The 63,770-nt window shown below is 46.7% G+C and overlaps 1 protein-coding gene across 1 annotated transcript; it reads left to right on the top strand.

Annotated features, from left to right (window-relative positions):
• Window positions 1-21,771: 21,771 nt before the first annotated feature.
• On the top strand, window positions 21,772-48,953 carry MIEF1 (mitochondrial elongation factor 1). Its single transcript, XM_029590185.1, has 5 exons — window positions 21,772-21,904; window positions 28,979-29,129; window positions 30,227-30,407; window positions 31,310-31,563; window positions 41,059-48,953. The coding sequence occupies exons 2-5, from the start codon at window positions 28,986-28,988 to the stop codon at window positions 41,869-41,871; spliced, it is 1,392 nt and encodes a 463-aa protein (XP_029446045.1). The 5' UTR covers window positions 21,772-21,904; window positions 28,979-28,985; the 3' UTR covers window positions 41,872-48,953.
• Window positions 48,954-63,770: the final 14,817 nt, after the last annotated feature.

Here is a 63,770-nt window from a genome sequence, read left to right as displayed (position 1 = left end):
CCTCATTGTATTATGCAGTGCAACAATGGAAAAACAGAAACATCATTATTCTTCATAAAACATTAAGCAATAAAGTCAAGAGATATCAAACATCATTCATAATATTAAAACCATAGTAATAAAAAGGAAAATTAGTTTACCTGCTAATTTTTGTTCCTGTAATACCGCAGATCATTCCAGACCAGTGCGTTTATACCTCCCTACCAGCAGATGGAGGCAGAGAACAAAACCTTGAGGCACTGCTATATAACTGAGAGTGCCACCTGCAGTCCCTCAGTATTAACCTGTACTCATGCCAAGAGAAATATCACCCCCTAATAGCAGGGTGAACTAGAAACTAAGGTTGGAATACCCCGAACTGAACAGTGTCAATGCCGCAGCCAACTGTGGAACTCAACTAGATTAAAAATTCTCAATACCAAAATTTTTTTTTTTTTACAGAATGCATTAGAAACCCAATCAGGAGTCAGTCTTTCGGCAGCCATACCAGGGTGGGCCTCTGGAATGATCTGCAGTATTACAGGAACAAAAATTAGCAGGTAAGAACCAATTTTCCTTTCCTGGACATTCCCAGTCATTCCAGACCAGTGGGATGTCCCAAAACTCCCCTACACTGGGCGGGAACACGAAAGACCTGTTCTAAGGAGCGCACACATCCAGGTGATAATGCCTGGTAAAGGTATGGAGCGAGGACCAGATGGCTGCCCTACAAATCTCCTGGGGAGAAAGCAACTGATATTCCACCCAAGAGGTTGCATGTGCCCGCGTGGAATGTGCTTTAAGGCCAGTTGGGACAGAGCAGCCCTTGCAAATATAGGCCAAAGAAATCATGTCTTTTAACCAGCAGGCCACAGTAGCCTTCGATGCCTTTTCCCTTTTCTTCTCTCCACCAAACAAGATAAAAAGGTGGTCTGACTGTGGAAAGAATTAGAGACCTTCAGATAATGTAACAAGAAGCAATGAACATCATGGAGGTGAAGGTCCCTGCCTATGTTCGGATCCCGAGACCATTCCAGGAAGCCCGGTAATTCCACCATCTGATTAACATGAAAGGCCGATACCACTTTAGGCAAAAAGGAAGGCACTCTATGCAAGAACACCTTGTCGTTGGAGATCCACAAGAAAGGATCACGACACAAGGCCTGATGCTCTGAAACTCGTCTGGCAGAGCAAATAGCCACTAGAAAAACTGTCTTCAAAGTAAGATCCTTCAAGGTGCCCGATGTAAAGGCTCAAAGGGTGCATCACAGAGAGCCCACAATATTAAATTGAGATTACACTCCGGGCAGATCTTTCTAACTGGAAGCTTTAAATGCTTCACTCCTTTCAGAAAACGAATAACCTCCGCATGAGAGGCCAAAGGCTTGCCCTGGATCTTGGCTTGAAGGCAGCCCAGAGCCGAAACCTGGACCAGCAATGAACTGTAAGCCAGACCCTTGGATAAACCCTGATGCAGGAAGGACAAAATGCACGGAACAAAAGCCAACAGAGGATCCAAACCGTGCTGTGTACACCAGGCCTCAAACACCTTCCAAACCCTGACATAAGCCAGGAAGGTAGCTGGCCGCCTAGCCTGGAGAAGGGTAGCAATCACCGGTTCTGAATATCCCTTCATGTGCAAATATCAGCTCTCAAAAGCGAGGCCGCAAGACAAACGTGATCCTCTCGATCCAAAAACATGGGACTTTGGTGCAGCAAGCCCCGCAGACGAGACAGTTGAAGAGGACCGTCCACTGCCAGATGGACTACATCCGCGAACCACGGACGCTGCGGCCACTCGGTTACTACTAGTACCACCATCCCTGGATGTGTTTCTATGCTTCGTAGCACACGCCCTACGAGCAGCCACCAGGGGGGAAGACATACAGCAGAACCCCCGTCGGCCATGGACATACCAGGGCACCCAGCCCCACTGCACCGAGCTCCCTTCTGCGATTGAAAAACAGCATTGTCTTCGAATTGGCCCATGTGGCCATAAGATCCAGTTGAGGAGTTCCCCATCTGGCACAAATGTGGTTCCATGCCTCCGGGGACAACTCCCATTCCCCGGGATCCAGCTGTTGATGGCTAAAGAAATCTGCCTGTACATTGTCGACTCTGCAACATGGGAGGCCGCGATTCCTTCGAGGTGGCATTCCGCCCAGCCAAAGTGCAGCTGCGCTGTGCCACCGCATAGATCCTTGTTCCTCCTTGGCGGTTGATGTAAATTGTTGATGTAAGCTGTCTGACAGCTCCCACAGCATGTGACCCTGGACCAGGGGCAGAAACACTACTAACGCTCTGTGGACTGCTCGTTTCCAATTGATTGATAGACCAGGTCTGCTCTGCCAAGGGCCCAGACACACTGCTCCCCATCCCTTGAGACTGGCATCCGTGGTCACCACCACCCAATCTGGGATCTCGAGGTCCATTCCTCTTTCACAGCCACCAATCCAGGCTGATCCTGGCCTCCTTCAAAAGGTGGAGTGGAAGAAAAAAATGCTCCGACACCTGTTTCCATTGGGATAACAGCACCTTCTGCAGGGGCCACATATGAGCAAAGGCCGACGGAACCAGGTCCAACGTCGATGCCATGGAACCCAAGACCCATCCTGGCAGAACATTCAATCTCCCTGTTAAGCAGATGTGCTGCTGCACGAAGTGGGCCTTACACATGATGGCCGAGCCGCCTGGAAACGCTGCCGCGGAGCAATCGACGGAGCATGGGAGAAAGGCTGAGTTGGGCAGGCAGAGCGCACGAAACGCCAGTCTACAGTAAAAACCACGGCGCACTGAAATTGTGCTTCCCCCGTTGGGAGAAGGCTCCTGCACCTCTACTATCTGCTGGAGACAGAGACATTCTGAGGGACTGCAGGTGGCAGTCTTGGTTATGTAGCAGTGCCTTAAGGTTTTGTACTCTGCCTCCATCTGCTGGTAGGGAGATAAACTCACTGGTCTAGAATGATCTGGGTATGTGCAGGAAAGAATAAATATGTCAAGCAAGCAACAGTCAATGAACATCCAATAATTAAAATGACTGATAATTTTTTTCTAATATTTCCCAAACATCAAATATTTCAAACAGTAGACACATGAACTGACATCTTCAAATTTAAAATAATAGGAATAAAAATCTCCAGCTTTCCATACCTGGGATCTTTTAATTTCCAGTCACCCACAGATTGTTATGGATTGGGGGAGGGGGCTTCATAATCTTTAACCTCTCCCTTCTCTCACATGCTGTCACATTCACAGGCTCTCTCGCTCTCACAGACCCATGCAGGATTTCTCGCTCTCTCGTACATACACAGGTTCTCTTGCTTTCATACATACAGTCTCTCTCGCTCTCTTATACGCTCGCAGGTTCTCACACACATATGCAGGCTGTCACTCTCATACACACGCAGGCTCTCTCGTGCACATATGCAGGCTCTCTTGTTCACATGAAGGCTCACACACACACACACATAAAGGTTGGCTCATACATACACGCAGGCTCTCCCTCTCACATACAATGCAGCCTATCTTTCACACACACACACACACACACACACACACGTGCATATACACATACAACTTGCAGGCCTCCCCTTTATCTTCTGGGCCTTCTCTTTGCTGTTTTTTGAATCACAGCGCTGCTCCTCACTCCAAGAAGGGAGGTGGAAGGAGACCACACTGCTTCTGTAACATTGGGGGAGGGGGGGGGCGGCCATGTGGCCTTGCAGACCTGAGACTGCGGCAGGATGGGCTCTACCGCAGCCCCTCAGGTCTTACTTCCAGCCTCAGCTTGATCAGCTGGGCTGTACCAGCCCCTCTCCTTTTCTTTGGCTGGGAAGCTTTAAAAAAAACCAAAAAAACACATGATGGGAGTGGAAAACCCACCATGGGAAGCCTGATCCCCCCCCCCCCAATAGGCCAATCTTCTCCTGGGCATGGGAGGATTAGGAGAGCTGGGGTCTGGGATGTGGGCAGCAAGATGTGAGCAGAAGTGGGGGCAACAGGAGTGAGACTAGAGCAAGAGGAGAGGGAGCAAGGTCAGCAGGGAGAAGAAAGAATGTGGGAGCAGAAACGGGAAAAGATGTGGGAGGCTGAAAATGGGGAAAAGGCAGAAGACAGCAAGCATGGAGGGACAGAAAGAGAATGGGGACTAAGTGGGTAGGATGGAGTATGGGCAAGCGCAATGGGGGTGGAGAGGGGCTGAAGGGAGAAGATTTTGCTGATGGGGGGGAAGAAGCTAGTGGCAGCGGGAAGACTTCTCTTCCCCCCAGCACCTTCTTCTCTCCCTATCCCCTCCTATCCCCATAGCTTCTTGCTCTTGATCACTCCCCATCCTCTTCCCTCAGCCCCCATCTCCCCTACCACTAGCTATGTCCCTCTGCTCCCAGTCTTCACCATATTCCATTCCCCTTCCCACTCTTCAGCCCCTCCTCTCTCCCCCTCTTTCCACCAACCCTTTATTTTTGCCCCTGACAAGGTACATCGGTGGTACCCCATGGCCTGGCACAGTGCATCCTGCTTTGAAATGTTTATTCCTATTAGTAGGGTCTTACTTTATTCATGATTTATATTTCTTGATATTATTTTATGCAAATATATGAAAATAAAAGGGGAGGGCCCCCCCCCCAATCCCATCTCTGAGTGTCCGTTGGAGTGGAGGAGTAGCCTAGCGGTTAGAGCAGCGGGCTATGATCCAGGAAACCAGCATTCAAGTCCCACTGTTGTTCCTTGTGAAGTTGGGCAAGTCACTTTACCCTCCATTGCCTCAGGTACAAATTTAGATTGTAAGCTTTCTGCTCCCACATTCTTTCTTCTCCCTGCTGACCTTGCTCCCTCTCCTCTTGCTCTAGTCTCACTCCTGTTGCTCCCACTTCTGCTCACATCTTGCTGCCCACATCCCAGACCCCAGCTCTCCTAATCCTCCCATGCCCAGGAGAAGATTGGCCTATTGGGGGGATCAGGCTTCCCATGGTGGGTTTGCCACTCCCATCATGTGTTTTTTTGGTTTTTTTTAAAGCTTCCCAGCCAAAGAAAAGGAGAGGGGCTGGTACAGCCCAGCTGATTATTATTACCTGAATATAATCCGCTGCAAAAAGCAGAAAAGAAATTGGAAAAGTTGGCAAACCTAGTGCGTTAGGCTAGTGCACTTTATTGCATCGGCCCCCATATAGCGTATTCTATGTTACAGCGTTGTCCATGCTAAATTTTTGCATGTCCATGGTATTGTACTATGGTATGTGGATTTCTTGTTTTTTTCCTGCGGAAAATGTACTGCAGGAATCATAAGGTGGAATGAGGGGAATCGCAGGCCAGGCCGGGGGAAAAAAACCTTCCCACACAGTCTCCACCCTATACCCTAAAGCTGCTCGGCGACATTTACGTTACCCGACTTTCACCGCACGGGGGCACGCAGCACCAACATCAGCACCCTGTTTATGCATCGGAAGTGCTGGCAGCCCCGGAAGTGACGTCAGCCGAGTGATGGGAGCCGCCATGCTGCTAATGACCCAGAAAAGGAGGGGAGAGGCAGCCGCCGGAAGCCGCTAGGACGGGAAGCGGGGATGGCACGGCGGGGAGAGGAGCCGCGGGTGGATGTAGTGCCCGGTAAGTATAACGCGGGGATGTCACGCTTCCGGCGTGATATATGGGTGGGGGAATCCTGTAACTCCGAGACCATGTGACCACCCCCTTCCCAACACCGGGAGGGGGATATTCTAGCGAGTCCCCTCTCACCTGAACACTACTGTCCCTTTCCTCTTCAGTTACATTTCAACTCCTCTCCGGAATTTTGCATCGCCTTGTCTCTATGCTGCGTTTTATCTCTTTGTTTTAACTTCGTGTGTGGAATAAGGAACTTAGCCAGGGGAATCCCATCCAATAGAAAGGAGGAGGGTTGTGATTTATCATAACAGAATCTCCAGCCATTCGCCGCCACTTCCCCCCCCCCCCCCCACTCTTATCTCTTTAATTATAATAAATTATTCTTTGCTGATTCCCCCCCCCCCCTTTTTTATATTTTAAAGTAGGGGGATTTTTGTATTCAAAACTTAAACAGAAAAAGTATCTTTTTTTATGCCACTGTTTTGGCACGAAAATAAAGGCAAACAAATGTATAAGTAATACCTTTTTATTGGACTGACTAAATACATTTCTTGACTAGATTTTGCGAGCTAAAACTCTCTTCAGGTCAGAATTCAAATGTCTCTTACTCTGAGGCTGATGTAATAAGGTGCGCTGAGTTTAGCACAGTTGTGTACATATTTTCTGGAACCAATGCAATAAAAGTGCGTAGAAAGCTGGTGCTGAACAGTCAGTGCCCGCTTTCTTAACGTGCCCCCAAGGCATTATTTTCTGCTTTTCTGTACTTGTTTTAAATGCGCTCAGCTATTAAAGCCTGTTCCAGGTAGGCGTTAATTGCTGAGCGCTAAATGTGTGCCCTAGATGAACATTTTTTTTTTTTTTTTTTGCATCTGGACTGAATGCTAATAGCCTCAATCAAATGCATTTGTATGTGATTAGCGCTATTAAACTCACTCCGTGCGAGACTGCGCTGAATAGGTGCTAATTCCCTTATTGTATTAGGAGATTCATTAGCGCCTAGTCAACCCGCGTCTGATTGCGGGTTATACAGTGCGCTGGCCTGTATTGCATTGGCCCCAAAGTGAGCCACGGTTGAATGCACGTTTTGGACGTGCTAGACGAGCACCCTATGCAAAAAGGAACCTACCCAAACAGATAACGTAGCAGATAGCGCCCATCACATGTAAATTCCATGTAGATGAGGCAATCAACAGTTATCCCCTAATGCAGAAAATCACTGCATGCCCAACACACACTTTTTAATGCAGCAAGTTTAACTCCAGCCCCGGAGGTGGAGTGAAATCAATCTGCAAATCAAGGGCTCAAGAGAAATTAAAAAATACTGTCCTCTGTGGTTCAATCTACTTGGTATTGTGACATTTAAATTTAATGCTTGCAGTGTTGAAAAATAAATGTATATTTGTTTGATTTTAAAAAAAATAAATTCTGGATGCACAATTTAGATGCCCATAGCTATGGGCATCTTCAACAATCTCTGCAAAATCAACCAGAAGTGGGATTAAAAATGGATGCTTGTATTGAGCGCCTGAGGTGTTTAAGCATTGGGGATGCACAATTTTCCCCAGCGCGTCCTTTTTTACGCGGTCCCTCATTTAAATACTGCATCGTGCACCCAGGGGATGAAGCTGTGTGCACGTTATAAAAACTGGTGCTCAATGCAAGTGCCTATTTTCAATGCACATCTTATTGCATCGGCCTCTGTGTGCAAACATTACTGCCAATGCAACAAGGAGTTTTGTGCACAAAAAATGTGTGCCCTCTCATGCTAATGAAGGGGGCTGATGCAGAAAGGTACCCTCAACGCAGTGCACAGTTTAACCCTCAGTTATGCATGGTTTTTAAGTGCAAACTCTTCCAATGCAACAATGTGTATTTAAATTTGTGCCCTTGCATGGAAATTACCTGCTAATGATGGCATTAGATATTACTTAGAGCGGAGTAAAGAGCACACACATTTAGATAAGCAGCAACAAAGTAATGTGCGGCAATTAATTATAGTGAACAATACTGTTTTAGGGGCTTATTTGATGGCTTATTTTACTCTATAGTTGACCTGTTGTGCACATTGAGCATTAAAATCTCTTTCTCTCTAAAACAGTATTGTTCAGTATTATTAGATATTACTTCACAATGCAGAGAGGTGAGCTGGCTTACCTCGTGTTTTCTTAGCACTGGAAACTTAGCTCCAGGTTCACGGTGGAGTAAAGTTTACAGAGCTGAGCGGAGTCTGCGTCAGAAACTATAATTCCGGTGCTGGGACCTCTAATTAGCGGGCCGATACAGTACAGTGCGCTCCAGAGCGCACTATTAACCCGCCATTGGACACGCGTTTTCCCTTACCCCTTATTCAGTAAGGGGCCGAAAACGCTCATCCAACCCGCCGAACCTAATAGTGCCCTCAACATGCAAATGCATGTTGATGGCCCTAGTAGGTATTCCCGTGCGATTTAGAAAGGAAAATGTGCAGCCAAGCCGCACATTTTATTTTCAGAAATTAGCGCCTACCCAAAGGTAGGTGCTAATTTCTTCGGGCACCGGGAAAGTGCACAGAAAAGCAGTAAAAACTGCTTTTCTGTACACCCTCCGACTTAATAACATGGTGATATTAAGTCGGAGGTCCCGAAGGGTAAAAAAATAAAAATAAAAAATTGGAAGTTGACCCCGCGGCTGTCGGGTCGAAAACCGGATGCTCAATTTTGCCAGCGTCTGGTTTCCGAGCCCGTGGCTGTCAGCGGGCTCGAGATCCGACGCTGGCATAATTGAACGTCGGCTGTGAAACCCGCTGACAGCCACTGCTCCGGGCCAAAAGGAGGCGCTAGGGACGCGGTAGTGTCCCTAGCGCCTCCTTTTGCTTGTTTCTACCGCCGGGCCTCATTTAAATACAGAATCGCGTGCACCGGCGAGTGGCCTGGGCGCTCTCCCGTGGACTTTACTGAATCAGCCCGTAGGTTTTTATGTGTAGAAAACATGCTTTGTGCACAGCATGTTTTCCATGCCTAAAATATAATTTATGTGCACACAAAAAATGCTTTCTACACTGAGTGTGTTTTGTGTGCATAATCATTTTTAATGCACACTAAATGTTTTCTTTATATACATTTTTGGGTTTGTGTTCATTTTTTTAATGCTTCATGCATTAGCATGCTGTTAGTTTGCTGCCATTTCAGTTAAAATTTTTAGCATGTGCATTAAAAAAACTCACTGAATTTCAACATACAGTTTTAATGCTTGGTTTATTACAGCGGTCTGCTATATAAGAGTGACACTTTATTTAATATTCCGCTTTTTGGTACTTCAAAACGGGATTACATTCAGGTACTGTAGATATTTCCCTATCCAAAAAACAAAGCGGAAGCCGATCCAATATTGCTGAGTAGCGAAAAAACAAAGATCGGTGTATCAAGGGACTTTTATTAGAACTTGCCTGACTCTGGCCAAGTTTCACTCACACAGGAGCTGCCTCAGGGGCTATTAAGAACAAAATTAAAATCAAAACACACATATATGACATATTCAACATAAATGTATGTACATACATGAAAGAAGTTGTAACATGCTTATATAGTAAAAACAAACTCAATTATGTGTACATAAGTCAACAACATATAGAAACTATAAATATGTTAAATAAAACGCACAAACATTTATAGAAATGTAAATGAATGAGTACTGTACCAAACAATGACTTATGTCAGTATATTAAAAAAATAAACTGAAAAAATTAATTTCAATTGTGTGCATGTGTGTATTTTTATCATAGTGGCACAAAGAACGTAGATATAACAGAAGAGTGGCATGAATCTGGTGGTAAATTGCTATGGTCGCAGTGAAAAGGGATACCTGAATAGATGTATTCTTGATTATAGAAACTTCAGTGTAAAATCATCATACTATTCTCATAGTGATTCTAAAAAAGACAACTTTGTGTTAAAATGAAACACAACCGTTCTTGGGATACTCTAAAAGAGTAGCATGGGAGAAAGATAAATTTGACTATAAAACAGCAATTTTAGTAATTTGCAGTTTTATTGTGATACTATCTTGTATTACCTATTGTGTGAAGTTATGGGCCTCTTTGTAGAGGTCATTGAGGTTGTAAGCTTTTTCTGTTTGTGGTCAGTATCATAAAAGATTGCTGTTTGAATAAAACTAAAAATTACAAAAAAAAAAAGAATGAATAAAAATTTAAATTAAAAATAAGACTTAAAACATTAAGTAATAAAATGGAGATGTCCTTATGTAGCCAAAACTTAGTTAAAAAATACTCTAGGGCCACGGGAAGAATTCACATGGTGCATGCATAAAAGGTTAAGTTGCAATGATCAAAGTATAGTTATAATGTAAGCATCGTCAAAATGGTGTGGCTTAAATTGCAAACTACGAGTGTCTTTGTTCAAACCGAATTTCAAGTGTGTAGGATTAATGAGCAAAACCGATTTAATTTTAGTGCAGGATGCATTACCTTAACGCTGTTTGTACAGTCAATTCCGTGGATATGACTTAGGGTTTCATAACAGCACCAGTTGTGACAAGCAACATATCAGAATCTCAAACATTTAGAAGGTATAAAAGGGTGGAAAACGCTGCAGGGATGTGTGTGAATATAATCCACTTATAAGCGGCAAACTATTCTGCCTGCATGACTCACTGGGAAACCTAGCAGTACATATTTAAAGCTGGAAAATATTTACCATGGTAAGGCATCTATTCAGGTATGCCTTTTCACTGAGACCACAGCAATTTACCACCAGATTCATGCCACTCTTCTGTTATATCTGTTTTTTGTACCACTATGATAAAAATGCACACAATTGAAATTAATATTTTTTCAATTTGTTTTTAATATACTGACATAAGACAATGTTTGGTACAGTGCTCGTTCATTTACATTTCTATAAATGTTTGTGCGTTTTTATTTAACTCATTTATAGTTTCTATATTTATTTTATTTATTTAAACTCTTTTCTATACCGTCGTTAAGCTAGAAGCAGTCACAATGGTTAACAATAAAGCACTTAAAATAATGTTGCTTAACTGTTATTTCAACCTCTAGACAGGTGCCTGTAAGGTACGGTACAGACTTGTCTACACATAATTGAGTTTGTTTATTTTACTATATAAGCATGTTACAACTTTCATGTATGTACATACATTTATGTTGAATATCTTATATATGTATGTTTTGATTTTAATTTTGTTCTTAATAGCCCCCGAGGCAGCTCCTGTGTGAGCGAAACTCGGCCAGAGTCATAAGAACATAAGAAATTGCCATGCTGGATCAGACCAAGGGTCCATCAAGCCCAGCATCCTGTTTCCAACAGAGGCCAAACCAGGCCACAAGAACCTGGCAATTACCCAAACACCAAGAAGATCCCATGCTACTGATGCAATTAATAGCAGTGGCTATTCCTTAAGTAAACTTGATTAATAGCAGTTAATGGACTTCTCCTCCAAGAACTTATCCAAACCTTTTTTGAACCCAGCTACACTAACAGCACTAACCACATCCTCTGGCAACAAATTCCAGAGCTTTATTGTGCGTTGAGTGAAAAAATAATTTTCTCAGATTAGTCTTAAATGTGCTACTTTCTAACTTCATGGAATGCTCCCTAGTCCTTTTATTATCCGAAAGTGTAAATAACCGTTTCACATCTACTTCTTTCAAGACCTCTCATGATCTTAAAGACCTCTTTCAAACCCCCCCTCAGCCTTCTCTTCTCCAAGCTGTACAGCCCTAACCTCTTCAGCCTTTCCTCATAGAGGAGCTGTTCCATCCTCTTTATCATTTTTATTGCCCTTCTCTATACCTTCTCCATCGCAGCTATATCTTTTTTTGAGATGCGGTGACCAGAATTGTACACGGTATTCCAAGTGCAGTCTCACCATGGAGTGATAAAACAGAAAATGCCATAATGCCTCTGTATTAACCATTCCTTTCCTAATAATTCCTAACATTCTGTTTGCTTTTTTGACTGCTGCAGCACACTGAGCCGACTATTTTTAAAGTATTATCCACTATGATGCCTAGATCTTTTTCCTGGGTGGTAGTTCCTAATATGGAACCTAACATCATGTAACTACAGCAAGGGTTATTTTTCCCTATGTGCAACACCTTGCACTTGTCCACATTAAATTTCATCAGCCATTTGGATGCCCAATCTTCCAGTCTTGCAAGATCCTCCTGTAATGTATCACAATCCGCTTGTGATTTAACTACTCTGAATAATTTTGTATCATCCGCAAATTTGATAACATCACTCGTCGTATTCCTTTCCAGATCATTTATATATATATTGAAAAGCACCGGTCCAAGTACAGATCCCTGAGGCACTCCACTGTTTACCCTTTTCCACGGATTAAATGGTCAATTTTCTCATACTCTCTGTTTCCTATCTTTTAACCAGTTTGTAATCCATGAAAGGACATCGCCTCTTATTCCATGACTTTTTAGTTTTCTTAGAAGCCTCTTATGAGGGACTTTGTCAAACACCTTCTGAAAATCCAAATACACTACATCTACCGGTTCACCTTTATCCACATGTTTATTAACACCTTAAAAAAAAATGAAGCAGATTTGTTAGGCAAGACTTCCCTTGGGTGAATCCATGTTGACTTTGTTCCATTAAACCATGTCTTTCTATATGCTCTACAATTTTGATCTTGAGAATAGTTTCCACTATTTTTCCCGGCACTTAAGTCAGGCTCACTGGTCTATAGTTTCCCGTATCGCCCCTGGAGCCTTTTATAAATATTGGGGTTACATTGACCACCCTCCAGTCTTCAGGTACAATGGATGATTTTAATGATAGGTTACAAATTTTAACTAATAGATCTGAAATTTCATTTTTTAGTTCCTTTAGTACCCTAGGATGCATACCATCCGGTCCATTTCTAATAAAAGTCCCTTGATACACTGATCTTCTTTGATATTTCCCTGTCTCCAGAAGGCTTACAATCTAAGGGCACTGTTTATTAAGCATTTTTCCTATAACCATAAAAATGGGAGAAAACCTTTGGTAAATAACGCCCTAAGTTTTGTACTTGAAGCAATGGAGGGTAAAGTGACTTAGTCAAGGTCACAAGGAGCAGCAGTGGGATTTGAACCCTGGCTTCCCTGTTTTGAATCCATTAGTCTACTTCCTTGCCACTCAGTTATGCACTGTTGCCTACTTTCTGGGCAGCTCTGCTTGCCTACTACACTTATGTAATAAGTTTTGCATAGCTTTACTCCCTATTCCAGAGCTTTCCAAACTTTTCATGTTGGTGACACACTTTTTAGACAAACATAATTTCGGGACACAGTAATTCAGTCTACTAGCAAACCAGAGGTTAAAAGTTAAACGAACGAAACATATTTCGACAATTTATGTATGTTTCCTTAAATATATACATAATAAAATGTTTCACGACACAACCTATCTTGTGAAAACCTTTCATTTATATTAAAAATATATAATATTCCAAGGTTCATGTTATTGTTATAATTTATGAGTAACAATAATAAAACAAATTGTCTGGCCCCCCACACTCATCTCTCTCCCCCCCAGCACATCTGTCCCCCCCACACTCATTTCTCTCCCCCCAGTACATGTCTCGCCTCCACACTCATGTACCTCTTCTTTTTGATTGTTGCCAGTTAAGTGCTTCACTCCCTTCAGGGTTCAAGCCTGCCATGGTACATAAAACCTTCCAGGATCACCAAACACTGTTGCTTGCAGTCAGTACTCCTCATGGCCAGGCCTCATCAGCAGCAGCACCCAATGCAAGGGCAGCTAGGCTCGTTCCACCCACCAAGTCCCCCAAAAAACGCGATTGACAGCAAAAATCACCCAATAATAAGCAACCCATAAACTGGAAAAAAAAAAAAAGTGAATCTCTAGAAAAAAAAGCCCAAACTTGCGTCAGAGTTGACCGGGCTTGCGCGACACACCTGCACACTGCAGGCGACACACTAACGTGTCCCGACACACAGTTTGGAAAGCTCTGCCCTATTCAGTTAGATTAGTGCACAGATGAATGCTCCTCCATCCAAATCACATGTTAAATGAAGGCATTAGCTGTTACTTCCCATTGGGGCCTAACTTTACTCCTGACGCAAGACAGTTTAGCACCCAAAAAATGTGCGCACAAATTAGTGCACCTGCATTCAAATCCCACATTAACCAAGGCATTCATGTTCTATGCGCACGAAACATGAGTTAAGCCTACAGACCTCTGTAATAAGCCCTGCATTAAAACTGTGTGCTGAAATTCAGAGCACAATTTCTTCATGTGGGTGATATCTGGCAGCCCTGAACGGACTCGTCTCTCCAAGCTGTAGAGCTTTGAACTCTGTTGAGCATGTGTGAGAGTTCCTGCACTGTCGTTGCCTCCTAAGACATTTTTTTTTAATCCAAACTGAAGCACTGATGTATACTTTTGTCTCTCCTGATTTTTCTCTGTAACTTTTCTGGGTTTTGAATTTCCTCTTCAGCTGCCTCGGCAGCCCCCAACAACAGCACTTAAGTGCTATGTGTAAAAAAAAAAAAAAGCCTCAGAAGCATAAATTTTTCTGGCCATTTTGGGGGGGTGGAAGAAAGACACCCCCTCCCGTTTCAAGATCTGTGTCTGCAGCCAGGTAGTGCCCATCACTGCCAAGAATCAGCTGTTGCTAACGTTTGGGGGCCTGACCATAACCAGCCAAATTGTCCGGCCTGTGGATGCACTGTCCTGTGCTCCAGAGCAGCAAACATTGAGGGCCCACACTCTGAGCCATAACAAGTTTTCTTCCCAGAACTCCTATTTGGGGGGGGGGGGTTGGGGGAGGTCAACAGAATGCGTCAGACTTCCCAGCCCGCCCCCCCTGGGGCCCAGCATGCATCAGCACCCAAGCGGTATCTCTCTGAGGCATTGAAGAAACATAAGTGGCGCAATGCACTGACGCCCAGGAAACATCAATGCGCCCGAAGCACGGTGCATCAAAGCATGATGCATCAACGAATCTTGATGCACACTCGATGCAGTAAGGTCTTACTTTGTCGTCTTCGGTTCCTAGAGCCCCCATCCATGCAGTCCAAGTCTTCTTGCCACAGTTCTCACAAATCTGCCCATGGGATACTACGAATGATCAAAATCCTGGAAGCATTCCTCCTCTGCTTCAAGGTCTTCTTAGCTCTCCCATGAACCAGCCTCGGAGGCTGCCATATCCCCAACACTGTTGGGCATCCCGTTCTGTATGCATCCTTGCCCATGCAGTGAAATGCAGCATGTCCTCCCCCCCCCCCCCCCTCTCCCCACGCTAGGATCAGCAGGAGACCTTCGCCTGCCACCTCCATGAACAAAAGTGCTTCCTGTAGTGCAAATATTGACTCTGGGCCTCCATCTATATACGCCAGACGGGTCTGTACAGTCCTTCCCATTTCTTCCAACAGACCACAGTCTCTGGAGCCAGAACCAATCTTAGTCTCGGAGGAAGATGTGCACCCCCACCCTTTCTCACATCAAAGAGGGCCCAGCAATCCATAGATGAGGTGGCATCGTTGTACTTCCTCACTTCCTTTTCTAAGGAGCTCAGAGGCTCTTTTCAACCAATACCCTGTTTGCCACCACTTTTTTCATAGGCTGTGGCTGCATTTTCTCCACTGCCAGCCATGGAACAGTCTGGCCCAGCTCTTTCTGTCTTCATCCTCAGTTGCAGCAGCAGGGTCTTCGCGCTCCAGCATAGTGGAGTGTCCTTTTCTCTTCCCCAGTATGTCCAGAAGAATCGCTTCAGTGGCTGGAGTCATCTCGACATTCATGGCCTAGCGCAGTGGTTCTCAGCCGGTGTGTCGCCAAGCACATGCAGGAATGTCGCCACACTTCCCATTCCCCCGCTGGCCCGGCTGCTCTCCCTGCCCCAGCGAAACGGGACTCATCCTCCGCCCAGGCTTAGAATGCTGATAGCCCAGGCGGAATGCGGCAGGAGAGCTGGAGCCGGCACCAGCATGGTCTCTTCTTCCCACGGCCCGGAAGAGGAAGTAGAGTGCAGCAGTCGTGCGCACAGGAAGAGGAGACCATGTTAGGTAAAGTGCCGGCCCGAAGAAGAGCAGCGTGGCCCGGAGCGAAACGAGGGGCCGATGGACTCTCGAGGCCGTGAGGGCTGGAACAGGAGGAGGCCGTTGCTGCTAGTTCGGTGGTGAGAGAGTGAGTGAACGAGCATATGTGTTTGAGATTGTGTGTGTGACTGAGAGTATGTATGTGTGAGAGAGAATGTGTATGTATGAGATAAAAGCCTGTATGTATGAAAGAGCATGTATATAATTGTGTGAGAGAGAGCTTGTTTGTGACTGAGGGAGGAGAAAGTTGCAAGCAACCCTCCCCCCCACCAATTCACAACAATCTCAGGGCACTTGGAAATTGAACATTTCCAGGTATGAAGAGCAGAGCAATTTTTTTATCCGTATTTTTAATTATTGGGTCTGTGTGTCTGCTGTTTTGAAATATTTTATTGGTGTCTGGAAGTGTTTTATGAGTTTTTAATTATTGGATATTCCATTCATCGGCTGTTTTGAAATATTTTCTTTTTATTAGTATGGTTTTACTGCTATTGATTTTATATTTCTTGCTTTATTTTATGAGGACTGGTGAGGTCTCTTTTTCCTTTGTTGCACTGCATACAGAGACTCTGGCTTGTTACAGTTTCCAGTTCAGTTTTTGTCTGTACATTTCTATTTATGCTTTATGGTCTCTTTATTCTTCGTTAGGTGAGGGTCTGCACATGTGGTTGAGGTGAAGTATTCTGCTGGCATGTAGTTTCTGTGTAGGACTCTATAGCAGCCTGGCTGGTTCCATTTTCCTAATAGAAGTATTGGAATTTTAAGGCCTGGTGTAATATTTTCAGTGTTGCCTTTTCTTAGGTAAGGTGGTTACTATTTGAGTGCTGGAAGTTGATGCTGTTCTGGTATGGGAGGTTTACTGTTTATATAATTTCTGTTCAGAGAGAGTATTCTTATTTTTCCTTTGTGTCATTCTTAACAATGAAAGTAATACGGGGGCCTTTTTAAAATTTCTATCGTAAATTGTAATGAGCAGTGTCTCACGCATGTGAGAACCATTTGTCAAGTGTGTCCTGACCTGAAAAAAGGTTGCGAGCCACTGACCTAGTGATTAGATCTCTGCATGGTTCAGAAGAAGGGTCCACTGAAATTCCCTCTGTCCCACTGCTGGAGCCGCCTGAATACACTTCCCCACAAGGGCCTCGCTTACTTGAGATTTTTGGAAAAAATGTGTGGGGACTGGGGCATTCAGTGTAAAGGAAGCTAAGGGAGATGGTGTCCCAGATTAAAGACTAAATATTGCTGTTTTCAGTTATTGTTCCTGCCAGATCAGCTGTCCACAATCCAACAGTCCTTCCTTGCCTATAGAAGTCCATACTATCAGAAGAAACTTTCTGCTCGTTATCAACTGTGCTGCCTGCTGCTCCTGCCACCGCAGAGACAGCAACAGCATCCATTTCCAGTGAAGCCTCACCAAAGGGAACGTGGTCAACCAAAAATGGCTTACCAGGTCCAACCTAAATCAGGGCCCAGTTTTTGCTCCAGGATGTGACAAAGGAATCCAGAGCTTTATACTGTCAGGGTGCCAAATTACGACCAATACCTGGGACCACAAGATTGTACAGTGTAGCTACTGTTTGCATTTGTCCTGCCTCCCTTCCCTCCTGCAAGTGGGGAGCCCTTCTTCCAGACCAGTCCCAGTTACTCCAACTCTGGAACGAGATATATGCCTTGCTATAACAGAAAGCGATACAGCCAGTCCTTGAATTTCAAGTGGGACGAGGCTTCCTTTCCTCATTCCAAAGAAGTTTTTTTGTTTGGGGGGGGGGGGGGAAGGGGGGATTGTCTGCTCTCAACAGTGGAGTCCAGTTTGCTTATTAAATAATTGCTCTGCTGCAACACTCAGCTTGGGACTCCCCACATTTTAATGGTTAATTCAGCCTACTTATTGATGGAAAAAGAAAGTTGGCCTACTGTAAATGGTGTTTTCCTGCAGATAAGCAGGCTGAATTAATCATGCTGTCTGGGACATCTTCCGGGACGGCCGGATGGAGCTTAACTAAGCTGGCAGAGCTTTGCTGTGTGTGAGGCTCCGCGTCCTTTCCCGCGCGGTGCCATCTTCTCCTCAGTCGTCTTCCATGCTGCAGGCTGCACATGGAGCTTGCTCGCTCCTCGAAAATTGCTTTTTTTTTTTTTCTGCTGGAAAGTTGACCTCTTTGGCTCCCAAACATGCCTCCATGGCCACCGGGATTCAAGTTTTGCCCATGTGACAAAATCATGTCAGTCACGGATGGGCACAATTATTATCTGTGCCTTGTCCCAATTCATGACCAGTCCAAGTATCAGGATTGCAGCCAAACGTCGTGTTCCTCCCCCCCCCCCCCCCCCCCAGGCTCAGCAGCAACACGCTGCCAAGATTGCCAGGCTCAAGGAAGTAAACTCAGGGTTCTGTGCCCCATCTCGGCCCACTCCTCTCCGGGGCCCAGACTGGACAAACTAAAAAAAAAATCAAAAAAATCAGAGAGCTTCCTCGAGCTTCCTCCATGGGCTGTTATTCTATTTCTTGGTACCCAAGAAGGATGGTGGTTCTTGTCCCATTTGGACTTCAAGTGTGACTAGCTGTCTATGGTTTCCACGATTTCTCATAGACACTCCTAATTCTGTTCTTGCCGTGTTTTGTCAGGGAGAGTTCCTATGCTCATTGGACATGACAGAGGCCTACCGATTCAGAAATAGGATGAGAGATACCTGTGTTTTTGCGTGCTACGGGAACATTTTCTCTTCCAAGCATTACCTTTCAGTCTAGCGACTGCACGACGTGTTCACCAAGGTAATGGTCTTGGTAGCAGCTGCTCTGCGGTACGAGGGTATTACTATGCACGTATATCTCGACAATTGGTTAATCTGGGCTACATCTCACGAGGAGGCGATATGCATGACTAGTGAAGTTTTTTGAAGGCTGAGTGATCAGTTTTGCCAAAAGTTCTGTTTAGCCCATGCAGTCCCTGGAGTACTTGGCATGGTTCGATGCTCAGGTGGGACAAGTATTTCTCACAGATGAATGGATCTGCAAGATACTCCGTGTCTGAAGTTTCCTGGAAATGCCGGTTCCCTTGGCATGGGACTACTTGCAGGTGCTCGGATTGATAGCAGTGACCCTGGACTTAGTCCCTTGGGCAAGGGTACACACGTGCTCTCTTCAGGCATCACTTCTGTCAAGATAGTCTCTGGAGTCCCAGGACTATGGAGTGCAGCTTCCTCAGAGTCAGCTGATGCAGGACTCACTATGCTGGTAGATGGTTCCTTCACATCTGTTGAAGAGTCAGCTTAATCATGCTGTCCTGGATTTTGGTGACAACAGATGCAAGCCTCTCCGGATGGGGGGGCTTTTCAGGATCAGGTGGCTCAGGGGAGTTGGTTACTGATAAAGACTTTGTGGTCCATTAACAGGCTGGAGGCCAGGGCCATATGGCTGGCTGTTTTCTACTTTCTTCCGCTGGTTTAGGGAAGGGCCGTTCAGGTCTTCTTGGACACCGCCACTGTAGTGGCATATGTAAATCAGTAGAGGGGGGCCTGGAGTCGGGACATGTTGGCAGAAATGTCGCTCCTGTTTCCTTGGGTGCAGAGGAACCAATGGTTGGTCTCTTCAGCACACATGGCCAGTCTAGAAAATATTCAAGTTGACTTTCTCAGTCAAAATCTGTTGGATCCTGGAGAATGGGAGCTATGCTCGGAAGCCTCCTGCCAGATCTGTTGCAGGTAGGATTGTCTACAGGTGAATCTGATGGCAACATATTAGAATGCGATTTCGAAGGTAGACTGGTTCTTCAGGCAGAGGCAAGAACAGGGATTGATGGGCATTGATACCCTAGTACAGCCTTGGCCAGAAGGAGTGCTCTTGTACATTTTTTCCCTGTGGGCTCTCATAGGCAGTGTATTACGGTGAATGGAGCTAGAGAGCAACTGGGTTGTGCTGATTGCACCGGACTATCCTTGCAGGCCCTGGTATGCCAACCTCTTCTGGTTGAAGTAGACCCACATTTTTGTCTCCGGAAGGCATGGGGTCTTCTAGCTCAGGGGCCCTTGGTCATGGATGACCCAGCTCTATTCTGTCTTATGGCCTGACTCTTGAGTGAAGACAACTGATTTTTGATGCTATTGAAGTCTTGAAAATGGTCCACTTCTTTGGGCTACATTCGTGTGTGATGGCTATTTGAGCAGTTCTGTGAGTCTGGGTCAGAGTCTTCCTGGAAGGCAGATGTGCCCCTGTATTTTGATTTTTCTTCAGGGTGGGCTAGACAAGGAGCTTGCTTCTGAGTTCCTTGAAGGTAGAGGTGGCAGTCATCTCATGCTTCTGGGCCCGCTAGGTGGTGTTCCCTAGCGGCTCACCCGGACATGTCTCGCTTCTTGAGGGGCGTGAAGAGACTGCGCCCCCCTTTTCAGCTCATCATTCCCCTGTGGGATCTTAACTTGGTGCTAAAGCCTTAATGGGGGGGCCTTCTTTGAGCTGCTGAAGGACCTATCACTAAAAATGGCATTTCTGGTGGCAATTTATTCCACGTGGTGGGTGTCAGAGCTGCAAGCCTTGTCTTGCCAGAATCCATTTCTGGTAATCTCGTCCAGCACCGTTACCTTTCATCTGGTGCTGTCCTTTTTTTTTTTTTTTCCCCAAGGTGAATTCTGTATCAATCAAGCAATTTCCTGCTTTTGCACGGGAGGAGTGTGGGCCAGAGCCTTGACCTCTTAGGTGTCTGGATGTGTGGAGAATTGTTCTGTGCTATTTGAAGGTCACTAATGCCTTTCGTAAGTCTGACCGGGTAGGTGGAATCTAAGGCAACTCTGGCTTGCTGGATAAAGGAAACTATTGATTCGGCTTATTTGCTCAAGGGCAAGAAGCCTTTGGAATTAGTGCACACACATTCCTCCAGAGCGCAGTTGGCATCCTGGGTGGAAGTACATGTGCTGGCAGCTTCGTGGTCATCCCTGAATACTCTTGTGAAACACTATCACTTCAACATACTGGTGCAGGAGGACTCTGCTATGGGGCAGGAATTTTGTGGGCAGACCTCGCTTCCTCCTACCCGAGTGATTGAAGCTTTGGTACTTCCTACTTGTCAGGGCTGGACTGATGTAGTAGGATGAGATGGAAGGAGAAATTTTCTTATTTGCTAATTTCCTTTCCATTAGTCCTACACCAGTCCAGGATGCACCTGGGAAACTCTGTTGCATATTTTTCACCTGTTCTGGTTAGAATACTGATGTAAGGACCTGTTGATGTATAGTGGTGATAATCTCTCCCTTTTATTTCTTCTCAGATTTTGTCTATTAATATTTGATGTTTCTCAGAAAGTAGGAGTCTGACCTGAAGCTTTGTAAAGATACTGGATTCTCACTGCTAGCACCATCTCTTAAGAAGTGGCTGTGATGTCACAGAGGAAAACAGTGTTGTCTGCCTTCATCTGCTAACAGGGGAAATAACCCACTTGTTAGAGCTGGACTAATGTAGCAGGACTAATAGAAAGGAAATTAGTAAGAAAGAGAAAATGTCTCCTTTTATGCAGGAAAAACCCATGTTTACCTGCATAAAACACTCTTAAATAGTCTGTGATTACTGGGCTGAATAGGTATGAGCTGTAAATTACAGAAGGCATTTTGGGGAAATCTCATTTATTTATGGCAAGGAGGAGTGATCTTGAAAACAGGTTTGCCTGCTCCCTCCTGTTACCCAGCTACTATCTGTCTTTTGGTTAAGTTGATCTTTCTTTTAGTGCTTTGAGAGGGATGCATAAGAATGTAAGGGTGTGGTTCTATGGGTCTCATTCTAGTGTTGGGAGCAGTTCCACTGCGGCCATTGATTTTGTGTTTCTCACTTGTGCTAAGAACTGCTGTTATAAAGACTGTGTATCCTATTTCATTTCTCCCTCTTTCTTCTCCCCTCTAGGACGGTAGATGCCTCTCCCTTGCTGTGTCATGGCAGGGTGGTCCCGGGAGGCGGTGCTGAGTCTGTATCGTGCCCTGCTGCGCCAGGGCCGCCAGCTGCAGTACACAGACCGGGACTACTACTTGTCCTATGTTCGGCGTGAGTTCCGCAAGAACCAGCAGCTGACCCGACCAGAGGACAAAGAGAGGCAGCTGGAGAAGGGACAGTTCTTCCTCAGAACTAAACTGGGGGGGCTTATCTAGTGCAGGAGCACAAGCCCACCTCCTTCAGGCTGCAGAGACCAGAGAAGAGAGCACTGAGCTTTGCGTCCTGACCACCCGCCTACCCTAATTATTTAGGAATTGTATGCTTCGTGGCGGTGGTAACGTTCCAGGTACGTGGATGTGAATATGCTGTCTTCTGATGCCCTTCCAGTGCACTTTGTGGTGCAGGGATGGGCTTCGTTCTAAGTTGCACAGTGCTCAAGGTGAAACCTCTTAATGTGCGAAAGATCTTGGCCAAGAATGTACTTGCCAAGAGAAACTCAAGCTACCTCTCTTAGCTGTGATATTCGAAACAGTGGCAGGAAAGGGTTTGGTGCTGGTTATGGAGTGTTGCCACATGAAGGACCTAGCTCAGGATCCTGTTTTTTAGGCTGACTTTTATAGAAGAGAGGCACATCAGGGAGGGAGGAGATAGCATGCAGCGCTGTTGTTGCTACTAACATTTGCTGACCATAGGTGGAGGATTTGGAGTACAAAGGTGCTGTGGAGGCCACTAATATCTAGATGGTTGCGGAATTTTTTTCCTAGCATGTAGCCAGATGGACTCAGGACCAGTGGGTTATGTTCTCTTCTGTTAGCAGATGGGAGACGGAGTCAGATTTCAAAGCTGCAGTAACCTCAGCTCTTCAGTATCTCTCCGTCTCCTAGCAGATGCGGACACTATCCCACACACTAGAATAGTGTTAAGAATTACAGCAAAGAAGAAACAAAATTTACCTTAAAGAAGATCGAGCCCCGCTCTCCTGCGGTGATACCTAAGGGTCCCTCCCCCAGTCGAGAATTCCTGAGGTGATCTCAGATATTCCTCGGAGGCGTGCCTCGGTCCGGTAGCCGGTTCCCAGCGTGGACATAGCCTCCGGTGTGGCTGAAAGGCAGCGGGTGCAGAACTGAGCACCGCAGTGAAGATAATTCTCTCTCTCCCCGCAGCTGGAGACCGTCTGGCACACAATCGGTAAGCGCCGAGACCAGGTAAGCAGAAATCTTTAAATTCAGGTCTCTGGTCTCCAAAGCTCGGATTGCCGTACCGATTCCTTTTTCCGGCGAGGTTAAAAAGGGAGCACCAATCGGATTGAGCAGCCTTGGTTGGGCTAGGCCCCGATCCGGTGCAAGGGTCCACACACTTGGAGACCCTCGGGGGGGGGGGGGGCGCCATCTTACACGTGGGGGTTGTCGGCGCTATCTTCCCTTCTCGACTGGCGGTACGTGTAGGGCAGGCCAGGCGGCCGATGCGCCTAACTTGCGCGCATCCAATACAGACACATACACAGCGGCGCGCACAACTGAGCGCATCCGTGCGCATAACTACACGCACAGCCGCGCTTACATCTACACGCACGCATACACATAGGGACAATGGCACTGGCGTCCAAGAAGGCCAGAAGGCACTCTCTTTGCACAGCCTGCCACATAAGAGCCATGCAGCCTGAACTGGAGTCCTGCCTGTGTCAGCATTGGGAAGAAGCCCATGGGGAACCAAAGCCTGGTCCCTTACTGTCAGGGGATGGGTCCAGAACTACTACTACCGACGAAAGCTCCCTGGATCTATGCATCTCAGAGATGGCTTCTGCACAAGAGGGCACCTCTGGGGCCCCTAATCCGATTTCCCCCCTGGGATTAACATGGACCCAGGGACCTTCTCCTGGTTAGAATTTTTCCAAGGGCTGCAAGCCTTTGTCCAGGCACAATCGGCCCCGGCAGCGCCCCAGGCTCACCCCCTGCCGGAAGCACAAGATCCTCCCGGCCCTACTAGGATGCCTCTAGACATGCCTCGCCTAACCAAGAGCTTCCCTGACAGGGATCCAGACATCTCAGACGATGATGGTGACTCCCTGGAAGAAGGTAGAAATCCCTCCAGGAATGGAGCCATACCAAACCATGCTTCCCTTCTTCCACAAGGATGAATTACCAACCCTTGTTTCCTAGACTCTGAAGACGCTGGGTATCCCAGGCACAGATCCTATGGTGGAACCAAAGAAGAACCCCATCCTGGTGTCCCTTCGTAAAGCCTCATTCTACTTTCCAATGATGGAAGCCATCCAGGAACTGATTGACCTGGAGTGGGATGCGCCGGAGGCCAGCTTCAAAGGGGGGTCAGGTCCTGGAAGCCCTATACCCTCTAGAACCAGCGACCAAGAAACGCCTGCGTTTCCCGAAAGTGGACGCTATGGTCTGTGCAGACTCAAAGCGAACGACTATTCCCATTGAGGGAGGGGCTGCATTGAAGGATACTCAGGATAGACGATTGGAATCTATCCTTAAGCAAGCCTTCGCAGCATCAATAACACTGCAGATTGCTTCCTGCTGTGCACTGTTGGCACGTTTCTGCTTGTTCCTCTCAAGAGAGGCAAATAACTCCGGAATGTATACCAGTGAGATGATGGAACCTGCAGCAGCCTTCCTGATGGACGCAAGCTCAGACCTGGTGCGTACCTTAGCGAGAGGCGTAGCCTCGGTAGTGGCAGCAAGAAGACAACTATGGCTACGGAATTGGTCTGCTGACACGACATCTAAAGCAGATCTCACAGAATGCCCTTTAAAGGTCTCTCTCTTGTTCGGAAGCGAATTGGAGAAGTTAGCCAGAAAATGGGGCGAATCCCCAGTGCCTTGGCTACTGGAAGATAGGAGTAAAAGATCTCGGCTTCCCTCCCCCAGAAGAACCAAGGGCAGAGGTTCGCAATGCTTTAGACCCTACAGGAACTTGCAGTTCCAGGCACCTCGTCCCTCCGGAAGATCCCAGCCCTTTTGGAAACGACAGACCAAGAAAGGAGCAGGCCTGGGGTCAGGCTCCAGCCATGCTTCACAATGAGAATGGGCCGACCCATCCACAGGAAGAGGAGATAGCGGGTTGACTTGCCCTCTTCTACCAAAGATGGGTCGAGATCATGTCTGACAAATGGGTACTAAACATCATTCGAGAAGGTTTCTCTCTGGAGTTCTGCAGCATCCCTCGAGACAAATTTATGATGTTACCCTGCCACTCCCACACTAAGAGACTGGCAGTGGAAGCCACTCTGACAAGACTGAAGGCATTAACTCCGGTTCCCATGCCCCAACAAAATACAGGGGCGTGGGAACCATCTATTTTATAGTTTCCAAGAAGGAAGGATCATTCTGGCCTATCTTGGATCTCGTCAACCATCATCTGCGGATACTACACTTCCGCATGGAGACTCTTCAATCCGTCATAATGGCAGTACAACCAGGAGTGTTTCTAACCTCGCTGGACCTCTCCAAAGCCTACCTTCACATTCCAGTCCATCAGGATCACCAGCGTTTTCTACGCTTTGCGATTAAGGGGTCACCATTACCAGTTCTGAGCTCTACCTTTCGCCCTAGCAACCGTCCCCAGAACATTCTCCAAAATGATGGTGGTCGTGGCGGCAACACTGAGGAAAGAAGGGATCTTGGTGTACCCTTACCTGGACAACGGGCTGATCAGGGCAAAGTCCTTGGAAGAGAGCCGGCAGGTGACCAGCAGGGTCAAGAGCCTACTGCAGGAACTCAGTTGGGTCATGAACACGGGCAAGAGCAGTCTGCAGCCCTCTCAATCTCTAGAGTACCTGGGGGCCCGTTTCGACACCAAACAGAATAAAGTCTTCCTCCCTCCCCCGAGGAGAAGGAAACTGATGGAACAATTATGACAGTTGATGACCAATACATGCCCCAAGGTATGGGACTATCTACAAGTCCTCTGCCTCATGGCATCAACCCTGGAGGTCGTCCTGTGGGCAAGGGCCCATCGTGACAGTAAGGAGCTCCAGCGTTCCTTACTGTCACGACGGAACCCACTGTCCCAGACCTACTCAATTCGCCTCCAGCTACCAGCAGAGGTACATTCTCAGCTCCGGTGGTGGCTACAAGAAGACCACCTAAGCAGAGTAAGTCTATCCCCACCGAACTGGATCTTGCCCACCACGGATACGAGCATGCGAAGGTGGTGAGCCCATTGTCAGGAGCTGACGGCCCAGGGACATTGAAACAAGGAAGAGGCGGAATGGAACATAAACCACCTGGCGGCTCGAGCAGTCAGACTAGCGTGCCTGCATTTCAGCCACAGACTTAGAGGCATGGCGATTCGAGTAATGTTGGACAATGCTATGACAGTGGCTTACATCAACCACCAGGGAAGAACTAGGAGCCAGCAGGTGTCTCTGGAGATAGACCCTCTCATGGCATGGGTGGAGGTAAACCTACAAGGGATCTTGGCCTCCCACATCGCAGGAAAAGACAACATTTCAGCAGAGAGAGCCTGGACCCGGGGGAATGTAAGCTGTCAACCACAGCCTTCCAACTGATAGTAAATCGCTGGGGCCTCCCCGCCATGGATCCACTGGCCACCCATCTCAGTGCCCAAGTCCCCAGGCTTTTCGGCCACAGACGAGAGCCACACTCCCAAGGGATCGACGTTCTCGTCCAGACTTGGCCAGAGGAAGACTTACTGTATGCCTCTTCCCCCCCCCCCCCCCCCATATGGCCGCTACTGGGCAAGGTCATCCGCAAGATAGAACATCACAGGGGACTAGTTCTACTAGTGGCCCCGGATTGGCAAGACGACCATGGTACGCAGACATGCAAAGACTCCTTGCAGGGAACCCTCTGTGCCCACCTCCACACAGGGACCTTCTCAGGCAGGGCCTGATTCTTCGTGAAGAGCCGTCTCGAATTCTCTCTTATGGTCCGACCCTTGAGAGGACTCTCCTGAAGAAGCGCGGTTACTCAAGGGCCTTGATTGACACAGTTTGCCACATTCCTGTTGTATATACGGATCTGGAGAGTATTTGAAGCCTGGTGCAAGGACCGCGGGATACTCCCACGGACAGTCAAGATCCCCATGATTCTGGAGTTCCTACAGGACGGTATGAAGGAGTTAACACTCAACTCCCTCAAGGTCCAAGTAGCTGCACTGTCCTGCTTCAGAGCTGAAGTAGGCGGTATCCATCTATCAACTCATCCGGATTTGTCCCGCTTCCTGAAAGGGGTTAAATAACTCCGGCCACCCCTAAAGTGGCCGGAGCCTCTATGGAATCTCAATTTAGTATTAGACTTCCTAGCAGGGCCTCCTTCAGACCAACGCGCGGTCTGTCACTACGCCTCTTAACGTTGAAGACAGTATTCCTGGTGGCAATATGTTCAGCTCGTCGCATCTCCGAACTACAGGCACTATCCTGTCGGGAACCGTTCCTTAGGTTCACCCCTGCAACCATACAACTGCGCACCGTCCCCTCCTTCCTACCAAAAGTGGTCTCCAATTTTCATTTGAACCAGGCCATCTCCCTGCCATCTCCGGATGAACATAAGGGCTTGGAAGACTCGTGCCTTCTTCGCCATGTAAATGTCTGTAGTCTACTGGTGCGATACCTGGAAAGATAGGAACCGGTGCGCAAAACAGATCGCTTGTTCGTTCTTCACAGCGGGAAGAAGCAAGGAGAAGCTGCCTTGCGGGCAACCATAGCACGCTGGATCAAAGAAGTAATCAAGGTAGCCTTCATAAAGGCAGGAAAGCCTTTACCACTACAGGTTAAGGCTCATTCTACGAGGGCACAGGCAGTTTCTTGAGCAGAAACCAAGCTGCTGTCGCCTGCTAAGATCTGTCAGGGCGGCAACGTGGTCCTCAAAATACACCTTATCCAGGTTCTACTGCCTGGATGTTCAGGCCCAAGAAGATGCAGCCTTTGCAAGGGCAGTATTAAGTGGGCTACAGACAGCCTTCCGCCCTGTCCGGGAGTAGCTATTGTACATCCCACTGGTCCTGAGTCCATCTGGCTACACGCTAGGAATTGGAGAAATTACTTACTTGATACTTTCGTTTTCCTTAGTGTAGACAGACTCAGCATCCCGCCCACGGCTTCCCCAGAAAATGAGAACCTCAGATAGTGAACCTCGAGTCTAAGCAAAATACGGGTAAGCCACGGCGTACCCCTAGTTCAACATCCACAGTTTGTCTGGTATCGGCGTTAATTGGTTGAGTGCACTGGTGGTCTTCAGTTTTGGAAATCAGCTGAACCAGTTTATTCAAGTTAATTAAGCAAAGATAGATCCACTATGGCTTTTCGAAGAGAATACTGAAGAGCTGAGGTTACTGCAGGGGTATATCTAGAGTGACATCAGCTTTGAAATCTGACTCTGTCTCCCATCTGCTAGCAGAAGAGCACATAATCCACTGGTCCTGAGTCCATCTGTCTACACCAGGGTTGGGCAATTCCAGTCCTCGAGGGCCACAAACCTGTCGAGGTTTTAGGATATCCTAATGAATATGCATGACATAGATTTGCATACAACTGAGGCAGAGTCCATGCAAATCTCTCTCATGCATATTCATTAGAGATATCCTGAAAACCAGACTGGTTTGTGGCCCTCGAGGACCGGAGTTGCCCACCCCTGGTCTACACTAAGGAAAACGAAATTATCAGGTAAATAATTTCTCCATTCTGGTCTCTGCCAAGGCACTGGATGGGAGCTACTGAAGGAGATATATTCTTACTACATACAGACTTCTGATCCCTGCTGGTACATTTAAAGATTGAGTTGTATACTGATGGTTTTTCCCTTCTCCCAGTTTGAGGCTCTGATTTGGCCTCATATAATTTTGTACACATCTCTGCATTTTATGTGTGAAGTCACGTAATCTGAGGACACAGCCTTTGTGTCTCTTCTCGCAGGACCTTGTGAGGCTTTGGAAATGGAGGTGTAACACCAAAAACCAGAGCAAAGGGTGCACCCTCCCTGACCCCCAGCTCTTTATTGCAGCATGTTCTGTGCTACTCAGGAGAACCCTGCATCTGCTCTTCTCTCAGGCCAGGCTTAGGAGCAGAGGCTTTCCATTCTGGCCCTCAGAGGCCATAAACAGGATAACTAAAACACACATGAGCCAGGTTCTTAGATTAAATGTGTTTACTATTCACCGTGAATAACTCTGAATAGCCAAGCTGTCTCTCTGTTGATTTAGGCATATGCTGGAGATATGGTTTGGCACAAAACAGAAGGGAAGGGAGCTGCCTGCTGCCAGTATAGTAAGGAAGCAGTGACACATCTGAGGAGGCAATTTTTAACGGCCTGGGTTTTCACAGCATGGGAACCCCGTTAGATGGAAATCTCTGCTCCTTGTTTACAAGGGGGGGGGCCCCCCGCCCCCTGCGGGTGGAGGGAGGGTTCCAAGCTGTTTATGATTAGCTTTTGTTTTGCAGGTCCGAGATGGCGGGTGCAGGCGAGCGGAAGGGGAAGAAAGAGGACAACGGCATTGGCACGGCCATCGATTTTATGCTGTCCAATGCTCGTCTGGTACTGGGAGTGGGAGGAGCTGCCATGTTGGGCATCGCGACGCTGGCAGTCAAACGGGTAAGGGGAGCAATTCCAGAATGCCCAGTGTGTCTGCACGAGGCGTGTGGAAGGGAGCAAGATATTATATAGCATAGAGTTTAAAAATAAAAATGCTCTGTTGGCAGTTAATTTGCTGCTTTTATTTTGGTTAGAATGACTTTAAGTTTTAAGTCTTTTATTGTACATCGCTCAGATTTATGAGAGTAATAAGTTGCAGTTAATCAAGAAATTAAACTAAACTAAAGAACGAATACATGACATAGTGTGCGCATTGATGAAGCCAGGACAGTATTAAATAACAGGGAGGCAGGGAAAAACTGTGAGTGAGGGGGGGGCGTTGATGACCCCCCCCCCCCAAAAAAAAATTTTCTTGTGCCAGTTCTCTCAATCCGAGACAAGTGGTGAGAGAGCAGCAAAAAGGGAGGGCATTGCGGGGAATGAACTTTTTGTGGAAGAAATGGGATGTTAGGTGAGGACCCAGCATGGGCAGGGAAGTGCTGAGAGGGTGAACAGACTTGAAGGGATAGGGAGTGGTGGGAGAACAGTGTGGAAGGAGCTCTTTGAAGGCCACACACGGAGAAAGTGTTGCCTTCCTCCAGTTCTACTTAATAGGGCTGTGACCCTGGGGGGGGAAGGGGGAAGGACATGATATTGAGACTTATAAACTTAGTTAACAATAAGAAAAACCATTGCTTTAATAAAGCAAAAAAAAAAAAAGTTGCCAGAAGGAAAGGTAAATTCACATGGGAATTAATTCTGTTTGCAGAAGTAAATTAAGAAAATTAGGAATGAGAAGAGTTGACTTGCAGCTTGCAGTGCCTCAGGCTCAGCCCAGCAAGTTTCTTCCCTTGAAATCCTGAGGCTCTGAGCAGCTGTCTGAGTCCCTGAATGCTTACATATCATGTTTCTGATGAAAGTCTGGAGGTGCCAGATGCAGGGCAGTACTGTTGTTTAAGGTGGTAGTAAAGGGAGAGAATGACAGAGGCTACCAATGATGGGGGAGCAGGGGCTTAGAAGTTAAGCTGGGGAGCAATGTCATAAGTCTCTCAAAGCAGCTGCAGAGCGGCCTGGTAATTGCAGCTGGTGTCTCATGGCTTTCCCTGCCCTGGTTGCAGATGTACGATCGAGCGCTCAGCGCCCCCGCCAGCCCTTCCAGGATGAGCCAAGCTGGCAAGAGGAGTTGGGAGGAGCCTTCCTGGCTGGGGTCGTCGTCGGGCATGCTGAGCAAGGACATGAAAAGCAACATCAGCCGCTCACTCCAGAGCCTGCCCACGGAGTCGTCTGTATTCGAGCCAGGTTAGAGGAAAGGCCTGGACCTGCAAATGTCCAGCAGCTCTGGAATTCTGCACCTGAAGGTGCCCAGGTTTCTGACATGCTGTTTGAGGCAGGGGCTGTAGCTCAGTCAGGAGAGCACAGGGCTTAGGGAATCGGAAGAACTTGAGGGTTATATTCCTATTTCTGCATTCGCTCTCAGATTTCTCATCTATTTTTTTTGTCCTGTCATGACCCTATTTTTTTTTTTTAACTGTTAGGTAAAATACAGTGCCGTGAGCTTTCATTCCGCCTCTGAATTCAGCCCAGTCTTCACAGCAATGGTGCTCAGCCAGGAGCCATGCATAGGGGCTCCTTCCAGAGCCCTGGAATAGTGGGCCCTAAATCCAAACACCATGAGATGTTGCCCCCCCCCGACTGTGTTTACTGTCTCCACACCATCCGCAGCCTCAGCCAGCCCAAGGAAAGAAAGACCAGAGCCAGGAATCAAACTCTGATCAATTGCATGGTGCCTCTGAGCCACCCTGCCCAGCCCAAATTGGGCAAAGATTTGAAAATGTATATTTGCATTTTCATTTCTTAGCAGGCACTGCCAGGAGCTTTGGGGCTCCTAACCTGAATCTCAGCTCTGAAGGAAAGGACCAGAAACTTGCAGGACGTGCAGCAGCAAGAGCTGGGGAGCCTGCTGCCTGCAGGAGGGGAACAGAGCCAGGGAGGAGGACGTGAAGAGTTGGCTCCCTTCAGGATGGGAATTGCTCGTTAAATCTGTGGTTTAGCAACATTAAAAAAAAAAAAATCAGTGAAAAGCTTCACAAAACAAATGGTGGAAATTGTAGATTTTAAGAAACATTTGTTTAGTTTTACATCATCCCAGATCATCCCTGTAACTTCTCACCTCTGCCTCCTTTCTTGTCTCCACATTGCAGACTGCTTTCAGCCTAAGTCCTTTAGTAAGAAAAGCACAGCTGACCTGAAGAAAGCCCGCCTGCGACTCTCTATGCAGGAGAAGCTCTTTTCTTACTATCGCAAGAACGTGACCATCCCCACCGGCGAGCAGAGCCAGGCCAAGCAAGCCGCCATGGATATCTGCTCCGAGCTGCGCACCTTCCTCCACAGCAAGCTCCCCGACATGCCCCTGCGTGACATGTACCTGAGTGGCAGCCTCTACGATGACCTACAGGTAACCTGCAGGGGCAGCCTCGGCCCACGGGGTGTCCCTCCTGCGGCTGTCGGAGGTCCTGCCTCCTCTGTCTCAGGAAAGTGGTTATCACATGCTCCGGGGGGGGCCCCGTGCCGCACAGTCAGGATCTTGACTGAAGCTGTGGTCGTACATGTGATAAGGGGTGAAGATGCTCCCTTTAACTGTTAAACAACACTTAAAAGGGGACCACTTCCAAGAAATCTGCAGTAGTCCTTTAAACTGCCCGGAAGAGGCAGCTCAGTTTGACTGAGACAGTTTGCAAAACCGGAATGCTTCCCTGGAGTGGGTGTTGCTTTAATTTGATGCTATGCGCCCTCAAGCAGACAAAATAACTTGTAAGTTGGATGAGGGCGGGGGGGGGGGGGGGAGTGCGAAGAGGAGGCTTATTCCCTCTCTGGCACTGCTGCAAGCTCCAGCACAGTCTGTCTGTGAGTTTCTGCTGCTCCCCAAGGGTGCTCTCTTAGGTCAGAAGGCAGCAGGATCACATGTGGAAACCACCATAAAGAGAATAACTACTAAATTTAAAGGTGTCTCTTTGTTCTTTTGAGGGTTTATTTCAGTTCAGTTGGACAGCATCATAACCTAGCTAACAGGCCAATTTCAATAAGGTCCGAGGGGGAGCCAGCGCTCCGAGGCAAGCGCCCGCTCTCCCGACACGCACACAGGCCCCTCTCCTGGGCGCGCAATTCTTTATTTAAATTAGGGCCCGCGCTAATAAGGAGGCGCTAGGGACACTAGCACGTCCCTAGCGCCTCCTTATTAGCGAAAGAGGCGGCTGTCAGCGGGTCCGACAACAGATGCTTAATTTTACCGGCGTCAGTTGTTGAACCCACTGATGCCACGGGTTCGGAAACCGGATGCCGGCAAAGTTGAGCGTCCGTTTTCCAGCCCGCGGACAGATTTATTTATTTATTTATTTTTAATTTTTGGGGCCTCCGACTTAATATCGCTATGATATTAAGTAGGAGGGTGTACAGAAAAGCAGTTTTTTCTGCTTTTCTGTGCACTTGCCCGGTGCTGTCTGAAATTAACTCCTGCTTTTGGCAGGCGTTAATTTCTGAGAGTAAAATGTGCGGCTTGGCTGCACATTTTACTTTCTGTATTTTGGGTTACTAACTAATAGGCTCATCAACATGCATGTGATGAGCGCTATTAGTTTCGGGGGGGTTGGCCGCGTGTTTTACTCGCATTATTACCCCTTACAGTATAAGGGTAATAATAGCACATCAAAAACATGCAGCCAAACGGGGGCTAAACAGTGCTTTTGGCCAAGAGAACCATTCTGTGTCGGCCCGTAAGTGAGCCAGTGGATCAAAATGCCTCTTAAAAAAAAAAAAATCTTATTTGGTTTCAGGTAACTTTAGAGCAACAGACAAACATCAGATAATGTTCTGTATAGTAGCACAGAGTACTGAAAGAGCCAGGCTGAAGATAAATCCAACACCTCCAGATCACAGGAACAACAGGAATAACTGAGGATGGTGTGGAGGCACAACCCAGAATGCAGGGAACGGCATAGAACTAATTGAGACCTTCCAAACTTCACCAGCAAAAAAGTGCCTTTTTAAAAATCTGGTGTTTGTTTTCACTCTAAATGGCATTCCTGTAGAAAACAGGCTGCATTATTACTGATGAAAGATCATTTTTACTATAGCAGATATGGTTTTGGTTGGGCACTCCCCGATGCATCACACACAGAAACCTGAGTCCTGCAGTAGTTGGCTTTGCTTGTGTTGTAGCCTGAAGAAGTGAAACAGTTATTCAGGTGGCACTGTCTGCCCTTTGCAGGTTAGTAGTTCTCTGAGGTTTTAAGTGAGTACAGGCTGGTATGTCTTATGACGACCTCCCTTTCTGCATTGGGGTTCCTTAGCACAGTGCTACCATCCTTACAGGCTGATACAGTATGGACGTGCTAAAAAAAAAAAAAAGCACATCCGTTTCGGCACCTGCTCTCAGAACGCACGCACAGCCCCCTCTTCTGGGTGTGCAATACACAATACAAATGAGGGGTCGCACTAAAAGGAGGCGCTAGGGGCGATTACACGCCCCTAGCACCTCCTTGGCCCAGGAGAGGTGGCTGTCAGCGGGTTGGGAAAACGGACGCTCGATTTTAGAAGCGGAGGATGTACAGAAAAGCAGTATTTTCTGCTTTTCTGTATACTTTTTTTGGGCTGTTCAGAAACCTGCCCAAGGGCAGGCATTTAATTTCTGAGTGTAAAATATGCAGATCGGCCACATTTTTTTTTTCGATAACCCGGGCGAATGATTAATAGCCTCATCAACATGCATTTGCATGTGATGAACGCTGCTAGTTTGGGGAGGGGGTTTGGATGCGCGTTTTTGACACGCTAAACCCCTTATTGTATAAGGAGTGTCAAACGCGCATCCAACAGCGGATTAAGCAGTGCTCTCAGTTGAGCACATTTACAGTATCTTACTGTTAATGAATAAATGTTTCCTTTTCATCCTGTAGATCAGTCCATACCTGTGGGAATTCCCCTGCTTGCCAGTAGGTGGAGGCAGAGAATTTTTTTTTCCACGTTCTTTTTTTTTTTTTTGCTTACGTCATTCACACTATGTATCCTGCGATAGCTGGGAGGTTCCTCCAGTAGTTCTCTTCCTCCGCTTAGGTGGGAGGTATACTGGGATAGCTAGGAAGTATTAAAAAAAAACAAAAAACAAACCTAACCCAAAAAAACAGAAATAGTAATAGAGCAAGGTAGTTAGACTCCGGGGGGAACCCCTCCTCAATTTTTGGGGGAAAAAAACCCCAAACCCTGGAGTAGTCCTAAGCAAGCCGTGGTCTGCATGGGGCAGTTTCAGGAGGGGGAGGCATACGCTCATAGGTAGCGGTTTGGTGTCTTTAGCCACAGTGGCAGGAAAACAGGCTTCTCCCCCCTTCCAACGGCAAGACGCATGGCCGAGAGGGGCCATAAATGTGCACAGTATGGAACAAGGAGGGGGCTCCATCACTGGCTCCTTTTGCCCCTGCTGTGATGGTGTGAAACACCAGAGAACAGACGAGGAGGGGAGGGGGTGGGTTGCAAGCAGGTGCACTGCCGTGGCTCAGAGGGAGCCACTTGATCGGGCAGAGGGCCCATCATGGGGGGGATGCAGCTGAGGTGCAGGCAGGCCCCCGAGTTAGAGAGAAGCCCTACAGGGAAGAAGGCAAGGCACATGGCAAGAAAGTGAGTTATAAAGAAATGAAAGCCAAAGTGGCTACATTAGAAGGCCCCTCGGGGAGTAGTTCCCCCCCCCCCCCCTTGAGCTTCCAACACACTCCAGGTTTAAAGAAACCTAGAACAGAGGGAACTCTCCTGCAAACCCCCCGCCCTTCCCTGGTGATTCGGAAAGTGATGCAGGGGATTTGAAACTCCCAGAGGAAGCTCCTGTGAAGGGGGGAGATGTAGCAGTGAGACTGTTTAGGAAGGAAGAACTGAGCCTCCTCAGAGTAAAGGTTATGCAAGCCTTAAGCCTGCAGGAGTCAGGCAAGGAAAACGAGGAGGAAAAGAGCGTGCAAGGGGGACCCAATACTGAGAGGTATAAGGAGACCTGCAAAAGCCCCACCCTGCGTATAGAGGAGACTACTGAGGGAGAATGGCTCCTGCCCGATTCAGCCCTGAAAGCAAGATCCTTAATGACCTTCCCTTACCCACTACAACAGGGGGAGGTAGACAGGTTACTAAAAGTCCCAAAGATAGACGTCCCAGTGTCAAAAAAAAAAAAAAAAGACAAACCATACCAGTAGAAGGGGGCACCTCCTTAAGAGATGCACAGGATAAAAAGTGTTTGAGACAGCAAGTTTGTCCTTACAAGCAGCACTGTGTGGGGGCTGTCCAGTATGTGGGGGCATTGGTCAAATGGCTCCAGCAGCTCCAGGAAGAAACGCCAAGGATAGGAGAAGGTCCAGGGGATAGGATGGCCAGAATAGAGTCAGGGGGGTGGCCTTTCTGGCAGACACACACTGTATGATCTCATTAGAACCTCAGCCAAACAGATGGCATCAGTGGTGGTGGCGGCAGCAAGGAGGTTTTTGGGGCTCAGACATTGGGCGGTGGATCACCCTTGAAAGTGAGGTTAAGCGTCCTGCCCTTCAAAGGGCGTCTCCTCATTGGGGGAACTCTTAGACACCTTAATGAAGAGCCTGGTAGATTAAAAACAGCAGAGACTCCCGGAGGATAGGCCCTTTAAACAAAAGATCAAAGAATTTAGAGGGTTTAGGCAAGTGAGAGTCCCAGGGAGTTAGGCCCCAGCTGAGAGAGTCCTTTTGAGCGGCACAGGGCTGGGTTAGAGAGAGAGAGAGCCCCCAGGGGCTAAGTGATTGTTGGGGGGGAGCCCACCCTGAACCTCCTCCAATGGGCATTTGCCTAATACTGTTTTTCAAGGAGTGGGCCCGAGTCACCAGAGGCAGGTGGGTCCTGGAGGAGACCCAACTAGGGTGCTCCCTGGAGTTGGCTACCACAGTTTCAGAATTCTTTTTGGAGTCCTCCCTGCAGATTGCAGGAGAAAAGCGAGGCAATCAGTTTGACCGTAGACAAACTGGTGGCACTAGAAGTGATAGTACCAGTTCCGGTCCCAGAGGGGGGGCACAGGTTGTTACTCCTTATACTTTGTAGTACCCAAAAAATAAGGGGAGTTTCACCCGGTGAACCAGAGCCCTGAAGGTGTGAGGGTTCAGAATGGAAACATTGAGAGCAGTCGGGGGGGGAATTTCTGACTGCGCTGGACCTAGCAGAAGCGTATTTGCGTATCCCCATCAGAGAGTCGCATTGCAGATACCTGAGGTTTGCAGTTCTGGGGAGCCATTATCAGTTCAAAGCACTTCGTTTGGTCTAGCCACAGCACCAAGAACATTTTACGAAGGTGTGATGGTGGTAGAGGTAGTAGCATTAAGAAAGGGAAGGTATTCCAGTGCACCCCTATCTGGACGATTGGCGGATCAGAGGCAGGTCAGAGGAGGAGGAGAGCAGCAGCTTCACAAGGAGAGTGAGGCGCTCCTCGAGGAGTTAGGTTGGGTAGTAAACAAGGCCAAAAGCAGTTTACAGCCTTCCCAAAGGTTAGTGTACCTGGGGGGCCCAGCGACACCAAGCAGGCAAAGGTGTTTTTAACAAAACAGAGGGCAGACAAACTGAGTTGTTAGGTGAGGAAGCTCACAGGGTCCAGGAAACCGGCAGCAAGAGATTACATGCAGGTGTTGGGATTGATGGCAGAGACCATAGAAGACAGCCCCATGGGCAAAGGCTGATATGCACCCACTACTGATAGCATTGCTCTCAAGATGGGACCCCCCACACGCGCAGAGAGGCTCAGGCTCATCTTCAAGGCTAGAGCCAACCTTACTCGGTGGCTAGTCGAAAGCACCTTATTAGCAGGGGGTCACTCTAGTTCCGCCGGACTGGGTGACGTTAGCGACAGATGCCAGCAGGTTAGGCTGGGGGGTACAGGGTAGGTGGACAGCCAAGGAGAGGGAGGCTTCAGCGAACCTGTTGGAGCTGAGAGCAGTAAGGCTGGCGCACAAATACTGAAGCCCCAGGATCAGAGCGAAGCCGGTAAGAATCCTTTCCAACAGCATCACAGCGGTTTCCTATATAAACGGACAAAGAGGGACAAAAAGTTGACAGAGAGAGAAGCAGCACAGCTAATGAGCTGGGCAGAAAAGAACCTGGCGGGGTTAACAGCAGGGAAGAACAACACACAGGCAGACTACCCCAGCAGGCGTGCGCTGGATGATGGAGAATTAATTTTCGAGAGTGGTAGGGAGGTGGGGAAGGCCAGGATGGCAACACAAAGGGGTGCCAAGGCAGAAACGTTGTTCAGCAGGCACCAGGAGCCAGGGTTCAAAAGGAGTAGATGCCCTAATCCAGCCGTGGCCAGTGGGAAAAGCTGTTGTATGTATTTCCGCCATGGCCCTTAATAGCGAGAGTACCGAGAGAAGCAGCAGATCACGGATCATTCTGTGGATCATTCTGGTGGCCCTAGACTGGCTCAGAAGGTCGTGGTATGTGGACCTAGTGAGGCTGAGCAAGGATGCACCTCTAAAGCTAGGGAAAGCCGAGATCCTGCTCAGGCAGAGCCCAGTCAGGTGGGGAAAGTCAGATCGTTATCTTACAGCCTGGCTCTTTTGAGAGGGACAGGTTAGAGAAAAAAGGTTATTCAAGGGCAGCAGTAACCACCTTGTTAAGATCTAGGAAGACACTCTGCCTTCCTGGTGTATGGTAGGGTTTGGAAGGTTTTTGAGTGGTGGTGCAAGGGAAGAAAAGTCTCCCCAGAAACAGCAAAAACAAGGGAAATCTTGCAGTTCCTGCAGGATGGCTTAGATAAAGGCTTAGCCCTAAACTCTCTCTAAGTGCAAGTGGCAGCATTAGCCTGTTTTAGGGCCAAGTGCAAGGAAGCTCCCTAGCTTGACATAGCATGTTTCTTTCGAGGGCTCCGAAGTGCCAGGGAATACCCACGTGGGACCTTAATTAATGTAAAAGCTTTTTATATACCGATATTCGTAGGTACATTATATCTGTTTACATGGAACTTAACACAGTACATAGAACATGGAGGGGTGAACGAGGGGGATAAAATAGTAGGAACAAGTTGAAATGAGAGAAATTTAAATTGGGATAGTTAGAGAGTAACAGTCAACTAATACAAAATATAATGGAAAATACAATGACAATATAACTTAATGTGGCTTTTAGGGAGCCAGGGCATGTTGCAGGGATGTGTGGTAGTGAGAGGTTCGCTATTCAGGAAATGCCTGTTTAAAGAGCCAGATCTTTTAGTTTAGTTTTTTTTTTTATTTTTGGGTGCATTGCTCGAGACGTAGGTCGGGGGGCATGGAGTTCCAGATAGTGGGTCCTGCAATCGATAATACTCGTTCTTTTGTAGAGTTGAGGTGTGTAGTCTTAGGAGAGGGAGTATGTAGAGTTCCTCTATATGCTGATCTAATGGGTCGGTTGGAGGATTGGTGTCTGAGGGAATCGTTTAGCCAGTGCATATTCCTGTTGTGTAGGGTTTTGTGACTGATTGAGAGATTCTTGTAGAGAATTCTGAAGGAAATTGGGAGCCAATGGTCTGTAATATGGTCCTTAGGGCCTTGGCCAAAGCACCCTTTGAACTACTTGCAGGAGCAACATTTAAAGGACCTCACTATAAAGGCATTCTTTCTAGTGGCGATGTGCTCAGCCTGAAGGGTCTCAGAGATCCAGGCGCTGTCCTGTAGGAAGCCCTACCTGTCGATTCACAATGACAAGGTGGTTATTTCTCTTGTCCCATCCTTCTTAAGGTGCTGTCAGGGTTTCACACAAATGAGATTTGTTGTACCAGCTCTGAGGGGGGCAGGCAAGGGGCAGCCTTCACCCCCAGATAGCCAGAGGATGCTGCCACATTAAAGGTCACTAATGAATTTAGGAGGTCGGACAGATTGTCTTGTTGGGAGGCCAGAGAAGGAGCCAGGCAGTTTCTAAGACCTCAGTTGCATGCTGGATTAGGGAAGCGATAGTGGCGGAATATATTGCGCAGGGGAAGCAGGCCCCAAGGGCTTTATGCACCCACTCTACTAGAGCTCAAGCAACCTCGTGGGCAGAGAGTAGGGCTGAAAAGCCTCCAGATATTTCTAGGGCAGCCACGTAGACCTCCTGGGGTACATTCACAAACCATTACGGGCTAGACCTGCAGATAGAATAGGATCTGAAGTTTAGCAAAGTAGTGTTGGGGGCGTCTAAAGCTTCAGCCTACTCGAATTAATTGCTCGGGTACATCCCGCAGGTGTGGACTGGTCTGCAGGATGAAAAGGAAGGTGAAATTTATACTTGCCAGATAATTTCCTATCCTTTAGTCCTAGCAGACCAATCTTAAGTACCCTTCTGAAAGAAAAAAAAAGGGGGGGAGGGGTTTTTAAAAAGAAAAAAAGAGAGAACTGCAAGACATCAACCTAATTGGCTAGGGCAAGAGGCTACTGAGGAACTTCCCAGCTATCCCAGGATATATAGTGTGAGTGATGTAAGCAAAAAATAAAGAATGTGGAAAAAAATTCTCTGCCTCCACCTACTGGCAAACAAGAGAATTCCCGCAGATGTGGACTGGTCTGCTAGGACTAAAGGAAAGGAAATTATCTGGTAAATATAAATTTCACCATCTTGGACTTTGCAGACAGTAGAGGCCAGATGTTTTGCCCTTCTTTAAAAAAAAAAAAAAAAAATTTCCTCAGTAGCGGGAAGTCTGATCTGATCTCTGATACAATTAGAATAGTTGGAACGTTCCAGCCTCCCTCCTTAGCACCAGTGAATCATCTGCACTGCATATTTATTAAAGCAATTGTTCCCAAACCTGTCCTCAGGAACCGCCAGCTGATTGGATTTTCAGGATATAGTAATATAGCAGGTGATAGCAAGAAAAGGCCAGTTGGCTCATCCACTTTGCCCAGTTATTCCTGTCTAGGCTGCAAGGATATATCCTGGCTGCCAGCCATAGAAGCTTGACCTCCTGTAGGATATTGTTTAAGTCATTTTTTTTTCCTCCTTGGTTCTCTACCCTCCTGTATAGAGGAATCCATAGGATCCTATACTTAATCTACCGCCCAGACCCCGCTTCTCCTCTTTACATCTCTTACATCCAAGCATTGTAATGTGCACAGGTCCTTTTTACTGATGGGCGGTTTTCTAAGTGAAACTGTGTGGTGGTGGGGCTGTTCTGAAGATTTCCCTCCACTAGGTTGCAGGTCCAGTTCCTGAAGGTGGTGGTTGTGATTGGTGCTGCCACTTCTGAAGCCAGACTTTTGGAAAGTCCTGGACTTCAATAGCTGATAGTGGTCGTGTCTTTCAGTTCTGGTAGAACAATAGGCAACCTGAAGCCTTCACAAGGGCACGTCCTCTGCAGTAGCCCGCCTCCTGCGTGAGAGTTGTTAGCTTACAATGGTATATTCATTGTGGATATCTCGATAACCCAGTCAATGGGGTGTCCCCGAGGACAAGTTTGGGAGCCACCAGTTCCTCTTGGTGCATTTCCTGGCTCATGTTTGACTTCTTTTGTGCCATCAGAACAGATTTCCCTCACACACTGTCTTGTTAAAAGACTGATTTGCTTTACCATGTTGGTCTCTGTTCCCAGTATTTATCCAGATCCTATTGCAGAAATGGAGGTTTCTGTAATAAAGAGAGCAAAAAAATAAGACTGATCAAGCTGTTTGGACCAAGTAATAGTATCACATGCTGCAGAGAGACTGAGCCGTGCAAAACCATCTGTCTGCCTAAGCATTCCAGTCAGATGTTAGGGAGAAAGTCTCCTTCCTTGGTTCTTCAGGAGGTGGGATTGCATGCTACTGCCTGAATACTTGCCATCCACAACTGCTAATGATGGTGTCACCTCCCATGGCATATAATTACCTGATTTCAGTTAGAATAATTGAGAATTTGAATGAGATGTTTCCAATCCAGATCCTAGATATTAAGAACATCTCCCTGTTTCCTTTCCTTTTGGTTGCAGGTAGTGACGGCTGACCACATCCAGCTCATGGTTCCTTTAGTGGTGGAGCGCAACCTCTGGTCCTGCATCCCTGGCGAAGATACCATCATGAACGTGCCGGGCTTCTGCCTAGTGCGGCGTGAGAACCCAGAATACTTCCCCAAGGGCAGCAGCTACTGGGACCGCTGCATGGTGGGAGGCTACCTCTCACCCAAGGTGGTGGTAGAGAACTTTGAGAAGGTGGTGGCGGGTTCCATCAACTGGCCAGCTATCGGAAGCCTCCTGGACTACATCATTCGGCCAGTGGTGTCCTCGGAGACGCTGGTGCTGGAGGTCCAGTACGAGGCGGAACGCAAGCTTTTCATAGACTTCCTCCCATCCCTGGTCATGGAGGACTGCGTGCTGATTGCCAAGCCTCACCGCCGCACCGAATATGGGAACATGTGGCGCCTGAGCCTGCGTGCTGCTGAAACGGCAAGACTGCGGGCAGCGGACCAGCAGGATGCAGGATGCCGCTGCGTCTGCTTGAAGATCCTGAAAGCCATCTGCAGGTTCAACCCTTCCTTGGGCCGTCTGAGTGCCTCCCAGCTGACCAACGTGATCCTGCACGTGAGCGATCAGGAGCCGCGCTGGTCGCAGGATGCCTTAGCCGACCGCTTCCTTCAGGTCCTCCGAGAGCTGATTGGCTACCTGGAACGGGGCAGTTTGCCCTCTGTAGTGAACCCCAAGGTGAATCTGTTTTGCGAGCTGACCTCTGAGGAGGTGGATGAGCTGGGGTACACCCTGTACTGCTCCCTGTCTGAGCCTGAGGTGCTCCTGAAGACAGATACGTAATGCAGCAGTCTGGCCATTGTCCGGATGGCTACTGATAGGTAACTGGAGGGAATGCTATGTACTGGCAACAGAGATGTGCTTGCAGTGAAAGGCTGGCGCGCATTCTGTGCCTCTTCTATGCACTTTTAACCCTTTAGTATCTAGACTCAGGACTCTGACTGGCACTGTGCATTAGCAGTATTGATAGGGCTCAGTCTGCCAACTCCTGGTGGTATTGTATCTCTGCTGCCTTGGGTTGTAGTGTCCACAGAGCCCTTCACGCTCACCCTTTGGCTACTCTGTGACTTCCAAATCCTATCTGCTTGGTTTATTGGTTAATAATTAAGTCTGCATTAGCTGAGACTCTCCTAGCTAACTCGGACTCTGCCACTATGCATGTTGTGTGAAGTATTTTATTCTAAGGGGGGAAAGTGAATATTTCTCAGAGGATGCCAAAACGTCTTTGTGGCTAATCAAATAGCAGCAGCAACAGCTCTGGAACCCATTGAATAAGCAGCTTATACAACAGCTGCTCTCTGCTTGTTTCTATTTGCTAGAGAAGCAAGATCTAGAGAGAGAATATAAATGGACTTTTTTAATTTTTTTTTGTCCCCTCATTGTTCATTTCATTGGTGCTGTACACACTTCGGGTCAGAGATGCTAAAGGTTTCCTCCCGTTTTGAATCTATGGGGGGGAAATGCTTGTCGTGGCAGAGGGAGAAGCTCAGCAGTGCAGCCCGAGCAGAGATCTGCTTCACTATTTTCAGAGTAGGTGTAACCAGTACTGACACCGTGTATAAATTTGCTGATCTCACTGTGAGTGATTGTTTAGTCTTTGCTGTGATGTTTTTCCCCCTCCTCCCCGGGAGCTGCCATGTTTGATAGTGCCCCGAGTTACCACACATTCTGGCTCCTCTGGGGTGCAGCTCGGACTTGTGATATGAGTAGTATCGTACGTGGCATGAAATAATTGGATACCGGCATGTGTGATATGGTATGCGCGAGACTCTTGTCAAGTGTGTCTGCCCCAAAGGCTCAGGGAAAATGGAGGGAAGGTAGTGCCAAGAGATGCGGGGTGAGCGCTAGCAGGTGTGCACCTGGAATATTACAAGCAGGTGCTGCACACGGTTTTCTTTCCTCGCCCGTTAAAAGAACGTAGAATCGCATACCATCAGAATCCTGGTGGAGAGGGAGGAATTTATATGTATCCTTCTGAAACAAATGAGACAGTTAAATATTCATCCCTTGGCTTGCTCAGGGGTGCCTTGATACATGGGGGGTGGGCAAGCAGTGCTGCTTGCGGTGGGTCTTGGAAGCTCTGCAGGTACAGATACATATTTAAAAAAAAACCCAAAAAAACTGGATCACAGAATCCAGCAAATGTGACCTGTCACTTTAGACACCTCTCCCGCCTCCCTTTTATTTTTTTTATGTCCTTGGTAGGTGTGTAGCAAAGGTGCGTGAGCCTGTGCTTACCCTGCTTGCAACTCAATTCACTGTTTAAAAACACCTTGAATATTTCAGGCAGGAAGAGCGTGGGCTGACTGTCCCAGATTATCTTTGGGCAGTCATTGGGGGGGGGGGGGGGGGGGGAATAAGCCATCTGCAGATTTAATTTGGAACTAGCAGAGCAGCTTGACAGGTTGCCGCACAGCCCCCCGACCTTGAAGAACAGATTTATGGGGCTGTGACGAGGGGTTAGGAGGAAAGAGAGCCGGCACACAGGCATCTTTATTGGAGATGACAGATTCCAGGTTTGCATTCTACGTGTGTACCTTCTTCTCTTTGGTGGAACCGGCAAAAGGGGCAATGCCATTAAAAAGGAGAGAGAGCAATACTATTCCGTTAAAACTAAAAGCAAGCTGTGCCCCTGGCAAAAGGGACTGTTACTGTGCTGCCTGTGGGGGCGGAGTGTGGTTCAGCAGAGGGAACCCCAGGGTAAAAAATAAATAAATAAAATCCATCATGCAGTGGCTGAAGCCCAATTTATTTGTATTTTAGCAAACCCTCCCCCCGATTGTGTACTTTCTAGGTAAAGGTTAAAGTGTGTGTGTGTGTGTGGGGGGGGGGGGGGGGGTCAGTAGGTCATGGGATGAATCTTAAAGGTTCATTTCTCTATGCAAACTTGTAATCATTTCGCCTTGTCTCCTGGACTGTAGCTGACATGAGTGTTGCATGTTGGAGTTAATGTGTTTTTTTTATTTTTTTCAGAAGGCAGGCGTTGGTGGTTTCTGTCTTACTTCCCCCCCCCCCCCCTCCACATTCTTCTTTAATGGCCTTTGCCAAGAGCCCAGAATGTTTCCCCTCCGGGTGCCCCGCTCCCAGCCTTTGCTGGTTTCTCCTCTGCCTCTCATAGCGGCTGCTCTGCGCAGCGATTACAATGCATTCCCCCACCCCTGCATTTGCATCTTTTCCTGAAATCTTGTATACTTTCAATATTCCCCCATGGACGAAAAGCACAAGTGGGCGCTAGGTTAAGGGTGAAGTTTCACCCTGCCTGCTGCAGTCGTTTCCAAACACCGAGGCTTGATTTTTGTATCTGGGCCACAAGAATATTAACTGCCACACACCTCAGAGGCAAATTAAGCTGGATTTGGTATATAACTTGGCAGAAGAATGTTCCTTTCCCCACTGAGTGAGCCCTCAACTGTAATGAATGTTACTATACAAAACAGGAGGTCCCGATAATCTGTTTTCACTGCATGTCTTTTGTTTTATTGCACCAGAACTCGACCTATATTCATAGGGTACTTTTTTTTTTTTATTCTTCTGGGGCATGATTCACCCAAAATAAACTTGGCCTCTGGAGGATGACTATAGTAGAAATGATGTGTAGTGATTTTTGTTTTTTAATGTCAGCTAGTCTCGAGATGTGGGGAGTGGTGGGATATATATGATAGACCTGGAAAAAAAAAAAAGATGTTGATGTGCAGGAAGAGATCTACTGGAGAGGCTCCTTTAACTACCTTTTACGCTGACCGAGAGTTGTAGGACAAATCCATAATCGCCTTACTTTTGCCTGCAGAGCCTTTGCCCTTGGGTATAGGCAGCAGTAACGTGCCACGGCTGTGCAGATCCCCCTTGCTTTCTCTGGGAGCCATTTTGGCACTTGTAAAACTTTTTTACACTTGGGAGAGAGGGGATGTGAGGGCACAGAGGGAAGTGGGAACAGGTCCTGGAACCTGTTAGTTTTGGGGTTTTTTCCCGTCTATTACATACCATCACTATATACAGTATATTGTTTACAACATTCCTCGTGCCTGTTTTAGTGACTGGTTGAAGTTTATCAAGTACAGAACTTCTGAAGCCAGTCAGATGCCCAGTGTTAGGTGCATTCAAGCATTACATCCTCTTTCACATTCAGTCACTCATGCTTGCATGCCACACATTTTTTACAGGCCAATAACCTCTCTAATGCTTTTATCCCCCCAAAAAATTGCTTGTGTATTTTTGTCAGTCTGTGTGCACATCATCTCCCCAACCATTCAACCAACTGCAACTACATTTTCTGGATAGGGATATGCATATTCAAGCTAGAAACCAAAGTAATGTTGTCCCATAACACTTATGGATCTGACCCAGTAATAAAAAAAAAACATACATTTTAGAAAAAAAAAAAAGCACTCATGAATAGCTTTGTAACTTTTTTTTTTTTAATTGGTTCATATTTTTACTGTTCATCTTCTCAGACACACAGCATGCATCAAAGGTACTATGGATGCCCAGGACTGTAGAAATCTCTAGTGTAATGCACAGTTTCTGGGATGGCACCAATGGAGACACATGAGAAATCTGCTTGTGCTGGGGCTCCAGTGTAGGTGCAGAAAACTTAGTTGTGTGGGGATCACCAGAACAGGTTTGCGAAATCCTGTTCTAGAGAGACATTAAAAACTGACAAACAGGACTGTCTTCCAATAGCAGTACACCATACACTCTGGGTTTTTTGTGGCTTACACTAACATGTACATATGTGACTTGTGCTGCTCTTTCACGACATACAGCACCTCCAGTTATACCTCATCTGCATCATTTTTTTAATTTTTTTACAGCTCTACACAAAACAGATATAGAAACAGCACAAAGTGTTTATTTGCAGAACAAAAAAGAGAACATAAATGCACCCACACTTTATTTTCACAAAAAGTAGTGGAAACAACCAAAAGTAGCTTTTTTTTTTTTTTTTTTTTTTAAATACTGCTTCCTTGCTGGCTGAAAGGATGGTGGTTAGCAAGGAGTCCCTTGCCTCTTTTGTTGGGTTTTGCTGGAGCTGAGGGTGGAGCTCAGAGCGTTCCTCCTATTGTCTCTCCTGTGGCTGCTAGCGTGGTCTGCCATTGGGCTGCAGTGGAGAGGAAATACTTAAACCCTACCTAAATACTTTAGAACACCACAGCTAGAGAGAGAGGGAACACGATGCATGAAGAGAAGGTCCAAGCTGGGAAGAGTAAAAGAAAATATTAAAAATGAGAGCAGAAAATACAACAAAGTTATACCGTACTGAATGACGAGGGAAGAGAAATCTTCTCAGACTTAGTACAGCATAAGTATGAGTATCTCATCTAATGACTGAAAGATGTCCCTTCTCTCGTCACACCAATAACACACAACAAACATGCAATTTCCAGTCACCACCTACCCCATCCATGCATGCATGATGGACGTACGAAGGCAATCTGTGCAAACATGTATAACTTAATAGGCTCATGTACTTGAAGTAGACTGAGAAATGCTGTCGTACATACAAGTGAGAATTCCCACCTGCAGCCAGATGCACACAGACAGCTATGACAGCATTTTGACAAAAAAAAAACTGAAACACTCTGCCCAGCTGATGCAACAGAGCTGTACCCCCCCCCCCCCCCCTCCCTGGTGCGAGATACCCTCTGCATTCCTGCACCTTGTCATCTAGATGGGACATGGGACAAAATTCTGGGGGCAGGGTGCCCTGGCTTCTTTGTTGCAGCAAGGGCAAAGTCTCGGCCTGTCCCCTGTCATGAAACTAGAATAAACAAATCTATTGACATGTACTAAAATATTTGGTAACTTTTATGCTAATTTCAACTCTCGTCATTGATTCTCGACAGAAGCACATCTAGGACACGTCAGTGTCGCCTCCCCCCTTTTTGAACATTACATCACATGTAATAACGGGTTTTTGTGGGGGTTAGGAAGTGGCCCCAGAGCAGTAGCTGGGGGTTGGAGGGGGGGGGGGGGGTAAGTCAGCCTTGGCCCCTGGGACAGTTGGGGAGCATGCGGAAAACTACCTTCTCCAGCCAAAAGATAGGTGTGGGTGATTTCAGGCAAGCAACTGCCCACGTTGGGAAAGGGAGAATGAGGGTCATGCATATCCCTATTACATGATTCTGAATTGGGAGGATGGCTACAAATCCTTATAAAGAGGATGCACATGTTTGTTTTTTGGGGCTTTTTTTTTTTAATGCAGGGTGGATTCATAACTTTATGCTGGAAATGTATTTTTCTAAGTCTCTCACGTTTTGTATAAATCTAGACCCCTGCTGCTTAGTAATCTTTCATTCTTAAAATACAACTGTCCCTATTGTGCCCATTCGTTTCCATCAGATAGAGGAGGTGGTTCTGGGAACACTTTTAAAGGGTCCACACGTTGTTTGGTTTAAGTTAATTTTTCTTTTCACAACCTCACCCGTGGACTAGCTGGTGGGTTTGTGTAGGTTTTGGAGCTGGAGGTGGTTGGCTTGAGTGTGGCACTGGCTGTTTTTCTCTAGCATTCTGTGCTGTTAACATGGAGAGGGAGGTTTTAAGGTCCCTTTGAAGAGCAAAAAACCTATTTGGGTGGGCTGAGAATTTATTTATTTTGGTAAGTACTGCCAAGTCCCTTGGCACTAGCCATATTGAGGGAAAGGTAGCAGCCCCTTTCATGTTGCTTAGTCTGTGCGTAGGGCCAGACTGTCCAGCCTTTGGTCAGCAGAATTGGTGTGATGTGTCTTTTTTTTTTCCCAGTACCATCTATGCTAGGTTTTGTAGTCCTCCCCCCCCCCCCCCCCCCCTACCCCCGAGTTAAGAGATTGCCACAATCTGCTATGAATGGTAAAATGTCAAGAGAAGCTATCAGTTTTAAGATTGGGTAACAGTTGATATTTTTTCCTCCCTGTTTTAATCTTAGGTGAGGGAATTTTATTTATTTATTTTTTTGTAATGTGTCTGCTATGAAGAATTGAACTCCTAGCATGGCTAGCTACAGAACCCTGTATAACAGCTTGTGAGTGGCTGGGAGAAAGCTGGATCACATCCTTAAGAGGCTACTAGATGCATTACCTCAAAGCTTCTGTTCTCTGTGAAAACAGATCCGGGAAAAATCTATCACAAGGCAGTCATGCCTCCCAGATTTGAAGTATTTATTTTATATTATCCCCTGCTGCTTTTGCTGTATTTGAAATAATCCTGAGAGCCAGGGTTGAGTTTGGAAAAATCTATTTCTGTGAGTAAATAAGACTTAAGTCCACAAAGACACTCCTGATATCGGATGACAGCTACGGCATGTGACATGGCCGGTTTCAGCCTATCCATGGTTCTGGGAGGTGTGGGAGGCGCAGAGTTGTGAGGGCAGGGGGACCTCTGGGATGGGAGATTAAATCTTGGTGCCATTTGATTCCTCTCCTGGACCTTGGAAAATGTCACCTTGCCTTCTTGTGCCGGGGCTTAGCGGGCTATAATCAGTGATAAAAGAAATGTTCCCCCTCTCCCCTTTCGGAAGCTATGAGTCTTGGGATGTGGAAAGATGCTGCCAACCAAACAAACCCAGAGGTGGCTGCATGCCACCTGCAGAGATGCTGTGCTGGGAGAGCACAATGGGCTTGGTCCTGGATGAAAGGCACTGAATCCAGAATAACAGTATTCCCAATAAGCTGTCCTGTGGAGGGATGGAGTAACTAGCCAAATGTGTGGGAAGTGATTGGTTGCATGGTCTGAGAGAGAGGACATAAATAGCCAAAGAATTGTGAAATAAAGAGACTGAATCTTAACAATCATTGTATGTAATGCACTGCCTCAGCAGTCCTCACTTTAGCATTCTGTGACGTCTTGTTCTGCAAAGAATCTGGAGAGATGAAAATGAATTTGTTCCGTTATTCTCGTCGTTCTCTGTGTATCTTTTGTTTCTGTATATGTGACTTAAACTGTAAAAGGTTTTTGAAAGTGGATTTAAAAATGCTGCTATGTTGAATGGGAATGTATTGGTTTTGGGACCATCTTTGTGCACAAAGTGTACATTTCCCAGTGTGTAGCCAGATGGACTCAGGATCAATGGGTTATGCTCCCCCCCCCCCCCCCCCCCCGCAGATGGAGACTGAATCAGATTTCAAAGCTGACAGCACCCTAGATAGACCCCTACAGTGACCTCAGCCCTTCAGTATTTCTCAGTCTCCAGCAGATGGTGGATGTACCTCTCCCTATTGGGATTGCTGTACTTCTTGGAAGGAGAAATTGTACATTTATATTTGAGAAAAAATTGAGCCCCGCTCTCCTAAAGGTCTCTCCCCCAGTTGAGAACTCCTGAGGCGATTTCAGAGATCCCTTAAGAGGTGTGCCTTGGTCCGGTAGCCAGTTCCCAGCGTGGACTTTGCTGCTTAAGCAGCTGAAAGGCAGCGGCTGCAGGAAGCCGAGTACGGTGTTGATGGCCAAAGCCCTGTTCCCCCACAGCTGGAGACCATCCCTGTACTCAGCTGGTAAGCTCTGAGCCCAGATAAATCTTTTTTTTTTTTTTTTTTTTTTTTAACTTATCTCCCAATTCAGAGAAATTTGGAGTCTTCCTCCGGTCTCCTAGCGCGGCGTGCCAGACAGAGGTTGTTACCGATCCTGAAGTGGGCGTCCGAGTGGGTTGAGCAGCTCCCCCAGTGGGTTAGGCCCCGTGGTAGGCCACGGCAGTGCCGTCTTGCACTTGTCTTTGTGTGTGCCGTATTGCCCTCCATAGAATGTGTCGGCTCTGCGCACAATGTCCCGCACAACTTACTAAGCACAGAATACAGGTAAAGCCAGGCCCACAGCCTGTGTGCGCACCTCACCATGTCCCCCCCCTTGGTGCCCGAAATCTGCTTGCATAAACTTTTAAGTGTGAGCTGACAGAACACATAGGTACCGCCACCAATGGCTCCAGCAGCCAAGAAACATAAGCGCCTTACTCTGAGCTGCCTGTCATAGAAGGGCTTCACAGTCTGACCTGGAATTCCAACTTATGTCAGTACTGTGAGGAAGCCCAGGGCGATTTGGTCTCCCCGGACTTTGCTAAGCCCGGCTGTTCCCATTCAGAGAGGATAGGTTAGCCACAACCTTAACTGGAAGTACCCCAGATCTATATATTCCCGGGACTGGGTCATCCATGGGAAAGGGAAATTCAGCGGCACCTACTCCAGTACCTCTTGGGCTAGGCATGGACCTGGCTGCCTTTTCTTGGGTGGAATTTTTCTAGGGCCTTCAAGCCTTTGTACAGCTGCAGTCTGCTACCTCACTTGCCTCTGTCTGGATGGAACCTCAGCCAGTAAGTCCTCCCTCTCACCTCACCAAGGGTATTCCTGGCAAGGACCTGGCGCAGAAGAAGAGAAGGATATAGATTCCTTGGAAGATGGGAAAATTCCCCATAGTTTAGAACCGTATCAGACCATGTTATGGTTTTTCCATAGAGACTAATTGCTGGCCGTGGTTTCTCAGACCCTGAAGATGCTGGGAGTTCCTGGGGTGGACCCTCTGATGGAACCAAAGAAGAACCCCATTTTGATTTCCCTACAGAAAGCCTCTTGCTACTTTCCAGTACTGGAATCCATCCAGCAGTTGATTGACCTGGAATGAGATGCCTCAGAAGCAAGTTTTAAAGGGGAGTGAGCGTTAGAAGCTACTGGATCTGGCAGTGAGAGAGCATTTGCGTTTCCCTAAAATGGAAGCACTTGTCTGTGCCTTCTCTAAGCAAACAACTATCCTAATGGAGGGAGGAGCGGCCTTAAACAGGCCTTTGACACAGTAGTAATGACCTTACAGATTGCTTCTTATTGTGCCCTGGTAGCTCGTTCATACCTATTCCTCTCTCAGGAGGTGGATGACTCAGGTGAATTCCAGAGCGGATATGGAACTTGCCGCCACCTTTTTAGCTGACACAGGCTCAGATCTAGTCCATAATTTGGCCAGTGGAATGGCCTTGTGGTGGTGGCCAGAAGACAGCTATGGCTGCGGAATTGGTCGGCAGACGCAACCTCCAAGGCAAATCTTACAAAGATGCCCTTTAAAGGATCACTTCTTTTCGGAAACGAATTAAAAAAGCTGGCCAGTAAATGGGCGAATCTCCAGTTCCCCAGCTACCAGAAGATGAGGGGCGTTGTAACTGCTCTCTTATCTATGAGGGATCGATCCAGAGGCTCCCAACACTTTCACCCCTACAGAAACTCAACCTTTGAGAGGTCTCAGTCCTTTTGTAGTCGATAGCCCAAGAGAGGGGCAGGCTCTGGTTCAGTTTCGTCTCGAACCCCCCAGTGAAAATTTGCTGACCCACACTCTGAATGAGAAGAGAGGGGATTGAATGTCCCTTTTCTACCAGAGTTGGGTCAAAATCACATTGTACAAATGGGTACTGGAAGTCATATGAGAATGATATGCGCTGGGATTTCACTGCACTCCTAGGGACATATTCATGATGTCTCCTTACCACTCCCAGCACAAGAAGCAGGCAGTGGAGACTACTCTTTTAAGGCTTCTCAGGATGAGGGCTATAATCCCAGTACCTGCGTCCCAGGAAAAGATGGGGCGTTATTCCATCTATTTCATCGTACCCAAGAAGGAAGATTCCTTTCGCCCCATCCTGGACTGCAAGAGAGTCAACCGGCATCTACAAGTGACTCATTTCCGCATGGAAAACCCTACACTCCATGATAATGGCCGTACAATCGGGAGAGTAGTTAACTTCCCTGGCCCTATCCGAGGCCTACCTACATATTTCAATCCATCAAGAACACCTTTTCCTAAGCTTTGCAGTACTAGATTGCCATTATCAGTTCCGGGCTCTACCCTTTGGCCTAACCACCGCCCCCAGAACATTTTCCAAGATCATGGTGGTCGTAGCAGCAGCATTGAGAAAAGAGGGAATTCTGGTGCACCCATACTTGGATGACTAACTGATCCAGGTCAAGTCCGTGGAAGAGAGTCTCCGGGTGACCAACAGTGTGACCTCCTTGGATCATAAACCTGGACTAAAGCAGTCTTAAGCTCTCCCAGTCCTTGGAATATCCAGGAGTCCGGTTTGACACCAAGCAGGGCAAGATCTTCCTTCCAACCATGTGGATAAGGAAGTTGATGTCCCAAGTGTATCAGTTGATGAGCACAAGACACCCGACAGTGATGGTGGCAATTCTGGAGGTAGTGCTGTGGTCGAGGGTACACATGTGACCACTTCAACGCTCACTACTGTCACGTTGGAACCCGTAGTCTCAAGACTATTCGATTCGCCTCCACTTACCAATGGGAGTATGTTGTCAGCTCTAGTGGTAGCTACAGGAAGCTCATCTGAGTAGGGGTGAACCCCTGTCCTTTCTGAATTGGCTGGTCCTCACAACAAATGCAACCATCTGTGCAGGGGCGCTTACTGACAGGAACTGATGGCCCAGGGACATTAGACCGAGGAAGAGGCCCTCTAGAACATCAACTGGACTCAGATTGGCGTGTCTACAATTCAGCCACAGACTGCAGGGTCAAGCGGTCCATGTAATGTTGGACAGCGCAACAATGGTAGCTACATCAACTGCCAGGATGGAATCAAGAGCCAGCCAGTGTCACAGGAGATAGATCTCCTTATGGAATGGGTGGAAATAGATCTACCAATGATCTCAACCTCCCATACTGTAGGAAAAGAAAACGTTAAAGCATACTTCCTAAGCAGGGAGAGTCTGGATCCAAGAGAGTGGGTATTGTTGGCCAGAGCCTTTCAGCTGATGATAGATCTCTGGGATCTCCCATTTGTCTACCTGCTGGCTGAATCTCACAATGCAAAGGTTCCCCAATTCTTCAGTAGCAGGAGAGATCAGAGGTCCCTGGGAATTGACGCTTTGGTACAGACCTGGCCGGAAGAAGAGTTGCTATATGCCTTCCCCTCCCCCCTGGCCCCTGTTGGGCAGGGTCATTCATAGAATTGATCACCACAGGGGATTAGTCCTACAAGTAGCTGCAGATTGGCCCAGGCATCTGTGGTATGCGGACATGCGGAGACTCTTGGTGGAGACACATTTGTGCCTCCCACCACACGAGAAGCTGCTACAGCAGGGACCAGTCCTTCATGAGGATCTGACTCTATCCTGTCTTATGGCCTGGCCCTTGAGAGGGCTCGCTGATGAAGCAAGGATATTCTGCAGCTGTAATTGCCATCTTATTCCATGCTCAGAAGTTCTCTACGGCCCTAGCTTATATGCGGGTCTGGAGAGTATTTGAGGCCTGGTGGGAGGAGCACGGTGTCCCCCCTCAGGCAGTCAGAATTCCACTAATTCTGGAATTTTTGCAGGATGGCTTGAATAAAGGTTTGACCCTTAACTCCTTGAATGGCCAAGTAGCGAGACTCTTCTGTTTTAGGGGCGAGGTGAACAGAACCTGCCTGTCGACTTATCCGGATGTGGCCCGTTGTCTGAAAGGGATGAAGCACCTCTGGCTACCGCTATGGGGGCTGTTCCCTTGTGGAATCGTAATCTATTATTAGAACTTTTGGCAGGGCCTGCCTTTCTGCTGCTCCGCAAACTTTCCTTGTGTTTATTAACCTTGAAGACTGTGTTCCTGCTGGCTATATGCTCAGCCCGTTGCATCTCTGAACTACAGCCATTGTGTCAAGAACTGTTCCTCCGGATGACTCCAGGAGTGTGACAGCTTTGGACTGTTCCATCCTTCTTGCCTAGGGTAGTCTCAAAGTTTCATTGCCATCCCTAGATAAGCACAAGGACACGGAAGAATACTGCCTCAGTTATTTAAATGGCAGTAGATTGCTGGTATGGTATCTGGAAGTTTCAGAACCAATCCAAAAGACGGACTGCCTATTTGTCTCTCACGGTGGAAGGAAACGAGTCCAACCAGATTTGTGGCCTACCATAGCTTGCTGGAGTAAGGCGGTGGTCATGGAAGCCTATGTGGAGGCAGGGAAGCCCCTAACTTCTCAGGTTAAAGCTCATTCCACTAGGGCTCAGGCACTTTCACTCAGGCACTATCGGCCAATCGGCACCTTGGTCCTCCTTGCACACCTTCTCCAGGTTCTATCACCTGGACATACAAGCCCAAGACGATTCAGCCTTTGCAAGGTGGCGTTAACTGGACCATAAGAACATAAATTGCCATGCTGGGTCAGACCAAGGGTCCATCAAGCCCAGCATCCTGCTTCCAACAGAGGCCAATCCAGGCCATAAGAACCTGGCAAGTACCCAAACACTAAGAAGATCCCATGCTACTGATGCAATTAATAGCCTCCTGCCCCAATTGGGAGTAGCCTTTGTATATCTTATTGGTCCTGAGTCCATCTGACTACATGCTAGAAAATGGAGAAATTATTTACCTGATAATTTTGTTTTCCTTAGTGTAGACAGATGGATTCAGCATCCTGCCCATGGCTGCCCAAGAACGGTGCCAAGGATTCGCCTGTGGACTGGATATCAATTCCAAGAAATTTCAAGTAAGCTGTCATCCAATCCCTAGAGCAGGGCATCTATACTTTTACTGGGGTTCAGTGTTTGGTTGAGTACAGTTACAGTTCTCTGTTTTTAATCACGTTTTTTCGATAGTATGTCCACAGTGGCTTTTGAAGAGAATACTGAAGGATTGTGGTCATTGCAGGCGAGTAGCTAGGGTGAGGCTAGCGTTGAAATCTGACTCTTGTCTCCATCTTCTGGCAAGGGAGCATAAACACATTGGTCCTGAGTCTATCTGTCTACACTAAAGTAAGCAAAATTATCAGGTAAGTAATTTCTCCATTTCCTTTCAGGTTGCTCAAAATCTCCCCACCGTGAACATGCTGTATCTTTTCGGGTGGAAGGCTGTAAGTTTCTAGCTTAGAGAAGATCTTCAGAGCTCTGCACACTGGATCAGCCTCTGCCTATTTTGGGTGGTTTTAGTTCTGCTTCCCTCTGTAGCTGCTATGAGGAATTTCTAAAGTTTTGCTGTTTTGTGAACATCTGCAGTGCATTTAGAATGTATACAGACCCCCTTAACTTTTTCTACAGTTTGGTACAGCCTTATTCTAAAATGGATAATATGAATGTTTTTTTTCCTCACTCTACACACAGTACCCCCTAATGACAAAATGAAATCTGGTTTGTAGAAATTTGTGCACATTAATTAAAACAAAAAAACCCTGACCTATCCCATTTAAATACAGTAAATATTCAGACTTTCTGCTGTGATACTCAAAAGCTGACCTCTGATGCATCCTGTTTCCAGTGATCATTCTTGAGCTGTTTCTCCAGCTTGGAGTCCACCTGTGGTAAATTCAATTGATTGGACATGATTTGGAAAGGCGCACACACACCTGTCTAGATAAGGTCCCACACAATCAAAGCCATGATGTTAAAGGAATTATCTGTAGACCTCCAAGACAGGATTGTATCTAGGGACGGATTGGGGGAAGGGTACAAAAAAATAGCCTCAACTTTGAAGGACCAGAAGAACACAGAGGTCTCCATCATTCTTAAATGGAAGAAGTTTGGTATGAATAGGCCTCTTCCTGGAGCTGGCCACCTGCCCAAATTGAGCAATCAGGAGAAGGGCCTTGGTCAAGGAAGTGCCTAAGAACCCAAAGGTCACGCTGACAGAGCTCTAGTGTTCCCTGAGGGAGAGGGGAGAACCTTCCAGAACGACAACCATCTTTGCAGCACTCTACCACTTAGGCCTTTATGGTAAGAGTGGCCAGACAGAAGTTACTCCTTATGAAAAGGCACACGATAGCCCTCTTGGAGTTTGCCAAAAGGCACATTTTAAGAACTCTTGGGCCTAAATGCCAAGCATCATGTATGGCGGAAACCAGCCTCTGCTCTTCACCTAGCAAACACCATTTACATTTTATATTTACGTCTACTAAAATTTATGGATCACTTAATGCTAAAAGAAGTTCTAAGTGATGTACAAAATAAGTCACAGAATTCAGTAATAAAATATACATAATTTCCCTGTGGTGAAGCATGGTGGTGGCAGCATCATGCTGTGCGATGTTTTTCAGCTGCAGGAACTGGGAGACTAATCAGGATCAAAGGAAAGATGAACAGAGGAAAGTACAGAGAGATTTTTTATGAAAACCTGCTCCACAGTGCTCTCGACCTCACATGGGGGTGACAATTCACCTTCCAACAGGAGACCATGCAGGAATGGTTTCGGGACAAGTCTGAATGTCCTTGAGTGGCAGCCAGATCATGGACTTGAACCCAATCGAACATCTCTGGAAAGACCTGAAAATAGCTGTGCATCGATGCTCCCCATACAACCTGACAGAGCTTGAGAGGATCTGTAGAGAAGAATGGGAGAAAATCCCCAAATCCAGATGTGCCAAGATTGTAGCGTCATACCCAAGAAGACCCGAGACTGTAATCATGTAAAAGGTACCTCAACAAAGTACTGAGTAAAGGGGCTGAATGCTTATATAAATGTGATATTTCAGTTTGTTTTTTATTAATTAATTTGCACAAAGTTCTACAAACCTGATTTTGCTTTGTCTATGGGGTATTGGTGGAGATTGAGGAGGAAAAAAATTCATATTATCCATTTTAGAATAAGGCTGTAACATAACAATGTGGAAAAAGTGAAGGGGTCTGAATACGTTCTGAATGCACTTTCTCTGTAATTTTCGGGCCGATACAGGAAAAATCGCGGGAGAGCGCCCGCTCTTCTGTGCGTGCGATTCAGTAAATTAATTTATTTAAATTAGGGCCTGCGGTAAAAAGAGGCAGCTGTCAGCGAGTTTGACAGCCGATGCACAATTTTGCTGGCGTCTGTTCTCGAGCCCGCTGACAGCCACGGGTTCGGAAACCGGATGCCGGCAAAATTGAGCGTCCAGTTTTCAAGCCATGGGCCCATTTTAAATTTTTAACTTTTTTTTTTTTAACTTTTGGGACCTCCGACTTAATATCGCCATGATATTAAGTCGGAGGGTGCACAGAAAAGCAGTTTTTACTATTTTTCTATGCACTTCCCCGGCGCAGACAGAAATTAATGCCTACCTTTGGGTAGGCACTAATTTCTTAAAGTAAAATGTGCAGCTTGGCTGCACATTTTACTTACTGTATCGCACGGGAATGACTAATAGGGCCATCAACATGCATGTGCATGTTGCGGGCGCTATTAGTCTTGTGAGGGTTGGATGCACGTTTTTGACGCGCTATATCCCCTTGCTGAATAAGGGGTAAAGTTAGCATGTCAAACGCATGTCCAAATGCTGTATTGGCCTGTTTGTGATTGAGAAACAGGTATCTTGATTGTTTAGCGGTTTTGCTGTCCTTGTAGGGGATGTCAGATTATGTGATGACTTCTGCCATAGTTCCTGAAACAGAACCAAGACCAGTGTTTTGTTGTTTTAAATCCTCATTTCAGTTGGGAGAGAGGAAAGATTGTTCAGTTATTGACACACTAGGCCCTAGTGTAGGCTATTGATAGTTTTGATTTTCTCCTCTCTAGTTTAAGGTGGTGAACATGCCAACAGGCAGTGGTTGTCCTTTCCTTGGTTCATCCAAATGCAATCTAACCCTGATTGCCCTGCTCTTTAGGCTGAGAAATGGGAAGTATGGTCTGAATCACTAGAACAGGCTGGGAATATATACTGAGGTTAAAGGGACTGCACAGAAGGGTCACCATTCTCAGACAAGGATCCCTATAGCAGGAATACTAAAGTGTGAAAATATTTGTACAGATTGATAGAATTGGTAGGTGAAACTATCAAAATTGTTAGTTTCTCCCTTTTTTCAGATTTGTATATTTTACAAATAATTTATAAAGTACTTACAATAATATTCAATACCATTAATCAGAACAACAAAACAAAAGCCTCCTAGAAATTCCGAACATAAGAAACTCCCCTTTATCGCAAACAGAGAGAGCGAAATCGGTTGCTGGCCCAAAATTATGGACCTCCATGCTGGAGGACCTATGAACAATAACAGATATTAAAAAAACTTAAGAGCGAGTTGAAACCCTAGCTATTCAAAAATACCTACTGTTTGACAGAAACCTCCAATTCACCATGAACCAGTTATCCAAAATATGCCCTGAACAGTACCCCCATCCTAACTCCCCCTCCCTTTTAACACTTTTATGCTACCCTATATTGAATTGCGTTGAAGGTCACCCTTGCCTCTAAATTCTTACCTAGTTTACTTACCTGTATGTATGTATGCCTCCCCCACTGTATTTCATCATTTGAGTGTCAAATCTGTAACCCGTTTGAACTAGTGTTTCTCACATGGAATGATGGTATATAAAACACCTTACAGATGAATATTGTATTTAATATTATTGTTTAAAGCAGAGGTAGGTAACTGCAGTCCTGGGGTACCACAAACAGCTCTGTTTTTCAGGATGTCTGCAATGAATACGCATGAGGAATATTTGCGTGCAGTGCCTCAGTTGTATGCAGCTAAAGCTCATGCAGATTCATTGTGGATATCTTGAAAACCAGACCTTTTAGTAGTACTCCAGGCCAGGAGTTGCCTACCCCTGGTTTAAAGTTTTTGAAATTGCCTCTGCAGTCCCTACCACCATTGTGAAGTGGGTGCTGCTGTACTGTTCCTCATCAGAACTCCCTTAAGGTGTCCCTCTGCTGTGGAAAGCAGCAAACCAGCAATGACAGCTGCACAGGAGATTATTGGTAGAAGGGTTTTTAAATAAAATGTACGCACCTTATTGCAAAAAGCAAGACGCTCTCCTACTCACACCCAAAAAAGAAGACCTATGACTGAAAATAACAAGAAGCAATTGCGCCAAGAACAGGTAAGTTACTTTCTTGACGAAATGTGGATAATTCTCCTAGAATATCTGTACACGTGAGCAAGAAGATTCTGATGGTTACTCCTAAACTGCTACAATCTTGGGTAGGCCATGTAGGTTTCCTCCATAGGCAAGGTTTTGTGCCCTTCCCTATGCTGTAATGATAGTCTGTTTAAACGTTGGTGCATCACCGTGTGCCACAGAACAAGCTCACTTTGCTCCCTCGCTGTGAACGGGGGCAGGAAAGTCCATTACTGTGTTTTGAGTGTGAGTCTAGTCCTGGTGAATAGTGGCCAATCCGCAATGCTGACAACAAACAGAATACGATGACAGAAGACCGTAGGGCCTGCTCGCTTTCATTCTGGGTGCCATGACAGAGCCCAGTTGGTCTCTAGCTTTGACCTCACTTCCTCGCAGGCATTCTCGCGTTGTTTACGTGGGTGGCTGTTCCATGCATCCAGCAGCCTTTCCAGGAAGAAATATTTTCTGATATAACTGAGTCTGCCTCCTTGGAGCTTCAGCCCCTGGCTTCTAATTTTAGAACATCCTTTCCACTGCAAAATGCTTTGTATCTTGTCCTTTTTGCCTTGGAAGTATTTGAATGCCTTTTATATTGCCCTTTCCTGCAGTGCACATATTTACGTCCTTAAGTCTCAGAGGCCTTTGGCTGCAGACTTTGCACCATTTTAGTGGCCTTTCTCTGAACTGCTCCCCCCCCCCTCTATGTCCTTTTGGAGATACTGCACGGAGGCATAAATCACCACTTCCTTTTTTTTGTTTTATCTTTTTATTATTTTGAGAAAACTGGTATTACAATCATGACAGAACAAAACAGAAAAAGTGATAAAATCAGCAACAACTGCCTACACCAACCAACCTCCAGTGTCTCTAGAACATTTTTTTTTTTACTCTTAAAGCCCCCATCTGCCCACACAATCCAATCTTCTCGCATACAGTGTGTCAAAATTCCCCACCCATATCTTCCACACTTCTTGGGGTTTTTGGGGGTTTTTTTTTTTCTGGTTATGGTCTGGCTCTGGTCACTGCCTTGTCATCAGGGCTGAATTTACATCTCGTGCCCTAGGTGCACCACCTTCCCCTCTTTCCCCCATCCCATGATCCCCTCCCTCCTGCCATGTTTCTTGCCTACAGCTGCCTCCTGCTGTCTTCACTTTGAAGTCTGAAGCTACACTGCTGGTGGGAACCATAAGGCTTACGGCCTTCCACCATTCAGGCTTCAGCTTTTGGAGCTGACAGCGCTGGAGGCAGATGTCAGTGGGGTGGGGCTGGATGAAGAGGTTGAAGATCACATGCCAGGTACTCCTAGGCAGATGTGTGATTGAAAATCCAGCCCTGCTTGTCATATTGTTTCACACGAGGTTATCAGGTAGGATCATCTCGCGGTCTCCTGCTTGGTGCACATCAGTACCATACACCCAAAGCATACTGTTCCTTTGGTATTTTGCACATCAAATGCACTGGTCTGCATTTTCTTGCATTGAGACTTTACTGCTAAGTACTCAACCTCAAGCTTGCACAGATTGCTCCTTGTTCTGGGGCCACTGCAATAAAATGCGCCCAGCCTAGCATACAGGGTAACAAGCGGTTGGACGCATGTTTTGGACACACTAGACTAGCACACAATGCAATAAAGTGATTTAAGTGCCCAAACAGCCCAAACAATGGTGTAGTGGATAGTGCTCATCACCTGTAAAGTCCATGTAGATGAGGCTATTAGCTGTTACCCCCGATGCAGTAAATCCCCAGGCACCCAATGTATACTTTTTATGTGGAAAATTTAACGCCAGCCCTGGAGCTGGTATTGTCGTTCCACGAGTCATGGGTTTATGAAAAAATCCAAAATACTGTTCTCTGTGGTTCCTCCATAAAGGAGAAATCACAGAGAACAGTAGATCTACAATAAAAGAAATTAATAAAATGGATCAATTACAAAAACAAAAAAAATTCTGGATGCACAATTTACACACTCCAGGCCAATTTCGCCCCTTGCTATTGTGTGTGTATTGTGCATCCAGAAAAGTTTTGTTTTTTTTTTGTAGTCTATCCATTACATTAATTCTTTCCTGCATGCCCGTAGCAATATGTAAGCGCACAGCCATGTTTCCTGGGGCACCCAATGCATTTGATTGCTAGGGACACGCTATTTCTCCCTAGCACGTCCCTTTAACACACGACCTCATTTAAATACAGCTTTGGCTGCCCAGGAGAGGTGGCTATGTGCATGTTGGGAACACGGGTGCTCACTTCCTGTGCCTTTTTTTTTATTGTGTGTTTTACTGCATTGGCCTGTCTGTGCCCATAGATATCCACTCTGGCAGGTCTTGGTGTTGCTTACGAAATGACAAACTTCCTACTAACCCTCTCTGCAATGTCGCTCCAGGATGAATGCCAGTCATATACCAGTAACCATTTTATAACTCTTAATTGTGCACCACTTGAAGCCATTCCAACTTTATGAGTTTAGGGATTTCCAGGTAATCCTAATTAATCTATCCCTCTTGTGAATAAACAAATAAAAAAACATTAAAAACCTGGATCTGTGCCAAAAGGTTTAAAGTCACAGTGACTCAGGATGAGTGCTGCATTTATTAGCAGGATATGTGCCACTACCCTGCTCTCAAGAGATGTGAAGTTAACTCATTCTTCATGGGGATTTCATCCTTAGCTCCTGAGGACAGTTTTAATGGTGCAGATACTTGATAAGTGTAAGGGGACTTGAAACCACCAATTCCCTTTAGAACAGCTGATGGATAGTAACATTGGGCTGAGATGGACTGCAATTGATGCAGATGGAAAGGGTTGTGGTGTTCTTGGCATCAATCCCTTCAGTCATGCAAGCAGCTCTCCTCTTTTTTTTTTTTTTTTTTTAAATTTCACATGCAGGTCCAAATTACTTGCTCCTTGTGGGGGACATCACAACATTCATACAAATGATAAGTATTCCAATTTGTTTAAAACACCTCATAAGACAATACAAGTCCAAAATATTAAAAACAAATACATTCAAATTAAGCCGTACCCTCCAAATCAGTGTATACATGTGTCATAGTTATTAAGCTCCAAAAGCACTTAAAAAAAAAAAAAAAAAAAGACAGGCTTCGATTTCTTTGTAAAAGTCAAAAGATCTTTCTCATGCTTTATTTCTTCTGGGAGTGTTTTCCAAAGAGCCGGGCCTGCGTCTGATAAGAAACAGCCTTTGTAATGCTCAGATGCGCTGGTCTCCATGGTGGGACCTGTACTTTCAATGTGCTTAATAATCCAAGGGATGTAAACCTGGGTCAACATTTTCAAAATTTCAGAGCCTTGGATATGTATTGCACAATGGACCAAGGACAACCTTTTGTATCTGACCTGCCAAACCATAGATAACCAGTGAAAAGTTATAAGAGCAGGCATAATGTGTAAATGATAAGGAATTTGTAAAACTGACCTGGCTGCCGCAATTCTGAATTATTTGCACTGCGTGGAAAAGGGAAACAAAAATACCACAGCATCCAGCATTGCAATAATCTATACCGAGCATAACCGAGGCTTGTACCACTGACTGAAAAGCATGGGAGGATAACACACCTCAATCTCTTCTTACTTAAAAAAATTAAAACATACTTAAAATACAAGCAATTGCTCGGGCCTGTGCCTTCATTGTAAGGTTCTGGTCAAACATTACACGGATGTTATAAACCTCCTTTCCTAGCGAGTAGACAGATGGACTCAGGACCAGTGGGTTATGCTCCCCTGCCAGCAGATGGAGACAGAGCAAGCCGACATCACAGTATATATAACCCTGCAGTGACCTCAGCCTGCCAGTATTCTCCATCTTCCGCAGATGGTGGACATCCATCTCCATATGGGGATTGCTTTAGATTTTGGAAGGAGAATTTTAAATTGAATAAAGAAAAGCCCTGTTCTCCTGCTGTGATACCAAGAAGGAACTGGAGTGGGGCCCACAGAACTGCTATCCCCGACAGGAATCTGGATCGCACTGATGAGGCAGATCTTGATTCCTTGGAAGATGGGGAAATTTCTCTGGGACTGGAACTGTATCAGATCATGTTAGGGTTCTTTTATAGAGATGAACTGCTGGCCCTGGTTTCCCAGACCTTGAAGATGCTGGGTGTTCCTGTTATGGATTCCATGTCAGCCGAAGAAGAATCCCAGTTTGGTTTTCTTGCTTAAAGCCTCTTGTTTTTTTCCGTTATGGACACCATTGATTGTTTGTGAATGGGATGCCCCAGAGGCAAATTTCAAAGGGGGTCGAACGTTGGAAGGCCTGTACTCCTGGATCCGGCTGTGAGAGCCTTTGGGGAAAATGCAAAATGGATGCCCTGGTCTGTGCCGTCTTTAAGCGAAAGACTATCCCCATGGAGGGAGGAGCAGCCTTGAAGGATGTGCATGATAGGAGGATTGAGGTTATCCTTGAGCAAGCATTTGAGGCAGTGGCGATGACTTTACAGTAGCTTCCTGTTGTGCCCTAGTGGCATGATCTTGTCTGCGTCTCAGGAGGTTGATTCTGGAGTGAATTCTAGAACAGTTATGGAACCCACTGCTACCTTTTTAGCAGACATAGGCTGCGATTTGGTCTGTACTTCGGCCAGAGGAGTGGCTTTGGTGATAGCGGCCAAGCGTCAACTATGGTTGCAAAATTGGTCAGCTAACAAAGCCTCCAAAGCTAATCTTACAAAGATGCCTTTTAAAGGCTTACTTTTGTTTGGGGCGAGTTGGAGAAACTGGCCAGTAACTGGGAGAATCTCTGGTTCCTCAGTTGCCGGAGGATAAGAAGCAGTTGCAGCACCCCTTTGGTATGAGGGGTCGTCTCCGGGGTTCCAAGCGGTTTTGTCTCTACAGAGAGTCGATTTTTCAGAGGATTTGGCCTTTTGGTAGGTCTCAGTCCTTTTGTCCCAGACAGCCCAAGCGAGGAGCGGGCTTGGGTGGGGGTCCTTCCCGAGCTTTCC

Source organism: Rhinatrema bivittatum, chromosome 2 (genome assembly GCF_901001135.1).
Source record: "Rhinatrema bivittatum chromosome 2, aRhiBiv1.1, whole genome shotgun sequence".
Taxonomy (NCBI): Eukaryota; Metazoa; Chordata; class Amphibia; order Gymnophiona; family Rhinatrematidae; genus Rhinatrema; species Rhinatrema bivittatum.
The sequence above is the reverse complement of the archived record's forward strand: the minus strand, read 5'-3'. Positions and strand labels throughout refer to the sequence as shown.

Bases quoted from the DNA above. Each gene is read 5' to 3' on its own strand.
- MIEF1 (XM_029590185.1), top strand. From the start codon at position 28,986: ATGGCGGGTGCAGGCGAGCGGAAGGGGAAGAAAGAGGACAACGGCATT. The intron at 30,408-31,309 runs GTTAGAGGAAAG...TCCACATTGCAG, and splicing joins GTCGTCTGTATTCGAGCCAG to ACTGCTTTCAGCCTAAGTCC. The intron at 31,564-41,058 runs GTAACCTGCAGG...TTTTGGTTGCAG, and splicing joins GCCTCTACGATGACCTACAG to GTAGTGACGGCTGACCACAT.